The sequence below is a fragment of the Cinclus cinclus genome, chromosome 4 (genome assembly GCF_963662255.1).
Source record: "Cinclus cinclus chromosome 4, bCinCin1.1, whole genome shotgun sequence".
NCBI classification, from domain to species: Eukaryota; Metazoa; Chordata; class Aves; order Passeriformes; family Cinclidae; genus Cinclus; species Cinclus cinclus.
The window spans coordinates 40,957,531-41,029,619 of NC_085049.1; the positions used below are offsets into that span (position 1 = coordinate 40,957,531).

The 72,089-nt window shown below is 39.1% G+C and overlaps 1 protein-coding gene across 1 annotated transcript; it reads right to left on the bottom strand.

Moving 5' to 3' along the window:
- Positions 1-25,882: 25,882 nt before the first annotated feature.
- SLC38A4 (solute carrier family 38 member 4) lies at positions 25,883-40,768 on the bottom strand. The gene is made up of 15 exons (XM_062491158.1): positions 40,631-40,768; positions 39,733-39,823; positions 38,314-38,429; positions 36,512-36,585; positions 36,285-36,377; positions 34,652-34,733; positions 34,478-34,560; positions 34,310-34,368; positions 33,669-33,947; positions 33,471-33,550; positions 32,294-32,394; positions 31,195-31,319; positions 28,485-28,629; positions 27,423-27,520; positions 25,883-25,984 (listed from the first exon to the last, which is right to left on the bottom strand). Exons 1-15 carry the CDS (start codon positions 40,747-40,749, stop codon positions 25,883-25,885), a joined length of 1,647 nt encoding a protein of 548 aa, XP_062347142.1. The 5' UTR covers positions 40,750-40,768.
- Between the last annotated feature and the right edge of the window lie 31,321 nt (positions 40,769-72,089).

Genomic DNA, 72,089 nt, shown 5'->3' on the forward strand with positions numbered 1-72,089 from the left:
TTGTTGCAGAGGGCTTAAGCCCTTTCAAGCCCAAAACACCATTGAGACTGCAATAAATCTTGAAGAGGTGCTTCAGTGTAGTCATAGCTGGTAGCTGTGCTGTCATGTGCCAATGTGAGAATGGAAATCCTGCTCACACCACAAAAACTGAAATAAAGACAGAAAACATTTCTATGGTAAAAAATAACATTTCACAGCAGCTGGAGAACATAGGAGATACCCTTAAGTAGAAAAGATAAATGTGGAGTCCCTTAAAACTACACTTACTTAGCTTACCCTCTTAAACAGCCATGCCACAAAAAGGAAAAAAAAGCTGTTAAATTAGAAAATATATGAGCATATTTTATAGATCTCCAATCAAATTTTACATTCAGTGTGAAGAGACATTAAAAAGAAGTGAGGCTAGTGAGGTACGGTGTTGGGTTTGGATGTACCTGGGATCATTTCCAAGCCAGACCCATCTACTTCTGGATGTTTTTCTGCAGGAACCTTTGGTTCAAACCATACACTGAGCAGTCCCACATGGGCTGCCTCTGTGCCCATTTGTTGTTAGCTTGTTAGCTAATGAACCACTGTCCTTTCCTCCAGCTCAGATCCTTGCTGCTGCTGCAGACAGACCAGCTCACGTTGATCCAGCTGTTGTTGACCTCACAACAGTGCTGCACCTGGGGCTCGTCTCCTGCTGGAGATTGTCTGGAGAAGATGAGCACCAGGATGCCCTACTTTCTGCCTCCACTTCTACTTTACTAAAATAGAGGCTTGTGGCAGAGACTGTAAAGGCAGGATTTTGGATGCGCAAGGCCTGCACCGTATTACATTGCATTTCATTGCTTAGCACAAGTTAAGGAGGTGTGCAATCTGCTCAGATGTTTATATACCCTGCTATTCTATTGCGAGTTGAACTCATGTCTTTTATTCTCAAAACGACCCCAAGCTGCAAGTTAATATATATTTGTGGACCCCCTGAATAGGTACCACTAGGACTGAACCTGACTCTGGATGAAAGTGGCTACCTTGAATGTCAGAAGAGCTGCAACATTTGAGTTATTGATCTGTTAGAAAAAAAATTGCAAAATTATTTGAGATGAGTGAAACAAGCCGTGGCTGAATTCTTGGTACAATGGCACCTAGCTTTACTTTCCGTATGTGAGTTCCCCTAGCAGTAGTAATAGTAGTAACAGTAAAAAGCAGCAGCAGCAGCAGCAGCAGCAACAACAACAACAACAACACATTTATTTTGTAAACTTTATTATTTGAGGAGGTATTAAACTCCTAAACATGACCTCTTCCAAGCTGCTCTGTGGTTCTTTGTTTTTGGTACTATGACAAGCAACACCAGCAAGAGCCTCCAAATTATGCTCCAGCCCAGTGCTGTTTCCAGATGGTGAAACCCAGTTAGAAAGGTGGTCCACTGCAAGCAATTTGTACCTAACAGGTTGGATTACTTATTTGCAGCCAGCACCTCAGTTGAAGTTTATTCTTCACAGCATACTTCCACAAAAATTAATTTAAAAAATATTTGAGACTTTTGTACTATCTTTAGCATGTACCATATGCTGATGCTCCTGTCTGAATGCATTATTGTAAATCAGCTGGGACAGGAATTTTCACAGCTCTTTTCATTAACATGAATACTGGGACAAGCAGTGAATGAATAATAACTTAAAATTTCAAGCTGATGGTTTTGATAACAAAAGCTCATCCTGTAACTTTATATTTCTGAATAACTCTCAAAATCTTCTGCTTGTTGCTGAATATGCATGGAATGAAGATTGTAGTTGTGCTGCAGCGTTGTAAAACTGTTTAATTTGTGAGTCTTTGAAATCTTGTATATCTCTATCTTCTGCAACAAAAAAGGAAATCAGAACATAAAATTAACTTTTTTTTTTCCATCAAAATAGACTATAACAGCTAGTGCTTTTTAAACAAGAGACAGAATATGTGTGGATGACAAATGGTAGAACTATCTGAAATTGCCTGTATTTGCTCTTCTATTATGTGCTTGTGGTAATTGAAATTAGATAGAGGTTGAATACCAGCAGGTGTCTTAATTTAAATTCTTTTTCTTTTTAATAAGCCAGAAACAAATACTAAAAATATGTACACATATGCTGCTAGGAAGACATTTGACACACTTGATACAACTGTTACATTTTAGAAGTTGTGAAATGTTTTTGGCTGCTAATTATCCCCATTTCATGTAGGTGAATAACAGCAGAGAATAAAAGTGAGTGTTTTGATACAAAAAAAAATAAGTCCTTTATATGTTAATGTGAATTCCAGAAGGTTTTTGCAGTTTGAATGTAGTGCTTGCTGGGTAACTGCTGTTGCTGAAAGGAGCTGCAGTAACAAGATCTTAATAGTTAGCTTTGGTATGGGGAGACTTGTGGGAGCCAGGAGCTTCCATAGAACACAAGTCAAAGGGGCAGCTTTTCAGATTTTTTCCTAAATATAGCTCTTTCTGGCAATCCCAGAAGTTAAACAAGCATCGGATGTTGTCACTAGAGTCTCTGGTGTGAGATTGGAGGTATGTGAGAGACTCCACCTTGAGCTCCCATGGAGGTCAGGGCCAGAGAGCAGAGGTGAGGAGTGGGTTGGGGGGGTTGCACCCACACAGAATTGAGTACAGAAGAGTTTGGATAACTCACTGATAGCCTGTCTTGGTATAATCCTAACGGATGGGGCCAGAGAGGTGAAAGAAAGTATGAGTTATGTCAATATGGGATTTATCTAGATTCTTTTCAGGCTCTTGACTTTGGCTATGCACAGCAAGGATGTGCAGCCCCTCCTGTGTCTCATGCTGTGATTTAGAGCTCTATTCTTGCCTCTTGGTGAATGTGAGGATTTTGATATGGGCAAGTTTTCCAGATACTTAATTTTTAAATTTTTCCTCTTTTCTCTGAAAAAATAAATCTCTCTTGATTGTCTTAAAACCCATTTGGATATTAAAACAGCTGGATTTTTATTTTCTCTCATCAAATAGCTTGTGCCCTACAAATGCAACTTTGGCTTATCATGGGCTGCCTATGGATTGGGGATAAGCTTGGCAAGAGTATGGATGAAAGGAGCAGGGAAGAATGTCTCATAATTTTATGGATGGTTTGCTTTGATGTTTCAGAAAGAAACCAGATTTTTCTACATAGAACAGTTAAAAAAAGAAGCCAAAAGATCAAGAGTAACTGGTGAAGTCATCCTGTTTTTTTCCTTCTCCAATAAAATATCCTCTACTAACCTGGCTGGGATTCTTCCTGAGATGGGAGTTTGCAACCCTTCTCTGAATTGGATCTGTTTCCCATCTGTGAACTTGTTCTACCTGCTGGGAATAGGAAATTGAGTGCAATGTCTCCTTCAGCTTTGGGGCAACAGCATGTTGTCTAGTGGCCTGAAAAATACAGTAAATCAATAAAGGTTGATATTTGTCATCAATTAAAAAAAAAAAATCTGTTCTCATTTTACCACAACTATCATCCATCATGAGAGACACTATGGGTAGCTTCTGAGAAGAACAGCCTGAGATGAACAACACTGTTTTCATACTCCTACTGTCCTTCCATTCTCTACTGCAGGATTTAGCAGCTGAAGATATTTGCCAGTAGCAATATTTGATGCATAGTTGCTATACTGTGTTTAATGGTGATGAACAGGAATTGACTCTGCCCTAATGTATTTGTCCAAAGAAGATAAATGAAGAGAAGTGTCATAAGGGACCTTGTATTTCCAAAATCAGCTCTGAGACACTGCGTACCCACCACAGTGCTATGAATACTCCCACAAATTTAGCATGGATTTCCATGCTGGAATGTGACAGGTGCCAGTCTTCTCTCCCATTGGCAGCACTGCCAGAGTATCTGCACACTGGTGCTGTGGCTTCTCCCTCTTACATGCAGACATGCCTGTCCCTTTCCACTGTGTCCTGGTTTAGGGCAAATTTGGGAGGAAAGACACACTGGCACAGGGTCTTTGCCATGCTTTTCATGGAGAAACTGTTCTTCTTTCCCAGAGAGGTGGTGGTCCCTTGGTGTCATTTCCATGCTGATTTAATTTTGGTGATGGCTTCTCAGGTGTCTTGCCAAAGCTTTTCTTGGAACTAGCTTTAGGCCACCCTTGATGGCACCCATCCCTTGCAGAATTAAGTTGCCTTCATTGGGAAGGGAGAGCTAATGGGAAAGGTAGAGCAGGTTGGTGACTTCATGAGGGGGACCTTGGAAAGGCACAGATCCTCCTTGCATGGCTGTCGGTGAGAAGTGCGTTGGGGGGAAGCAAGAATGTCTCTCATGGCAGTCCTGGCACCTTGAGAGGTCTGTTAACTCACCTGCCTTCCCTTGGTGTCAGCAGCTATTCTGGCTGTCCTGAGTGAGGCCAAGGACAAAGGGGCCCTGGTCCATTCTGCTCTCCTCAAGAAATCTGCTGCTTGTTCTGTCTATACCAGGAGCCAGCCCCGTGCTGGATACACTTTGCTGGTGTTCTGGAATTTGGTGCAGCCCCTTCCAGGTAGCCTAAGAATTTCTCTGGATCCAGCTCCTCATTCATGAAGAGTGATACCCATCACAGACTAACAGCTGTGGCGAGGTAGGAAGCCCCTCCTGGGAAAAGGCATGGACAATTATGAGGTTTTGCTTACCATTGAAAAGTTTCTTCATAGTAAAGAATTACTTATGTAAGTGGATGAGACTTTGTTCTCTTGGAGGCCAAGTCAGAACTTCATGGTTCTGTCAGCCTCGGGAGACTAAAAGAACATTTGCAGTCCCCTCTCTCCTGCATCTTCTGCAGTCTTGATCTTTACCCTTTGATCTCCGGATCTACAGCCCTGTAAAAACAACGATTTCATTGGGTTGAGGCAGAGCCCTCACATCTTCCAGGCTGTAAATCTAACTATTGTGTTTGAGCATTGCCTGTGATGCTTCTTATCGAGATTATTGTTCCACCCTTTCCTGTTTGGTTTCTTTCACAATTCCTTTTGAATGGGCTCCCTAGTAAAAAGCCCATCATAAACAAACACATAGAGTTTGCACAATGCAAAATAACATTGATTTCCCAGTTTTCCTCCCCAGCGATATAAAAAATGCACCCCAAATATAAAATGAAAGAATCCCAAAGGGATGGAAATCATCCAAGAAAGTCATACACTCGAGCGGCAAACCACCACTGGTCTAGCTGAGACCCACCTCCATCCAGTTTCCAGCTTTCCCAGAGTTTTCTTAAGTGGGAGAAGGCAGTGGTGTGTGCCCACAGAGCCCCCCCATCCCAGTCCTAGCAGCACCCCCCACTTCAGCCCTCATCAAGGTCTCATGTCGATTCAGTGTCCTCTAGTGGCAAACCTGTGACACACACACGAGAGCAGTGGGACCCGCGGACCCTCTGCCTGGCTTCAGGAGAATCAGGAGGATGTGGCCTTGCAGTAAGTGTCTTGGGGGAAAGAGGTCTATTGCACAAGTCATCCAAGGCACGGATGCAATATGTGGCAGCGTGTTAGGCAAGTAAGTTACAGTGTTACTGCCATCTGCTCTGGTCCTTGGAGTTAGACACTTCACAGTAGGCTCCTGGAAAGTGACTTCAAGATATTCTTGTAGGTGAACAAACGGTCCAAAAAATTTCAGGGTTCTTCACTATGAAAGACTGAGATACTTTCTTAAGGTAGAGTTTACAGCTTCACTTAGGTGAAAGATACACTGGCTAATATATAATAATGAGATGGAGCCCCCAGCTTCCCTGCCACTGGCTGGGAGCCAGTTTTGTGGTGCACCAATAGCAGTGCTCAGGGGGCTATCAGAATGGCCCCAAAATCTCTCGTCTGTATCTCTGGGAATAGCCAGAGATCTATGGCTCATTCTTCATGTTTTTAGCATGTTGGCATTAGTTCGTCTTGTCACATTCATTACTCTTCAATTACTTAAAGTATCATAAGAAAACTGCATTTAAAGTGCAGTTGATTTCCAAAATTCTCTTGCATTTTCTTGTTCTTTGTTTTTCCCCCACCTCTATTCCCATCCTACCAAATTCTTTTGATCTCTGTTGTTGGAAGGTATTTCCCGATCTATGATTTAGTGATTTCAAATCCCTCCAGATTCTGGGTATGTTTTCTGTCTGGAGATGGATTCTGGCTAAGCTCATTTCTAGTGGTGACATGAAGGCATGCCTTGTTATTTTGGCATGCAGCACAAGTCGATAGAGAAATCAGATCAAATGGATCTCTGCATTAGACTGGCTTCCTGGAAAAGATGATGCACTTTAGTTGTTATCACCACAAGCTCACAATTAAAAATATGTCATGACACTACCAGTGAGGAATAATGAATCAGCTTCTCAGATAATGGAGTGTTTATCCACACCAGAAGACATAATTTTTAGTGTCTGTAAATTGCCCCAGAATATCATTCTGTGCTGTAAACCACATATCAACTTTTGGCCATAATCATTCTCCCACAAATGTGAAATCAAGCACTGTCTAGTGTTTTGCTTAAACAGATGCAGAAAAGATTTTTTTCTTCCCCATTCCTCCCTCTTCCTTGCCCCCTCCTTTCTTTCTTTCTGTCCCTGAAGGGCAAAGAAGACTTTATAAAATGTCTGAGGCTTCTCAGATGACACTGGTTAGCTGGTTTTATTCACTGTATTGGGACAAATCAAGACTGCAAAATGACCTTATTTCTACTTCTGTTTGCACAATGTTTTGCATCAAAAAAACTGTTTTGAACATGTCCAACACACTTTTTTTCTTTAACAATAATCAGCATTGTTTGGATAAAGTGCAGAGGCAGTTCTTGGAGGTTGTACAGAAGCCCAGAACTTTTCCCAGCCTTACTAAGTGTTGAGAACCTACTAAGTCACCCAGGACATCCTTACTCTCTGGTCTCAGTGAAATTCCCTTGCAAGGTGGAACTACTTTGGAAAACAAGCTGAAGGACTTCATAATTAAATATTGCTCTTGGGATCCATCTAGAAGCTAATCAGCAGCTGATGTCCACTGAGAGAAACCCAGAACCTGACTCTTTACCCTGGTGAGGCAGGCAGAGGATCTGCTAAGGATGGCAGATGGTTTTACCTAAGATGGTCTTATCACTTGCTTGGACCAAGTCACAGCTGTGTAAATACAGGTTTGCTGCTTTCTGCCACTTAGCGACATGTTGGGACAGGTGCTGAGTTCATGTCTGGCCATTGCCAGTGGCAGCAATCACTCCATAAGCTCCCTGTCACAGCGAGCTGTGGAAATGAGCAGCCTAGTCCTTCTGCACCATTCATCCCTTTGTGTTTCTCCCTTGTAAGGAATATCCACTTCCAATCCCTCAAACAGAGCATGACAAACCCCAGCTTTGCCCATGTTGCTAAAAGCCTGGTGCTGGTTCAGATGGTGCTCATTGCATTACCTATGCTCCAGAAATGGATGGAAAAGGCAGGGAGAAAGCAGTGAAGTTGCTTTAGGGCTCCACTGAAGGTATTTTGCCTCAGGTGCTCCTAGTTGCTGCTGTACATGGAAGCCCAGGGGAGCAGCTGCCTCTGTGCGAAATGTACTAGTCTGCTTCTCTGTGTCTGCAGAAATAATGTTCCTTGTAACTCTTGTAAATCTTTGCTTTTTCTCAGTATATTCTTTAAACCCCTCTATAGCTTCCCGCTCTTTCACCCAACTACTGGCTGGGCAAGATATTTTGTGTCTGACTGGAGACATGGCCAAATAGGCCAGAGGAAAAAGGCTTGATTTGAAACCTCTCCTCTGGTGAAAATTTGAATGTCTTCTCTCTTTAGATGTTCATTTTCATACAACTCTGAAGAACATTAATTTTTGAGGCCTGTGAGGTCCTGACAGATTGCATTAAAACAAGCCAATAACTGGTCCAGAAAACTGCAGGAAGAGCTGATGGAGAGAGAAAGAGAAACTACATAATCTTTATTTCCATGGGACCGGAGGCCAACATGAAGATTTTTATCCTATCAGTCCTGTCTGAGTAGTGAAAATATGTAACAGACAATGTGATTTATGGAATTGCAGGCTGTGACTTTGAGCATGCCTTTATGCCCTCATGCATCTCCACCATGTACTCCTTGCTACCACTCCACCTAATGCTCATCCTTGTACCAGGAATGCTGACCCCATGACCTTGCAGAGAACAGCAGAGTAGCAGTGCTCTGGCCAACTCTCATTCCCACTCACTTTGTGCATGGCAGAATAGGTGGAAGCTCAACAGGGATGTGAAGAAATATGTTTTCTGATTGGAGTGTCTAAATCCTACTTTTATGTGCCCAAATTCTTCTGTTATTGGACCAGAGTTCAAAAGCTGTCAAGCAACTTTTCAATGGATTTATTGTGAGAGATCCTCAGTTTGAGGCACCCTGACATGAAGAGCACTGGTAGACCATGGTTTTAATTTGACCTTTTGCTTCAGACTACCTAAAAAATTTGCATTTATTTTCTGAGGACTTATGTATAAGAACATAATAGTCCTGCATGGTTTTATCTTTCCAAGCACCTTTTATTTTTATATTTTTAATATTTTCTTTTTTAATTTTCCCCCCTGTATCCTAGAGGAAGTGAATTAGAATTTGATACCTTGGAAGAAATGAGACGTTTTCTTGCTGTTCTACTACTGCGGTGTCACCTTCCTTCTTAGATAAAGAAGGTGATGTAGTTATAGTGCATATGCTTTCTTCCAAAAAGGGATTTGACAAAATTCCCACAATTAGCTATTCAGTAAACAAAGGGATAAAGGTTAGGCCTGATCATGTAACTGGTTAAAAAAACAGAACGATATGACTTGATAACGCATAGATCTGTCTTGACTGATGGTTTAAAACTATTTGTCTTTATAAGATGGTGGAAGAGGGAGTGAAGAAAATCAGACATCAATCTTGCAATTGCAAAACTGCAACCCAAAATAAGGGTTTTTCTAGTTTAATAAAAATATTGTGAAACTGACTAGTCAGACAGACCAAACTCGACTTCTCAACACAATTATACATCGTATTAAATACTGCATATGCATGTGGAAAGAGTAATTTGAGTTGGAAGTGATTTTTAGTCACTCAGGAAATTAGATGTCATTGTGGATAGCTCTGTGCAAACATCTGGTATGGAGGATCAAAGGCAAATGCTATTTTGGGTTGGAGTAGAGTGCTATTGAAAGTAATATGATAACATAATGTTTCAATCAATAGTGTTTGGTAGGTTGTGTTCATTTTCAAATGTAGAGGTACAGCCAAAGAAGCACATTGGAAAGAACCAGATTTTTGGAGGTGGTGGCACTGAAGAGACAGGTGGATAATGGGTCAACAAGGTGGCTGGGCTCTCCTCCTGATACTGTTGTTGGATTGTGGGACACTTAAATCAAGACATCATTTACTTATTTGCCATGAGGCAGGCATCTAAAACTGCTCAGCTATGGCAGCAGTAGAGACTTCAGCACTAGAAATCTTTATCCTAGGACTTGATTTTTTAATCTCCATAAGAATTCAGGGAGCCTTCTAGTCTGTGCTGGCATGAGGTGAGGGTACATAGCAATCCTTAGCCTTAAAATGTATCAGGATCAAATAAGAGAGGAAGGAGAACACAAGGAGAAAATTAGTGACAATTTAAAGATCACATAAAAATTCTAGAAACACATTTGAAATAGAGGAAGAAGAATGCTGATTAATTTCTCACTGAGTAGGACTGGTGAACTGTAATAGACCCAGCAAAAAAGCTGTGTTCCTAATTAATCTACATTTATGTAGCTAGTTTATCTGGGTTTAAAATCACCAGATAGAAAATATTTTGTCCATGTCTGAAAGCTTTTTGTTGTCCTAGAAAGAAAAAGTCCCATGTGTTGAATAGCACCTGTACTTTTTTTCCTCTGAGCAGTCTACAAAGAGTAAGATGGGTCTAAAATAATCCAGACTAGGTTTTTTTTCCCCCAGATTTCTGGTTCCAGCATAGCTTAACCCACGAGGGGCTCTGTACATGCACTAGAACAACAAACATTTTGATAAATTAGTTGTCTTAACAGGGACTGATGAATGTTATCATGAGTTAGTGGAGAAATGCAAGGCATAATCAGTCTAAGATTGATGGAGTTTACTGAAGAGAGCAGGAGAATTCCAAGTTAAATCCATTGGGGAAATGTCATTATTAAACTTCAGCTGATTGATTTACAGACTCATAGAATCATTAAAGTTGTAAGAGAGCTCTAAGATCATCATCAGGTAAGAAGTTCTGTATCTAGTGAAGCGAAATCAGATGTAGGATTACAAACAAGATTCAAGCATTTCTGCTGCAACAAAGCAAATCCATGGGGATCTGGGGGCTATAATGGAGTGCAAACCAAACAGCAGTCAGCCATATGCAGAGCCAGAGCAGGAAGCATGGGGAGGCACAGCCCTTCCACTGTGCTTACTGAGCAGCACCAGCGAGCACTGAGGTTAACTGCTTACCTATCCTCCCATTCTCTGGACTTGCTCTATAAAACTTACTTTGCTATTTTAAAGTGATGCTGGAGCATATAAACAATATCCGGAATAGCAAATGCAGACAAAGTAGGTGGAGATCAAAGGTGGGCAAAAGAGAAACTCCTGGGGTTTAGAAAGCAGGCCGTGTGAGAAAGGCTGAAGACAATATGAAATCATTTGGTTGAATGTTCTGTTTAAGACAGCTGAAAAAGAAAAATAAATAAAACATGAAGAGTGGCTATTTTAGTGAGCTATGCTGAATATTTAGCTTGGGTAGCACATGCCTCAGAATTCCTTGTTGCAAAACCTGCTTCGTATTTGATGTCACATGGCTGCTTAGGCCATGTGTTCCAGAATGGCATACCACCTTGAAATAAGATCTTAGAAGCTCAGATGCCATTGATGTGACCACTGTTTACTCCCAGAGAACAACAATGGGATTCTGGGTTTCAGAGCTTGGGTGGAGGATTATGAGGGCAAATCCTATGGTCCTTGGCAGAATGTGGTATCTAGTACCTATGACAAGAAAATAAAAAGGGGATTTCATAATGTTGCGCCATATTTTTGCATCAGAAAATGGAGACCCTTTGACAAGGGATTCCTTCAAAGGCTATGTCTTAGCAAACAGAGGCCAAGTGGGCTAACCTATGGGGCATTATCTTCAAAAGATCGTCTTAGGGTCTGTTGTGCAATGAAGTCTAATAATTCACAGAAAGGATATGTAAAATGTTAACTACATGCTATTTGAAGACTGTTCAACCACAGCCAGTCTGAAGCTACCAATCTTTCATAGTCTGGGAGCCAGAAACCAGAAAAAAGTGTGGCAATAAAGGGCAGTGGGTCTTAAAGCGCTCAAATCATTATGTCAAGGATTTTATGACCAAACATTGTGCTATTTGTTTGATCTTCCCTTTCTTCAACTCTTTTTTCAAACATGCCAGTAAGTATGTCCATTATTATATACAATCATTTGTATATATCTACAAAATCCTGTTCTTACAGCAAACTTACTAGCTGTAGTTACCCAGAGGCAGAACTACAGATTGAAGCCATCCGGGATTAGTCTCCCCATGATCCAGGTTTCATGTTACCTGCAGTAGCCATAAGGCTGAAGCTTGGCACATGAACACACACTGCTAACCAACCCCCAGGTGCTGCAGCTTCACTTCAAGTCCTGAGACTCTATATCTTTACTTTCGAGTAAACAAACAGGAAAAGGTTTGTTTTAGCAGTTGCCAACTGCTATAAGCCAAGGTTTCCAGTGCTCTCTAGCCTGAAAGAATTATCTCCATCTACCCCACCAAATACAAGTGCAGTGGGGAACAGCTCAGATGGTCTTGTGCATGGCTGAAGGGTGTTATTTCCTCAGATCATGCCTTTTGAGGGGTAAAGACAGGCAGGTTAGTCATAGGTACTATCATGAAGGGGATACACAATTTTTTTCCAGTCACACTGGGGATGTGCCATCTGAGAAGCATGACTGAGCAGGTTCCACATATGGGCAATAGTCACCAAAAATCCCAAAAGCATCACAAACTCATTCGGGTTGGAAAAGATACCTTAGATCATTTAGTTGAACATGTTGCAATGATTGAATTTACAACTTTAAGACACATAGTGAGCAAAGGCAGTGTGAGACCAGTGCCGCAAATGCAGTGGGCTATTATCAGGCCTTTTGAAAGCAGTTGCTGCCACATTAAGTGTACCTCATAAACCCGGTTGAAATTTTCCCCCATTTTGCCAATACCTATTTATAATGAGGAATAACAGACTTCTATGTTCAGTAGCAAGGCACACAGGTCAGAAAAATCAGATGCAAAAATCTGTAGAGGCTGGAACTTTCATTTATTTTGCTCAAATTTGGTCTCAATTTCAGAATGAAGTGTTAAGACAGTAGTGACCACTCTACCTGCAAGGACAACCCACACCTGGGAACATCTCTGCCACAACTTAAAGGAGAAACAGGTCATCCTTCAGCTGTGTGAAGTATCATTGATCTTGGTCGTGGGGCTACAGGCTGGACTGCATTCTCAAGTTGCAGATCAAGCCATCAGTATGGTACTTAGCCTATGGAGCCCAAGCCAGCTGGGACCTTTTAGCACAGCAGCAGTACAAATGTTAATAATAAATCAGTGAATGGTTGAGAGATTTGCCCTAAAAGGAAATCTCCCAGCTCTATTCTTTCCAGCTATGTTGTTTCTGGGAGGTTGCTGTGCTGTTTTCCTACCAAAAAAAAAAAAAGTCCCTTTTTTCTCCTCTATGCGAGATGCCGAGTCCTGAGGTCCCACTGCTCTGAATAATTAAGAACAGAAAGTCCTTTCCTACAATGTGACTTAGGCCTTGTGATCCTCTATGGTCTTCTGATTTCTTATTCTGACTTTAAATGACCAGATTTTGAATTCAGTATGAGCCTGAATAAGCAGTTACTCATACATGCAACCTGATTTCATCAAATGGAGCTAGCTGAGCATGACTGCTTAACTGCTGGCGTAAAGAGCTCATGACCTGCCTGCAATGACGATGTGGTCATTTTTAGGAACAGTACATTTTCCTTCCTTTTTGAATTTAGGGCAAGTATGTTCCTGGACACAGGAAAGAAATACAGTATCCAACATTTTATGTGAAAGAGAGGAACTGACTAACTGAAAAAAAAGTGGGGCAGGAATCCTCAGCTGAGTATGTCAAGCCCATGAATCAAGTTGTGTTATTACCTTTTGGTGGTTTTTTTAGCCAGCGTGATAATCCCATGATTCAAGTGGGTCTTAGGAGGCAGGAAAGGGCAGTCTGACCTCTTGTAGCCTCTGAGGGATGCCACTGTGATTTTTCCAAACAGCAGGTGTTTATTCCAGAGAACTGGCAAAATGCAAAACCCGGATTAGAGCTACCATCCTTGAACAGCTACTACTGAATTGGTAAAAGCTTTGCTTCAGTAAGAGCTGGATGCAAACCAAAGATGGTCTCAGGTTCTGACCATGGAGGTCTTACCTATACTGCTTCCTGTTCTTGGTTGAAAAATTTGTTTTGTGGATGTTTTCCCGCTGTTGTGTAGTTCTGTGTTTCAGCCCAGAAATTGTAACTTTTACTAGCAGCTGAAATACCTCATCTGTTACCTCATCAGTTAAAGAGGTGTTAGATAATGATACTTAGGGAGTTAAGGAGCAATTCAGGATACTTTGGATTTCATATGAAGACAGATCTGTAGATGTTAAGCCTGTTGAACAAACTTACTTTTGTGGCCCTAATTTGATTACAGAAGTAAGTTATGAACAATCAGAAAGTATGGAAGGTAATATAAGCATAGTGCAGAACCCTGAGAGAGGCTGGGAGGCAACCTGCCAGAGATAAAACTAGTAACAGAGGTATCTGGGAATTACTTGGTATAAATCTCCCCTCTCATCAAATTTCCCTGTGGCCTCCACAACCAGTAGAAATCTCTCTATCTATAGAAAAGCTTATGGACAGCTGCCAGTAGATGATGCTTGAAAATCAAGAATGAGACAGCTGGTGCTTGACCTTGCTTTACTTGATCCTGATTTATAAAAAAAGCTGGAAATCTCAGGGCTCCCATGACTCCAGTGGGAATCACCCCTTCCAGTCCCGTGGAACAGCCTTCTCAAGAAGATCTATCAGCCACAAGTGAAATTTTCCATGTCCCCTGGAGACTTCCCCCAGCTAGCCGTTGAATCATACCCCCAAAGGGAGTGTCAAAGATGTTCATTGGTGAACATCATCAAGTGATTGATTTTTTTTCCAAAACTGTCACTGGAGTCCTAGAATAGGCCATGCAGTTGCAGCCTGAGAAAATCTAACTAACAGCTATGCAACAGATCCAGAAAATTGCACAGTAAGACTTAAAAACTCTTAGCATATTGCCTAAGTGGCAAAAGGATTTAAAGAGGTGCATTGATAATTAAAATAAACCTGGCACATTGACTAAAACTTGATGGAAGAAGAGTGAGTTATGTAAGAAATCCCCAAAGCTTTAATCCACAGATAAGAAAAAAACAAAACAAAACAAAACAAACCACCAAAAACCAAACAATCAAAAAGAACAACAACAACAACAACAAAACGACAACAAAAACAAACAAACAAACAAACAAATCCCCCAAAACAAAAAAAAACCAACCTAATTCTACCTCTGCTGCTGTGGCCTGTCCTTCAACCTAGCAAAAGTAGCTCAGAAAAATTTAACATTTCACACTAATTTCCAGAATTCCGGGGTCTCCCAGTAGAGGGAAGTATTGTTTCATTTCCTTTGGCTTTGAAAGGCTTTGCCAGGGAAAATAAAGCAAAAGTACAGAGAGGTTAATAATATACAAAGAAGGAGATGGAAATGAACACTTAGACCTTAGTCTTGCAGGTACACACCTTCTTGCATAAGAAGGAGCTCAAAATAAATGAATACATAAAAGCTGCAGGATTAGGCTCTACATCATTTAATATGCATATGAAGGACACAGAAACTGTACCAAACAAAAGTCCTGCAATGGAAACTAAAAGTGAAAATTATTTTTTTTCCAGCTATTACCAATGCTCTCCTGGATGATAGTTTGTAGCCCAAGCTTTTGCAGGTTTCCTTACTGCAGTTATGTCTGTCAGCTCTAATTATCCAGGGGAAAGTGGGGATGAAATATCTGAGTCATACAGATACCACGGCTTCCCAAGGTAGCTCTGCACAAAGCCAGCTTGAATTTCTGCAGGATGCTGCCAGGTGAAATCATTCAGGCAGGGCTTCCCGATTGTTGTGTGCTGTCCCGTGGTACTGGAAAATAGCTGAAGTGGGATCAGGGTCATCGCTCCTGAGCTCCTGGAGCAGGAAGCAGGAGGGAGTCACGCATGGAGCCTGGTCAGTGTACCAGCTCCTGGTGCTGTGCTCTGGGGCTGTGGACGTGATGCTTCCAGCTGGCTCAGTGGGAACAGAGCTGTGCCCGAACCAAATAAAACTGATTTAGGTGCCCCAACCATACTGAAAATACTAGGACCAGAGTATAAACTCTGACAAACATCCTTAATTTATTCACACACTCTTCAGCTGATTTTCCCCTGCACTAATTAACTCTCCTGCAGACCAAGATAGGCAGGGACAATTCTGAGAGCTTGGGCTGGAGACAGCACCATGAGCTGCAGCACTGGCCAGGTGGTCTGGGTAATCATCAAGGGCTGAACTGCTCAGGGATCTCTTCTTCTGCTGGCCCATCTGCATGTCTCTGAGGATCCCCTCCAAACTTGCTCTAGATGCACCCCATGGAAAGTCTCAGAGGTGACTGAGTGAATCCTCTTTCCTGTGGGACAAATGAGATGATCCTGCTATATCCTGGTTTTGAATAATTTCTCCCAGCATTTTAGGTTCTGTGATGAACTTATCAGTTGCACATCATCTGCAAAACTTTTTTTTTCCAGCTACCACAATGCTGTTATTTTCCCAATAAAGGCAAAAATAGGATTTTTGTGCACTTGAATATGATTGCTTCATTCTCTGTTATCTTTTTTACCACTCATGGCAGCAGTAATTAAAACTTTAATGACTGACACTTTGTGCTTATGGACCATCCCAACTATGTTTTTTCCCCTACCTATAAATGCCATCTAAAGTTGTTCTTCCTTTTTTCCTTTTTATTGAAATCAATGAAAAAAAAATAAATCTGTCTTCCTCCTACAGACTGATGCACCTTCTCTCTCCCAGTTCAAAAGTACATTAACATAGGGACTGGCCTGGCATTTTCTCAGCTGTAAGTGAGGAAAACACTTTTTTGCCCCATCTAGAATCCACTGTGGTAAATTTTTCATCTTAAAGTCAGATTTATTTCTGCTTCTCCACTTTCGCTAATTGCCTAATACCTCAAGAATCATGTGAAATTATTCTTCACGCAGCAACTCATGGTGGCTTCCTCAAAACATGAGTCAAAGACCTAGACAGAGAGCACACCAATGTTCTCTGCATGGTGGCATAGAGCAAATAGTGACTGTGTATGATCTGTCTCCATTTTCGGCTCTTATTCAATTGTTTTGAGGGTGATGTTTTAAAAGACAGGAGTGGGTATGGCAGAAAATCCTCCTCAGCTTGTTAGTGGTAGATGTGAGGTTTAGTATGTCATGCTTTGAAGGAATTCAAGAACCTGTTATACTCTTTACACAGGCATGAGCAATAGGGAAACAGCAATGTAGAGATAATTCTAAAATATACATTTTTTCTTGTGACATTGTGGGTTACTGAGTGCAGAGCTATTTAACATTGCCAGAAATGTCAGAGCAATTTTCTTTCCTCATACAGAACATTAAATGCAAGCAGAAGCAATTTTGTTGGTTACAATAGATAGATTAACTCAGAGAACAGGTATCAGTCAATTTGTTTTAGCATCAATTTTACTCATAACTTGGAATTTAAAGGATATCCGACAGCTGCCTTCAGTGACCCTACGTAGGATGACATATGAGCATATGTTCACTTGAGAAAGGACTTCAGCACTTTGAAATAACTCTTGTCTTCTGCTCTATTACTGCCCTTTGCTGGAAATACTGTGCCATGGCAGAAACACTGGAAGGGATGTGTGAGTGCTCACCCAGGGTTTTAGAACACGATCTGCCTGCTGGGTCCAAGTTGCTCTGGTGAGCTCTGGAGAGGATGCCTGGGCACTGCTGGGTGCAGCACTGGGGCAGGTGATCCCGATGGCCAGCAAGCAGCTGTGTCTGCTGTCACTAGGTTCACTTCTCTTTCTTCTTCTGGAAAGATTTAGTGTCTGACTATTAGCAGTTTATAAGGTTTTGCTAATGCTGAAAACTCTCATCAGAGTTATGTGGCTGCATGCTTTCTCCAGGCAGAAGTGTCAGCAGAATTATCCACAGGCACCAGTCAGGGCAAGTGTCTGGCTGTTTCTGATTCCTTTGACTGAAGGCTGTTGCTGGGTCTAGCATGTAGGCATGCCAGTGAGCAGTGCCAATTAAGAAAGGGCATTTAACACAAAAAAAAAAGATCTAATCAGTGTCTAGTAAACAAAGACATCTTGCCTTGTGTCAGCAATACACTAGGCACATGGCTACAGCTTCCTCCAATTGTATGACCTCCATGATAGGAAACTTTGTCCAACAATGTTTAGAATAGCCACCCACATAAGCTGGTCTTAAAAGCAACATTGTTTTAGGCTGAGGCTCATCAGTGTGATGACAGATGACGTAAAAGAAAAGGTAAAACACAATTCCTTATATTGAGCAAATCTCAGGATTGGATTACTGATGTTTTTGCTGTTAGGTTTCACCCCTGCCTTCCTTCTTTCTGCCTATCATATGTAAGATTGTAACCATGGACAGATGTGACAGAGAGCAACTGCTAAATGTTCTCTCAAAGATGGGACAAAATTTCATCTTCTTCTTCTGCTACTACTACTACTACTACTACTTTACACCTTTTGTTTCTGACTGGGATTTACCTCGTTGAACTTAAAATCTATAAGAATTTTGGATGCAATTAAGCAAAATGCTTTCAAAGGGCATGTTAATATTATCAGTAGAACAATGGAAATTGTATTCAAATGTATCATTTCGCATTCAAGTCAACTCCATTATCTGTGTGCAGGGTAAATATAAATATAAGGTGATTTTAATCCACATGTTAGAAATATCGCACATTTGGTTCAGTACATCACATGCTTGGCATATCACATTTTGTATTCATGATTTTAGTGAAAATCAGCAAATGGTGACACCCCAGAAGAAAACCCAGTGGATTATGCTGTAATTGATAATTATACAGAGGTGGCAGATTCTATGAATAAACCACATACTCAGTGTGTTCATAATTGCTTTCCATTATAACTTATTATATGGGGATCCTTAAAACAGAAGGGAAATCATTTCAGGATTATATAGAATATGTTCCTTGCTGTTTTGTCTTTGGGTACATGTGAATCTTTCTACTTCCTTTTAATGGAGCAGCTTCATGCCAGCCAGTGATAGATATATGTTCCATCCAGTCTGCATACTTTAGCAGAGATTATCTAACTCTTCAGGGCAAACAGTTAACTCTGTATTTCCTAACTGATGTGCATTGTCATAGGAAGATGATGTATTTTTTATGAATACTTCTGTTTTCCTTAGTTCCGGAGGGCTTCAGTCAGATGTTGGATTTCTCACAAACTATTTCCCATCACTTGTTGCAGCCCCAATTGACCAGTAATTGGTACAATACGTGGTGCATTGGCCACCTCCATCTCATGGGGTTGTGACTGCTCTCTTGCTGGCAAGCTGAAATTTTTAATGAAGGCTTGAATGAGTCCCTTGGGGAATGGACCTTTCTGCAAATATATATCTGTGTAAGTGTTGCTATAGCAATGTGTGTTTGTGTATTATCTGTCACAGCTTGCAAGTCTTCCCAAAGCAGCAGAAATCATCCTGATTAATTAATTTGCACATCGGTACTTTTCAGGTCATCTCCTTGCATGAGAATTGTCTCCAAGTATTTCTGTGTTCAGGAAAGAGAAAACTGAAACACATGGGTGATATTTAGATACTTAAGCAGATGTGGAAAAGTTAATATTTCCCTACTTCTTTACCTTCTGCACTCCAACTGAAGAAGAGAGATTTTGTATCTCTCTTCTGAAGTGGGGGTGGTTGTTTTTGAGTCCAACAGGGCAAAAGAGTTTCCCTTATTACTGACTGCTGATTAAAGAACAGAAAATGCTGTGCCTGGCTCCATGGTGCCAGAAGGCAATGCTCAAAAAGCCTTGCAGGGCCTCTGTTCCTGGGATTTGCAGTTTATTGCTAGTACCCATACACCAACTTAGTTCACATTATTCAGTGATGGTGAGGCAAATAGTTAATAGAAAAACCAAACATGGAATTGAAAAAAATCTCCTTGATCAGGGAAGTCATCCAGTTTGACCATAGGAGACTTTTTCTTATTCTCATTCTAGTGATTTTCTTCATGGTGTTTGGAGTGATAAACAATCACAATATTCTATCAGGCTGTGCTAAGTAACACAAAAAACTTTTTCACATGTGCCCACAGCTGTGAGGTCTTTCTCTGATTTGGCATTGAATCTGGAAGATGTTGACTGAGGACTGTGTTATTTGTCTCCAGTGTTTCAGCAAAACTAAACCACTACCCCTGGTGGTGGTTATGAGCTTCAGAGTGGCCGGAGTACAGATTGAGGTGGTGTTAACTGCCTGCTCCCAGTTTTTGAAGTTAAGGATTTATCCCTTTGCTGCTGGTGGCACTCTATCTGTGGGAGGGAAATGTTTTCAGTCCCATCCAGAGGATAACAGTCATATATGTTTTTTCATTTTACTGAATTACTGAACTTGTCTTTGTCTTTCTTTTGCACCTGAAACCAGATACAATATTCCTATTTAACTAAAATATATATTCATGGCTTTGGCCACATATATGATTGTATATAGAAAAATGAATCATCCCAGACTAGGTTGCCTGAGTTGCCCCACCAGGAATGTGTTAGTCTGAATGCAATTCAATGTGTTTCATGTAGTACTATGAGGTCTTGGGCATTGGAGATAATTTCAGAGAAACTTGTCTTCTGAGTAATCTTATCTTTGATTTCCCAATAGCTTCTAAGAGCACAACTGCTGTAATTGTCAACTATTTCAGCCACAAATTGTGTAAATTCTTGCCCAGCTTGCTATAGGTGAGGTTAGTCGGAGAATTCAGTGTCTTGCATACTCCTAATGAGCAATACCAGGAACAACCACATTTCCTGCAACAGCCTAGGGTTTAGCATCTGAACTCCTGTAGAAAATGATAGGGAAATAATTTTCTGTTCAGCTTGTACCTGTCCGGTTACTCACAGGTGTAAACACAGGGGTAATTCATATGCTTGTTTTCTTTGAGGCTGGGTTGTAGAAAGGGATTGTTATTGTTATTTTGCAGAAGGTTTACAAGAAGAACTTTAGAGTGCAAACAACTTGTTAAGAGTAGAGGGGTAAATTAAGACAGCTCAGGCACCATCGGAAGATTTATATCAGTTCATTGCAGGTTCCAGATAGATGTAAATTATATCACTCTGTAGTTGAAAGAGGGAAACAGGTGGCTCCTAACCACTGAAACGGTGCCTTGAGAATGTTAGTAGGGCACCTATTTCTGTCCACTAGTAATATATCAGGCTGAAATGCCTCTGAGTGGTGAAGAGGTGTTACAAGCCAAGGGGAGACCATCAAGTGACCCATAGGAAACAGTAACTAAGGTGAGGTATATGAAATAGGTATATGAGGTGCCTGCCTCAGCAGCTGATTCTTCCTGGGGAAGTTTAGGAAAGTTTTGTGCCAAGCCCTCCAACTTTGCTTAGGATAGACCAAGTTAAAGATGGGGATTCAAAGGAGAAATGTCAATCCTAATTTGAGCACTTGTATTAACCCCTACATGTGAAGTTTGTTGGCTTAGTCTGACTGTGGCAATCCGGAAACAGGCTCAATTGCGAGTTGCTAATGAAAAAACTAAACTCAGCCATCTTGGAAAAAAAGAGTGGGAAGAGTTGGATAGCCCGTGGTTGAAAAGACAGAAGTTTCTAAGTCAGAGAGTGAAAAGGAGGGTGACGCCGATAGCACACAGTCATCTCTTCCTGCAATCTGCAAGCTTCCCCTGAGAAGAGGTACAGACCCTCCTTTTGGGAATAAACAGGTAATAATTTATGTGTAGACAATCTGGTGCTGAGAATAGGATAACTTTCCCAAGCCTCAAAATAAATGAGCCAGAAGAGGTGCGTGCTACATGTAAAGCCGAATGAATGCTGTGGACACTTTCCATTTGAGTGTGTGGAACCTTGAAACATCCACTTCAAAGTGTCCTGGAGAGCTGCAGCCAAGCAAGCGTCCTGTTATGTTTAGTTTTGCTTCTGCTGGGAGATAAACACCTTCTGTTTCACTGTTAGTAACAGCATAAGGTCGCCTTCCCATTTTTAGGGCAGTCCATTTTTGATGTCCAAAATTAGGACATCATCTTGATTTCCAAAGTTATTTATCATTATGCAATGTGTTGGGTTTAGAACTTGGTTCACCTGGTGGGCAAGGGAATTAAGCTCTACAGGACGTAACTCCTGTCAGTGTTAATGCTCTGCCAATGAAGGCAGCAGCTCTGTAGAACCATAAATGACACCACCACTTCTTTGTTCAGAGGGCACTGAGGTACCCGTAATGTGTCCTGCATAGCTAGAAACAACATCTCTTACACAGTGTAGTGGTTGTGAGCTAGTTAGCACATCCAATTTTTTTCTTTGAATTAATGAAATGTTGGAAATGAACAGCTGGAGCCAAGGCTGTTGGCTTCAAACACTAGCCTAATGCTATCTAATCCAGGTGTGGAATAGGAGAATACCTGAGATCCCTTTCAGCTTCATATATCTAATACTCTTAAGAAAACAGTTTTTATAACCCAGATTCAGCACAACATTTAAGTGTTTTGAGGAACTGATTATTTAATTAGCTAAAACCATGCTTTTTTTTATTTTCCAGGATGGTACCAGACAACACAATATGCCATGGAAGTATTGACAGTCTTGCCACTGGAGCACCAAGGCTGAGCTCACAGAAGGAAACTCTATGACCCTGAGCTCACCCTGGACCCTCAGCCAAAGCACTGGGGCTGTCCGTGCTGGGTGTGAGTGGGCTGGCCCTGTCCATTACCAGGAGAGGTGGAAGCCAAGAACTGTAAGCGTGAAGCCCACAGCACTTTGCCAGGCAGGTTAATGGAAAACAGACGGGGCTCTGCCAGAATTTTGTTGCAGTTGCACAATTTCAGTAAAACTTCAATTGAAATTTAAAGTCTAATGAATGGAGATATTCCATCTATAGCACCACCTAGACCTCTCAGTCAGTAATTGCTGACTAGTTTTATTTACTATTATGTCAGCCACTAAGAACCAGCAGGGTTTATTGAAAATGAACACCAGACCCAGCTACTCTGACTTACCTAGGCCTGCTGCCCTTCTTTAAGATAGATGCTGTTGAATAGAGTCTTTGGTTATTTATGGACTAGAGATGATTTTGCCATCTAATGGACGTCCCATCTTCTGCCCTTTACTAAATCCAGAGCTAAAATATTCATTACTTCTGGGTTTTTTTTGTTTGTTTGGTTTTTTTTGATTTTTTTTTTTGTTTTGTTTTGTTTTGTTTTTTTCTGTATCACTTCTAGCATTCTTAACACATCCATTTAATGTCATACTTCTATGGCCACTACAATTTCTAATATTTTCATTGATTTTTTTTTTTTGTCCTTGATGACATACATTTTACTTTTCCTTAACTCCCCTTATTCATTTACTAGAAGTATAATAGTTTAATTAAAATAGCCTACTTGCACAAGAAATTATTCCTCAAGCATCATCAAGACAGAGCAGAGCTGATGCTGCAGGGAATGAAGGCTGCCTGACTAGAAGGGAAGGAGAAATCAGGGCGGATGTTTGTGGAATAGGTGTTGAGCATGTGTCTGGGGCTGCAGTGCCTCCCTTGTTAGTGAGCAGATTGCAAATGCTGGCCTGCCATGGGCATGGTTCTCACATGAGCTCATTGTAGCTGGACCTGTGTGTAGACCAGCATATTTTGGGCTATGAGTATGCATCAGACAAGTATGTAGCAGCAGGAAAACCTGCAGCTGCAATGGTAGAAAGTATTTATACATAGTGGAACCATGTGGTATGCTCTCCTACACTATAGTTAGTGATGTCTTATTTATATTCTCATACTATATTTAGTTGTTGTACCATGTATCTCAGCTAATCCAAAGAATGAGGAATTCAATATCTCACAGATAACCCCACTTTTAACACCAGACCTTCACCGTACCCGATGACATCAATACAGATGTCCATGAATAGACAGAAAACAGGGAACACCAAAGGGATATTTATATGAAGAGGATGCCATTTTGCTCATCTGAAAACACATGGAAATACACAAATTTCTCTCTTAAAAGGGAATGAAGTTTTAGCAATATCTGTGTTAAGGCTACCACCTTAACTCTGCTTGGTTTTCAAACAAAAATTCTTCTGCTAGACTAAAGCAGATGAAGAATAATCTACAGTCTTTGAAAAATTTCTTTACTATACATTCATGGATATTCTAATAATAAAAATCTGCACCAAGCCTATTGTCAACATTACAAAATGAATAAGAAACTCCAACATCCATCATTCCTATCAGTGCTAATAGTTAGTGAACAATACTGCCCTTACTCCCAGAGTGAGCAGCAGCTGCATATCACTGTGACCAATGTATTTTAACTCAAAGACTTGACATTTACAGCCACTCTAACTCTGTCTTTTTTTGCCATAAAAAGGCGGTGAGTTATGTCATTGTTCTATTTCCTGTTGCTTTTCTTGAGGTCATCTATATATTTTAGGTGGACTACATAGATTCCTAAGTGTCTACACTCAGCTGAAGTCAAAATATGTGTTTTTACTCTGAAGATGCAGTTACAATTTCATAAGTACAACTCTCAGTAATGGTAACAGGAAGAGAGATATGGTGGTGTTCTACTATTAATTGTAGTCCATGTTAAAGGTCTCTTCAGTAATAAAGCAACATTATTTGTATTAGTCTGCTTAAAATAGACAAAAATATTATTGGTATTCTTTTCTTTAAAAAATGCAAAGCCAGACTTAGCATTCATGACAAAGTTTTTCCCAGTATATTAAGGATACAGTACTCAAGTGAGCAGGTAATACTGCTCAGAAAGATAGCATTTGACATGGAATATATGTTTGATACTCCTTTCCAGTTAATCTGTAAATATATACAATTTATACACACACAGACACACAAAAAAAAGAATTTTGTGTGAAGGCAAGGTGGGAGCATAGACAACTTTCCAGTGCTTCACAGCCTTCTGAACTCACAGGTATGTACTCAACAGATTTCTAAGTCAGGAAATGAAAACTCCTATAATATGAGCTGGAATCTGTGTGTGATAAACCCAAGAGTTGCACCTTCACAATCATTTCCTCTGCTATGGAGTCAGCAAGACCTCTCTGGTTGATTTTCCTTGGTGAGTGCAGAGCGCATATGTAGTGAGTACTCCACAACACAGTCCAAATCATTATTTGACTGTTAATTAAACATGAATATAGCATGAATATAACATGAACTACAACACTTTCTTTCCTGTCTCGCACAGCTCTACAGCATGATACACTTGAGATCATCAGTAATGCTGTTACCCTCATATAATATAACTGTACAGGATGTTGTTGAATGCTGACGCGTCCATGGACAAGATGAGGTACAGCAATTGAGCAAGTAATTCAGATTTGTGGTGTACGATGTTAACAAAACTTTACGATGTATTAAAAATTCTCAAGAGGAAAACTCTTGAAATTTATTATAATGTAAGTAGTAAACATATTAATGTGTTTTTACACAGGTAACAGTTAGTGCTTACTACAGGTATATTTCAACCAGCGGTGAAATAAAATGAACCTTTTACAAATTCACCAATTCAATATGTTTCCTTCAAAACAATATTAAGTGTGTGGCTATGAAAACAGAGTGACACATAAAAAAATCAAAAATCATATACCACAGGGTTAACATTTTTATAACTAGAGGAAAACAAAAAATTATGTACATAAATACATATATTTTTATATATAGCAAATTACAGTTTCCTGCACTGAACATTTATCAAATACACAAGTACTGAACAATACTGGATAGGGTGCTTTGTCACACCTTGTGGTCTCCTTAAATTCCTGTGAGAATGGAAGACAAGTTTTTATGGAGGATACAACTTGTTCAGTGAAGTAAGCTCACACAATAATTAAAAATTAAGAACAAAAAAATCCCTACAGCAGAATTGACTGATATTTTCAGCACAGGCATCTTTAAAAACAAAATGAGAATACTCTACTCTTCTTCAAGCACATGCCCCAACAGATAATCTGTGTCAGAGAGCTTTATTCTGTACAACAGCTCAGCAGTGAATCTGGGCAACAAATCTAACACTCAGCTTTGTCCACTGGCTTGTCAAAGCCGTTGTCTTTCTGATAGGCAGGTCAGTCTATCAGGCAGGGAGGAATCACCTTCCGGATCCCCTCCAGAAACCATATCCTTTCTCTCGGACTTGGGCAGCCACTCCCGCAACCTTCAGATCAAAAACAAGGCACTAACTGGTTTTCTGGCCATTACCTTTCCAAGGTTCTAGGAACTGTGGTTACTATCATCATGGGAGATTTTGAAAGCTATTTTTGAGGACTATATACAAAGTTATTATGGTTTTGAAAATAGAAAGCATTCACACCACACTTTTCATTTCACCTGGCCAGAAATGTTAAGCTCAGATTCCTAATGCATAAATAACAATCCTTATTGACAAGGATGATGCAGACTCCATTGGGTTCTTGTGACCTTACCAGAAACTGTCTTCAAAGTACTGCAGTTACTAGCTAGGAATAACAATCCCATTTAGATGTTCTTCAGAGCACACAATGCAAATATTTATATGCTATAAAAAGCACTTGGTGGTCTTCACGGGTTAATGATGTCTTGAACTTGGGGGATGGTAAATCCAGTCCATTACAATAAGAGTCATACTCACAACCATGAAGATTATGCCAACTATGAGGAAAATTAGAGCCTGAAATTGGAAAATGAAATTTAGTAAATAAAGCAAGTAACTGAGCAGGCACATATATGGTCCCACTGGATCTGCATTAGTGAAATACTCATGGCCTAAGTTTGGCTTATTCTATGTGACTAAAATCCAAGTAATGTTGTATAGGGATACATGAATCAAAATTAGTCCTGTGTGAATTTCAGTCCAAGAGAGATGAACTTCACACAGCTAGAGCTGAAAACAACCCACTTTGGTACTGTGGAAAATAATAAAAAATAATATAACAAAGAAACAACTTTTTTTATCTTTAGAAAATGACAAATTTTCAGTCAATTATTATGATCTCTGGCTTTAAGAACAACTTCAGAGTTAATCTGCTTAATCCTTATAAACAAACAGGTAAGCCCATATCTGTTATCTGACAGTATTTCTGTATATATTCAAGAGATTCAGACATTTGTAGTCATCCTTTGCTTTAGTGGAGTTTTAGTCTATTGTAATCTGTCCACACTTAACAATATTCTTTGTGAAATATCTTTGTGAAACAAAGATGAATATTTTATGTGATCTCAGTACAGGGTGTGAAATTCTAGATGTGCCTAACACACAGCAACATGAAGAGTGAACAAAGACATGTGAAAAAATATTCAGCCTCTCTACAATAACAGCCTCAAAAAATACTGTAGAAATCATTTCACCACAAAAAGTTTCTTTTATACTTGAAGTATGTATCAGTTGAACTCATATGACTTTTGTGAACGTATATATATATATGTATATATATGTACATATATAGATGTATGTATGTCCATCTGTTTACATTATGTGCCCACATATATATTTCATCAATAACTTTTCTAATTACATTTTCAAAGAACATTTCCTAAGTGATAGTTAAATGTGCAGGCAGTTATCGATGTTCAGGATGAAAGGTATTGCAGTGGCAGTCCAGCATGACGTATTGACACGTGTTGTACATAAATGATAGACCTTCATATATGCATCCTATAGCTGTGTGGATCCGTCTCAGAGGAGAGCTCACTGTTACTTATTTATCTCTGCAGTACAAATTCCTTCTTAACCTTGATCTCAAATCTTCCTGTTAATCCACAGCTGGTCTTCTAACATGAACCAACTTCTTATAGACTGTCATGGTGCTATTTATGCAAATGCAGGTGTCAACTGGAGCTTAGAGTGGATTAAGTAAGTCCCTTTCTCTAGTGGTTTAAGACACACTTTATCCTAAACACTTAGGTGAGTGTCAGGAGCAGTAGGGCACTAAAGGCTTTGTCTTGAGAAGCCTCAGGTGAATCCCACTGCCCAACCTGTATTTTGAGTGGGACACTACCATTTAGGAGCAATTGCCAGATGTTGCAAGTCAAAGGTCTGAGTATTAATGAAGAGTGGAAATCACACATCCTCCCACACTTCCTTTTGCAACTGCCCCCAATTCTCTTACCCCAATCTTCTGGGGAGACCTCAGGGGTTCCTTCTTAACAATTCGCAGGTAGAAGGCACCAGGGAGAATGAAAATCAACATTGTAGCGGAAGAGGCTCCTGGAAGAGAGAGCAGAGCTGAGTGCTGCACCTTTTGACAGAAAAGCAGAGTGGTGCATCTGCAAAAGAAAGCCTGTAGGGAGGAATCTGCCTTTCTGAGCCCAGCTGTACAAAGGGCTCTCTCTAGAGACATCATTCATGGGGAGCTGTGGATGTCCAAATACTTATTTGGGTGTTGGGGCCCAAAGAGACACTTGTTACTTGGAGGGGCTTTTTCAAAATGGTGTGGCTGTGGTGGAGATGTCTGCATGTCAGCTAGTGAGGCAAGGATGAATAGACATTCCCAGGGCTAGGTGACCTTGGAAAGCAGGTATCGAAAAAGAGTAGATGAACTGTGCCTAAGTAGTGCCTACTCCTCTCTTCTCAGCAGAGCCTAGCATGAAGAGCTGGGTATAAAAGGCAGGGAGGAGCAAACCAGCTGCAGAAACCACATGGAGATACCTTTCTCAAGGGCATCTGCATCTGCATCCCTGAGTCCTCAAGTACTTCAGAGCACAGAGGCTCTTTATGGACCTCTTTGGTCAGAGGTCAAAACTGACCCAAAGAAAGTGGTAGGGAGGGAGCTGTTAATGTCAAAAGAAATGTGTCACTTTTTTTTTTTTCTTTTTCTAGCACAAGAGTTTGGAAGTCAATACAATTTTTCATGCTATAGGTGCTTGAAAACCAAAGGTGATTTCCCTCTCCTCCATATATATTAAATCCCTTTTGGGTCGAAATGGGAATTCCTTACCAGTTTTATATTGGGATTGTTGGATTCGTTGTGCCTCATGCAAAGTAACAACAAAGTTGAATAGTATGTAGCTTTGACTGCCAGCTGTTTGGGAATTCTTGCATCCCCTTTAACTTCAATTTGTGTTTATATTACTCTATTGTAAGACCCAAACAGAGATTGACCTTCAGCCCATGAATGCAAATATGTTGTAGAAAGATAACAGAGTCAACAAAAAGTCTTTATGAAACCTACCGATAAATCCAAAAATGTCTTTAATTGTTGGGACAAAAATTACAAGCAGATTATTAAAAGCCAAAATTACTGCTGCAATCAGGAAATGCCTTATCCAGCTGAATGGCCTTTTGGGAAACAGCAATGCACTGATAGATGAACGGATCTGCAAGGTGAAAAACAGCAGGGAAAGTAAAACAACAATTAATTTATCTTTGCTTCCAATTAAAAAAAAATCTATATTAATTACTTCTGCTGTGACAAATTCTGACTGAAAAAATGTGTTTTCAGTCTTTGATTCCCTCAATAATCCCACTCTGATGTCGGTTTTTGAGAAGTGAGTTCACAGTTTAATGCAGAAACTCAAATATTTGCAGTGTAGGAGAAAGTCAAGTAAATAGGGTGTAAAATCAGGGACATGAAATCTGTTCAACTGAAAGATGCTAGTATCAGCAAAAAAAATCCTCATAGAATTCCCCACTATAAGTACTAATCAACAGGCAAAAAAAAGAGCATGTGTGAAATATGAATTGCTGTATTCCCAAACCTGATGAAAATCCCACAAGAATCCCACAAGTCATTTACTTTTCTGAGAGAAAGAGGAAGATGTTGTTTTACTTAATCATTGAATATATACGTATACATATCTGAAAAGGAAAGCATATTTTTTAATGCTACTTGGAAATTATAATCCTAAAACCTATTGCAGAGGATCCATTTTTGCTTCACTGACTTTCTCACACATCGTGAATTTTATTTTGCTTTTACAACATAAACGATGGTAAGTATAAAAAAGGTCAAAAGCAAATCCATTTGGTGGCTGGAGATAATATTATTCTCAAGTACCACAATTAACTTAAAAGTTGGTATTCTGAAATAGGACAAAAATATTTTTATACTCAAAAAGCTCCAAATGCACTTCTGTTTGGTTGTTTAAAAAAACATATAATTGCTTCTAGGTGAGTTTGTCAATTTAATATATATATGGGGTTCTCTCAGGGTAGTACATGACTTGAACACACACCATGAGTTTTGTATTTAATGTTTTTCAGGTTGATTGATGTAAACCAGTATTAGGAAGAGGTAGGCAGGTTGAAAGTATTTTTCCACTTTTTTAGTTGGTGTAAAACAGTCTTATTACAGAAAAAAACTTCTTTCTGCATTCCTGTAAACTTAGTCATATTGTGCATTATTCCTTTTGTGATACTGTCCTTAAAATAACCTATCCAACTGAAATTTTACAGTGGCTAATGGTATATAGATCTATATTTAATTTATTTTTCTGGCAATGCAGTATTTTTTTAAATAAAAGACTGACTAAGAAAATACAAATGGTATGATTCATAAAAAAATAGTTAATACAATTATACTGCTTGTTTGAAGTAATAAGATCTACTGATCTTGGTGTTCTGATAGAATGTGTAAAGCTCTGATATTCTGGCTTACAAGCAAATGGTATTTTCTCAGGGGTTCTTTCAATGGAACAATCAGTGCTGTGATATGTAACTGTTAACTTTTCAAATATGAAAATGATTATACAGAAATCTAAAAATACAAAATGTTACACCTGACAGGCTTTTGCAATGCCCTTAGCTTGTTTTCCCATGAAGACTGACCAATTTGTTAAAACTAATTTAAACATTGAGCCACTGGTTTGAACATGTTGTTTAAGGCAGGGCACTGAAGCTCTCCAAGCTAGAAGGATTGACTCTGGGTGCTTTATATCTGAACTTTTTTTTTTTTTTTTTTTTTTTTTAGTAGACAACATTGAACAGTGATCACTGCTTTTAGGCATTTGTCAGAAAGCCTGGAAACAGTACCTACCCAGAGAGTGTTTTGCATCCAGGACAACAGAGGAACAGGACTCCTGGGCTACTCAGATGGGAACACTGCTGTGATGTATCTTGCTGGGAGCCCTCCAGCATCATGATGTTGGGCTTGTACATGCTGTACTAATGACACACCAGCTTCCCAAAACAAAATGATGAGGATCAGCTATTTTCTCCCGTACTGCATGGCAGCTCAAGGAAGGCATGAGGCACAGTCTTATACATTCAGAGGCCTGGAGCTCTGCTCACTGGGGAAGATCAATCCCTGAGGAGATCCTCTGCAGAGTGATTTGTTTATCTGTGCCTTTCTGCCCCTACTGTTGTGGTTATTGTGCCTTTCCCAGTGAAGAGCACACAGAAGCTCCAAACTTTGCTGACAACTGACTTTGCAGTCCTTTTATGCCTCTTTTTTCTGGCACTTAGTTTCCCCACCTGCCCATAGACTCAAGCCTGTAAGGTAAGCACTGGAGCTCTGTCCTTGTACTTTGGCAGCCCAATGTGGGAGTCCTGCACAATGCATGACCTGAGCTTCGTGTGTCTATCCTGAGTTTGGATGCTATCGTAAGTGCCTCTGTCTGTATTAGGAAATCTTGTAAGGGGGTTCAGTATATCTCCACACTTTGGTACTTAGCACTGTGCTGATAAACACAGCACAGAAAGAGCCAGAGAGAACCAGAGAAGTAATTCCTGGTTTATTTATAAAGACGGATTTATTTCGCTCTTTCAAATTTTGCAACCCTAACAGCCTAAGGTCCACACTCTGGTTAAACCGCATATGAGAAAACAGACTTCTACATAAAAAAAGCTCAGACTTCACTTTTCTTTAATGTTAAAATATGTCTGTGCTGATCACATTCAGTCACTGTATATGGGTTAGCCCTGATTTCAGCTATGTTACTTACAGGGAAAAGGACAAGGGGCACAGTCAGGGTTACAGCCACCAGCACTGCCAGACGAACTGACAGCAAAAGGGTGTCAAAGGTGTACACTTTAGTGTATGTATGAAGCAGCTCATCTTCAACTTCTCCTACGAAAAAGAAACAGAAGGGAGTTAAATCACTTAAGCAGTGCCTTGCACATTTAAAAGGATCTTTATACTGCAGTCAAAGATAAGATTAACTTTAGCCCAGCTGCTGTAATTAGATACAAATTATGGGCTAGACATGAAAGAGGAATTTTCCCACTGTGACTGATACAAGTCCATCATTCAGTGATGATGAAGGTAATACAGCTGTGAGGTGATGCTTTGTACTCCAGTATCTTTGAGATGACTTTGAGAAAGTAATTAAGTGGATGCAGAACCTGAAGTAAAAATAATTTCTGTGATATGAAACAACTCACTGAACTGGTAGCAGATCCTTTTGACCTCCACCCAGATGCCATAGCTCTCAAACAGAGCCATCTTGCCCCAGTGACAGGGAGCAGATCGTGCTATATCATTCACTTCTCTGATGTATGGAGGAACTAACAAGGTAAAAAGAGGTGGCATTTGCACAAAATGGTATGCTAATAGAGGGACTACTCTGTTTGCCTATCGGTTAGTCTAGCTCGTCCAGATTTTTTTTTACACTAGAATGATTTGCACCTGTTTTTCAGCATAGATGAAACTGAACTAGTGGCGTCAGAGACAGATTGGATAGCACTTAATAGTGTCATGTAAAACTGTTGAGCACTAGAGTATTTTTAGTACTCTTTGCCTTTGCCAAGAGTCAAGTTTACAGCAGCTTCTTGTCTGAGTACATAAAGTCAAGGGAAGCAAAACTAGTCCCCCTAGAAGGTGCCTCTGAGTCTCTCACAGGTGAGGAACTTGTGGCCTGACAGTTGGGTAAGTCCCATAGTTCATTCAGAAGGTTACACACTATGTATTATAATTGAATGTTGTTTAAACTTGGCTTCAGACCCCCCCAAAAATGCATTAATACTTGAGTCTTTATGATAGAACCAGCTTGCCTGCATTAAAAAGTACAGCAAAATTCTGCAGAAAACAGGGGTTTGACCTACCATAGAAGGTAAGGTATCCAAAGAGGGCAGCCAGAAGATACATGATGAGCATGCCAGTGATGGAGATATTGGAAACATTCTGCATCCGCTTTCGGGAGCGACTTAAGTACAAAAGAAAGAGAATAACAGTTCTATAAAGCCTCTCTTTGTACAAGAAGTGTCTTAGGTCTCTGACATACCCTCACTGGATAGTAAGTTCATAACACCCATATTGCTTACATAGAGCCCTTGATGCTTTACAACTCTGTGCAATGCAGCACAGATTTATGAAATGTGTTGAAACTGCGTTTCTAGTGCTTTCTCTGTGGCAACATAAAAATGTGCCACATTAGTTTGTATATCATAATTTATTAAATGTCAATCTCAAATAACGTATTTTAGACTAAAAAAATGGAGGGACTAGAATTACAGGTCTGTTAATAATAATAGACAAGATTTCTCAGCCATCTCTATATGAACATACCCTTATATCTACATAGGGCTGTTCTGCAGGTTCAAGAACCCCTTGCAGCTCACATCCTTTCTTCATAAATCCTTTGGTTAAAGAAAATCTTCATCTTATAGGACCTGTAAGCATTTTCCCAAGTAATATGAGAATTTTTACAGCTTCTGAGGTTAAACCTACTGAAATAGGAGGTAATGGTTCTTAGCCTCCTTGAGTTTTGCAACACACCCTCCTGTAATGCAATTTTTGCTATTCAACAAATGCCTTTTATAAGCTCTTCCAAACTATCAACTCTGTGCTGTTTTAAGCAAGTGTATTTGATTTCTGATATTTGTTAAGCAAAACAGGCTGAGTGAAGAGCCCATCTCACCCAAACCAATGGCATCCCAAGAAACTTCAAGAGTAAGCAGCAACTGACACAGACACAGAACATATTTAGGTATTATTAGAAACCAGAATTATCTGTTTCAGTGAAACCAAGTTCCCCAGTTTACTTCAGACCATTTGAAGGGCTGTCCAGATTGTTCCTTTACTAATATTGATCAATGCAGTGGTTCTCTGTCACCAATATCTGACTATAAGATCAAAGCAAAGCCAAAATCTGCTTACTATGGAAAATGATAAATCGCTATCATGTGGGTGTTTACACAGCAGCAATCAAGGGACAACATGTAGAAGGTGATCTCTATCAATGGTTAACTAGAAGTATCGGACAAAATTTAAGAACCTTACTCTTTGAGTTCACTGTATATTGGTAGCACCTCAGGGTGGCATACGAATGCAAATGCCAGGATGGGTATTGCATAGGCAGTCTGTAAAATAAAGCTCCCATTAGTAAGAATAGTCACGGCTGTACCTCTGACTTTTGGCAGGCAGCAGTTTAACTGTGGTACAAGTGGTGGAAGACAAATTCTACAGAATCTCCCTTACCCGTGAGTTGAACACAAAGTATTTTGGCTGGCACTTGTCACTATTGTCGTTGTGTGCTTCGTATTCTACACCGCTTTTTGGGGATGTATCTTTTGGCTCCTCAAGGCTTGGGAAGTGCCCAGCTGTGTTGTCCATCATGAAATTCACACCAGAACTGAGTGACTCATTTGATAACATGACCAGGTGCATTGGCATTGTGTTATTGGTGGTTGTCCAGTTTTCAGCTCCGTGGTCCATGATGGGAAGAGGACAGGGTATTTGGGATTTCTTGAAGATCACCTACACAAAAGTAGCCAATGTATCGGAAGAGTGCCACCATAGGAGATTACACATCCGTGGTACTCCAACAGAAGTATAAACAGATACTGAGAAAGAGAGGAAGCAAGAAGCCTAGTGCTACTAATTCTGGTTCTTCTGCAAATATTTGTTACTCTGTTGTTTTCCTGATTTATTTTTTTACTCTCAAGTGTTTTTAGACTGATTTTTTATTCTGACTTCATGCAGCAATAGGTAGTTGATTTGATTAGATTGCAGGGGCAATTCTAACATCCACATTAAATTGTCATGGTACGAAATACAAAAATGTTTAAGGTTTACAGAGTCTATATTTGGCTAGAGACAATATCCAAACAATCACCTACCACACTGACAAAGAAAACCATACAGGTCAGCGAAAACCCACTTGTGTAACCAAGATAACCTGCGCAGCAAGAAAAAGAAAACAAAACAGAACAAAATAGTTCAGTTACATATAAATTCACTATCCTAACAGGACTAAGAAAAGGGCTTAAGCAGGGCATTAAGCTTACCTAAGCTTTTTAGAAGGGAGAGGGGAAGAATAACCACAACAGTTACAAGTATGACGAGGTAGTTCCCATTAAGGTACCATTCTCTAAAGAGGAAGAATAAAAATAAAAACAATCATCGTTGACATCATAGTGAAAATTTTTCATCTCTGGTTCAGGCTGGGAAAAGGCACCTACCCAGAATTCTCCTCGAGTTTCAGAAATGCTCTGATGACTTCAGGAAGTTCATACTTAATAATAAAGAGGTAGCTTGACATTGCTGAAAAAAACCCAAACAAAACAAACACCTTCAGAGAAAACTGGAGTTCCAAAAAATGAGAAATTTTTTTGCTAAAGTAGAAAAATGAGTTTTGTTTAAATAACAGTGAGAGTAAATAAATAAATAAATAAATAAATAAATAAATCCTTCATATAATTATGAACGTGTTCTGAATGACATCTAGCATTCCATAGTAGATTACTATACAATTTCTACTGAATTTAAAGCATACTTAAGTCACTCTTAACTTTTCATTTTGCTTTTTTGCTATATATATTTTTTTCCTAGTGGATGCTGTCCATCCCCATTCTGTAGTAACTTTAGCTGTTACTTCTGCTAGATCTCTTCAACTACCTTACCATTCCTACTTTCAACTTCTTTCTTCCAGTATCTTCTCTCTATGTAAAGGATGTCAAGATTCCTGATGTAAGAGTGGATTTCTATACATCTCATTTAAAATGTATTGCCAGAAGTAATGTTTTTTTAATTTGTTTTGTATTTGCCACTGAGAGGTCTCTGGTCTCTGGGTCAATCTAGACAAGAACTAGAGGAAGAGCTAATCCTCTTTAATAGGGAAGCATACTTCATTTCTGAATTAAACCAGTTTGATATCCAGGCTTGAGGAAGGAAAGGAATACCATAGAATAACACCTTTTTGTGAACAAAATCAAAAAGTCTTTTGCAGTACAGAGATGTGAACTGCCTCTGTTGGTGCAGAAAAATTGTTGTAACAGGACTATATTGATCTACTGATGGAGATTTGCAAAACATAGTAAGTTCCAGTAGAGAAATCACAAAAAACCTTGCATAAATGTAATTGACTAATGGCATATTTAATTTAAATTTCAATTACCTCTCCTTAAGGAATCTGTAAAAAATTACAAATTCCCCTTTGCTTTCAGACCTCGTGTTCTTCAGCCTCCCAAAAGATTTCTTCCAGGATAGTAAAGCAAAAATCTTTGTTGAATGAATGTACACTCTATCACTATGTTTGTATTGGTAAGTCTCCTGTTCTGAGAGGATGGAGGTTACTTCAGAGATATTTCACAGGAAGTAAAATTAAAAATTACTTTAAACACACATTTTAGGAATAACACAACCCAACTGTTATTTCAAGGAGAGAATTCAGCTGATAAATGAACTACTGAGGAGCCTTTTATGGAGAAGTCAGAACCTTGTCCTGCTCTTTTAGGTCAAACTAATCTTTTCTAAGTTTACGCATATGCTTCAACTAGATGCTAAGAGCAGTCTGAGCCATACTAAACAAAGATAATGGCCAGTGCCTTGAGGACAGTCAGTCAGGTCACTTTAACCATCACTGAAAGCTCTTTACTGGTCATGGAGAGATCCCAGGCAACTGTCTTTCACCATACACTGAAGTGTCAGGTTGCTGAAAAAAGTGAGATGAATTCTTCATATCCTTCATTTTTACAATACAGTGTATCTGTATCTGGCTCATCTCTGATGCCATTTAGCCAGATAGAGGAGAGAAAGAAATCACTTGTTTTCTGCAGAGAGAGCATTGGAAGCTAGAAAACTTTCGTCTCTTACCGCCAATATTCTGCATTGTGACTGCAATGAAAACACCACACTTCCCAGGCCAGCCAAACGCCTTTGCTCCCAGTTTTTCATATATTAATGATCCTGAAAAAAAACCCAGTCAAAACCAAAACAAGAAAAGAAATATGAGCCACTACATTGTATATACTCGATAAATTGCATTCCAAGGTAAAATACATGCATGCAATACAGACTCTTTGTCAGTCACGGCCTCCTACCTCCTTCTTTTGATATCTTCAGTAAAAGGTGGACCGAGTAGAGTGACAATATTGCTACACTGAGCAGCAAAACTCTGCAAGGCAAAGCAGAAATCAGAATCCTAAGCATGACATCAGAAACATTCAGTTAATTTGAACATACACTTGCTGGTTCTCATGAATTTCAACATGCAGATAGTTTCCAGCAAGTTTGTTCTTCGGTCTCCCAGTTCTAAATGCAGATCTAAGCATCAGCTGTAGCTTACTTGTGAATACAGTTGCACCTTACACACTCTAAAAGCCCCTGAAAGCTTGTTTAAGTCTAGTTTCCATTTAGTAAATGGTGTTTTTCTGTCCCAGTAATATTAACATCATGATTTGTGAAAACAGAGAAACTTCAAGCAAGTGGAAAATTACTGTGAGGGTAACAATATCTATGCACAAGTTTGTACTTTAAATAAAATTCCTTCATCTACCAGAAGGGAGAATGTTCTACTGCAAGAAACATAGAAATAGCATAGTAAAGAAAGTGAGCTGTGGGGGGAGATTTGTTTTTGGCTTTAGCATTACTCCCTACTTTAGCACTGCCAATGGAGTTAATGTCATTAAGCTTGTATCAGAATTTTTAGCCAACATTTAGTATGAACAGTTTCAAAACAAAGATATAATAAAGGTATTTTTTCCCTGTTAGTGAGGCTTAAAATATCACAGTTTTCTTTACAGTGATCATATGTAAACATAGCAGCTAGTACAAGTGCTCAGAGAAAGTTGAAGGAGAAAAAAATCTTACATTTTTCTGACCCTGATACAATGTCAATTTTAGAACTGGCTTCCATTTTTTGCTCTGCAAGTACTATATCTAAACCAGCTGTGTGTAGGTGTTTTGAAGCATTTATACAGAGTAGCATTTGAATCTACAATTAATTTGCAGTTAAAAATTATATTGGCATAACAGGAGATGTTTCTTAGCAACTGGAAAATTTCAAATGTTAAAATTTCAAATACTGTTGCTGCCATAGTGACATAGTCCCCACAAGCAAGAAGCTCTATAAAAACATGCTAGATATCAGTAATGTAAAAAAATGGCTTATTGTGACACAATAATATCCTGGTTTATTCCAGTCTCATGGGAGGCTAAAATAAAGGCTTCATTTAAAATTACAACCAGTTATTAAAAAAACTTCCCAAATTTATTTTTGATACAGTTTGTCTCATTCAAAGGAGCCAGATGTTAGCCACTGATTTAAAAACTTCCCATGGCTATATGTTACTGTTTATCAAAACCCATTCTCTGTGGATACTCTTTGTCAGTCACAGACCAATGCTGTCCTTTGTGCACACTGGGTACAGACAGACTAGAAGCAGCAACATCAGATCTGTGAATGCCTTTTCACTCAAAGCATGTTGCCATTTCAGATTATATAGAATACTCTTCTTCCATTTTTACATTGTGTTTAGATAATTGGGGTTATACAAACATATTTGTGAGTGATTTAATTTCCTTGTTGGATTCCCATACTGAACTGGCAAGATCGATCTTGTTATTTTAGGACCTGCATGCTGTTCTTTCCTTCTGTTTTTTGACTGCACAGTATCAATTCACAGCCACATTCATAACACAAAGGAGGTCTAAAATATTAAAAACATAAAACGATTTTCAGCAGTGGATGATTCCTTGTGGTGAAGCCGAAATGCTTTCATTGCAGAGGATCTTACAAGAATCTTCAGCTAACAAAGCAAGCTTAACATACATCTCTAGCCACAAAAACTTCAGCTCCAGCCCAGTTCTTATATTCTATTTGCTTCTTTTTCTATGTACTTACATGAAAAGGATAATTCCTGTGTTGGCCATGGCATAGGAGAGCCCTAAGATGCCGCTGCCCATAATGGCATTGCTGAGGTTGAACGAGGACATTCCAAAGGAAGTTCTACCCCTATGCTGTTGGGTGCAAGAACAGAAAATGGCAATTCACTTGCATTTTACTGAGCATGACTGGCTAATTGTCCTCATTGCTGGTATTCCCTGCACTGCTCCATTGATCCCTAAAGGTGGAGTTTTTTCAAGGTTCCCAAGCTCAGAGGCACTTGCCACCGTAAGAAGTCTCTTTACCCTGAAGACAGCTGTGCTGGTAGTGTTTGCCTCTTCCCACTCTTTCATTGTCTCAGTCAGGAGGAGGTCTACATTCCTGACAGGTGACTAAGGTGATACATTTACACTGGCTGCGCTGGCCAGCCACTATGGAAATCTGTCCTCTTATCAAATAGATTTCACAATTACTGATTTTTAAAATTCCGATTTTCAAATAAATTAATACATCAGATTATTCAATTTGTCTCCAAGTAGAATGTGTTTTTTTTCTTTGGGAATCTAAAAATGTGTCTGGGGGAGGAAAGAAAGGAGCTCTGTGTGCCTAGGGCTGGTAGCAGAAGAATGGAAGTGGACAAAACCTAGGAGAGAGGGGATGGTGTGTGAGTGAGTTATAACTGAGCAACACCAAGTGGAAAAGAAAAAGGGAACTCGGATCCTAATTTTAGTTTGCAATCACAAACAATATTTTTGATTTGATGTTATCGTTCCTTAATAAAATTGTAACACAGCTGATAAAACAATGCCTTCCATTTCATGAAATCCACTAAAAATTGAGTAACTTTAAATCCTAAGCAGAGTGGCACCCACATGCACGCCCCAGGAAACGGTGCTGTGCTTCCGCTTGCATGTGGAGCTGTCTCGGGAGTTGGAGGTGTGCTGACCATGCAGTGCTCAGCATCGTAAAGCCAAAACAAGAGTGTTTTTTTCTTTAAAGCAATGCAGCTGAATGTAGATTCATTTACACTGATGCTGGAAACTAGAAATACAAGCATGTATGCACTGAGGCATACATCTACCTGGCCGTAAGAACAGCAAAATCCTTCCGAGCCCAATGCCCTGTCAGGAAAATGGGTGCATACCCACCCTGTATACACATGTCAGCTGAGATGGTATGCAGATGTTACTGAAGTTCAAGTGTGATTGGAGGAATTTTTCTGATTACTTTTGAAGGAAAGGCTCAGTTTTACTTCAAAGACAACAGAAAAGGTTTCCTGCACTAACTGTTAGAAAATATGTTTATTCTTGGAAAGTTAATATTATGCTGGCTGGCCTCCAGAGTAATTTTGCTTACTGACACTTCTAGAAAAAATTCATGTCAATAGGATCTACTTTGTAATTATTCATTCATTCATTAAAAATGAATAAAACTTACATATTCTTCATCATAGTCTTCTAATTTCTTTTTATCCAGATATCCATTTGTAAGGAACTTCTGACTTTCTGCATCATCACTAGCAAAGGGACTGAACACAAGGAAAAGTAAGCAAACAATTAGATAAAGCTTATGACACACATTATAATAGAATAGTGCCTTTTATCATCAGTGGAAACTTTCCTTTGATGTTGTTATGAATATTTAAAAATCCTTCAGAAAAAACCTCTGTTATCATGTAAAGTTCTATGTCCAATGGCATGTTTAGTGGATCTTTGCTTTGATTTGGAATTTAGTTTTAGACTCAGTGATCGTCAAATTACATTTGATTGTAGCTGTGGGAAAGCAGATCCGTACTGCCAGTAACATGCTAAAGCTGAGCGCATACTTCACGTCTGGGGAACAAAGGACCTTGCAACTGCCCTGATGGAAATATGTGCTGGAGGGTGCAGCAAGCTGAGAGTTAGAGGCTGATGGCTGGTTTCAAGATGTCTTTTTCCAGCCATGCAGGTGCTAGTGTTATCGTGGGTTCTGCTGGAATGTCTGAGGCTGGGTTGCCCCCGCTGCCCTCCGTACTTTGTCCTGGGGAGCTCTCCCTCCGCAGTGTGCCCAGGCTGAACTACTCTGAGAGTGTATTAAATATTGCACGTGTACTATCCGAGCAGACTAGCTGGAAATTGCCAGTCGTGCTCTGTGTTGGGAGCCTGCATATATCAATCAGATATCAGGTGGTGGTGGGCAAGGGGGGGCCTGGGCTGCCTTGCTGTTCTGGGCACATTGTCCTCCAGAGCACAGAGCAGGCAGGGTCAGCGCTGTGAGGAAACTACCCACATGCCGTTAGTGAAGATTGTTTATTGATTACTGCTTTCTAGCCTTAACAGAACAGATAAGTGCTTACCTCCTAATTGCAGCCTTTTCCGAACCAGCCGGCTCTGTGTAGTTGTCTTCAAGGCTTTCTCCACTGTTGCTCTGGTCATCAGGTTCGATGTTGACTTTTTGCAGCTCCATGCGATCCATTAGAGCGGTCAGCGCTTTCCAGCACACACACTCGCTTCTTCAGGGTAAACAGCGCTCTGCCGTCTGCTTGCAGACCCTCTCTGTCATGCAGGGACTGCCAGAACACTCTGTTCTGCAAACAAAACACAACAGAACTCATTAGAGTTTTCTTCAAATTAGATAAACCAGTGTGAATTGTTTGGTTTGTGTTTGATCTTTGTAATAGCATTAGGAGGGGATACTGTTGCAGACTGGGAAGATTCTGGGAAAGCATAAAAATCTCTTTATATGCCAGCATTTGCATCTCTTGTCTCCCTTCAAATAGCAAAGGGTGCAGAGGCTGACAGATGCACAGCGGATATCCAGCATCTGGAAAAAATACAAAGACAGCAGAAAATAATTTCCTGAACTACTGCTTTTGAGCTTCTTGGAGAGGGTGATGCAGAAATGCTTGCTGATAAAAGCAGGAGTTTAGCTGCCTTTCCCATTTATTGTGAGATTAATGTTGTCATAGGTTTAAATATTTTATAGATTTGTCCCTTTCACTGAGATCTGACAGAGGTGAGCATCTCTATGATCATTTTTTGATAATTAGGAGGTGCAATTCTGATAGGCCCATTTCTAAGTGGACTAGTGTTTAGTTCTTACTTGACCCATCACTGGAAGCTCTGTCTCACACAGGATTATTACATGGACATTAGCCTGATTATCCTTACCCAATGATAAAAATTCTCACCTTTTAAAAATCATCTGAATAAATGCTCAACCCTTAATTTCTTGTATGGGCCAAAAGAAACTGTATGACCCAAATTTACAAAGAGAACCTCACCTCTGGGATTTCAGCAGTTATGTGCTACAGATTCATCTGCAGATACACATGTGAATTAATTTGTTTATTATCAGATTCAAGAGGAAACACTGTGCAAGAAATGTTGCAGTTCTGCAATCCTCCCTTCCCAAAGATATTCCTTGATGCATTCTATATTTCCATTCCACAGCTGAGGGGACATCAGTGAGGGGCGTGAGCAGAGATCAGAAAGCTCACACTTGGGGCCAGAGTTACAGTTTCCTGGCCATTTACCAGCTGCCTTGCAATCAGGCATACTGGACAGATTCATGACAATTTTCATAAATATGATATGCTAAATGCAGCTCAGCACTCCATAATAAGAGTATCAGAAAACAGTGCAACAAATAATTTCTGAGTCTGGCTCTTGGCAACACTTAATCTGCAGTTATTTAATAGCCTTTCTCCTGGGTTTGCATATATGGGTGTATAGGTCCAGCTCACAACCAGACCTTTGCTATCCTCTGATACTCATCATATGCTGTTCTTGAGAATGTCTACAAGCATTATCTGTAGTGGCAAGATGTTGGAGTGCATGTGTTTAAAATGCAGATATAAACTTTATATACCAACCCTGGAGGTTAAAATTGACTCCAGGCCAGATATTAATGTCAAATTCCTTGCTTCTTACTAAAAGCATTCACCCAGACCAGACAACTGAAAAGGAGAAACAATATCACAGTGCATTAGGAAATTTCCTACCAGAGAGTGGCTGACTTTAATTCTTTCTGCTGCCTCATGGAGTGCCTGTGTGTGTGAGGGGATGAGTGACTCAGGCATCAGGGCAGAGCTGCCAGCACTTACATTGCAGTGCCTGGGGCATTCTGCCCACTCAGAATATGAATAACTCCATGAGATAAAAAACAAATATCACTCCCCCCTCACTCCTCCACCCCCAACAGATCCCTAACAACTGTGGTTTCATTCACAGAACTCTCTTCAATGCAGACATTGCCCTGTCTGAGAAAGAGAGTTATTCCAGTTCTTGATGCTTATTTTTAATCTGTTGTGTAAAAATCAGGCAAACAAGTCTAATTGTGCTTATCCCTATTCTGGTAAAGGCTAAAACCTCCCCTGTATGCACTGCCTAATGGTTGTTGGAGCAATGTCTTTTCCAGAAATGTCATTCCAAAGAATACAGATCTTCAAAGAGATGGGAAATGGAGGAAAAGTAAGCAAAAAAGTTGCCAGGAGTTAAGCCACACAAAGATTAGGCTAAGGATGAAAGCTTGTGCAGCACAGCAAACAATTCGGAAAAATTGACTGAAAATCCATGTCACAGCATAAGAATCATCTGGACATTGCCCTGTCAAACATTTACATAAGTCATGTGATTTACGTGTGCCACCTCAAGAGGCTGTGGAATTGCTGCATAAAGTAGCGATTTTCTATTTCATTTTATTGCTTTTAATCTGTGGATTCCTATAAGTCTTCTGGTGAATGTACAAAGCCTCAGGTGGCAAAATTAAGTTTGTTGAGAAGCTGTTTCCTTGCAGTTGTAACTTTTTAGGGAGAGGTTGGTAGAACTCCAGAGGTTTGCAAACCATGAGCCTAAAGCCATTGGTATAAATGTGGGGAGAGCAAGACCCACAAACCAGGCCTGCTATTAGATTTGAATCCTGCAAACATGAATGACTGTGATTATGACCAATGGTGCCTTTGAACTTTAGTAGAAGTTGGCAGAGCTGGTCCTTAGTTGGTGGTAATTCACTTCTTCGGGTTCCAAGCACTGCAGATACTGAAGGGGTTTGGGAGCTGTACAGGCACTTGTAGCCTGCTCTCCCCACAAGTGGCATACAAGAGGCAGAGCTGTCACTTCTTCACCTGAGGGAGGCATGGGGTGACCCTGTACCTTTGGAGTCATTACTCAGCCTGAAAGGTATTTGGATAAAGGGGAATGCACTGACAGTGGGCTCTCAGTTGCACCCCTGCAGGGGTTTGTGCTGGCTGCATGGCTGCATGGCTGCTCCTGGGGGGTTGGCCAGGAACCAGGGCAGGGATGATGGCACAGCCACCAAGGTTGGGCAGGCCTGGGCCCTGCAAGAAGCTTAGCCTGTAATACTGGAGGAGAAACATCAAAGTTCATCTGCTTTAGCTTCCCTGATTTTAATACTTTCTGCTTCAGAGCTATGATTTTGGTTCCTAAACATAAAAGATAAATCTCTTAGATTTCCAGTGTTCCTCAAACTTGCCTTCAACACAGTGATGTTTTTGCTCCTTCTTGTAGCATTTGGCTGAACATAAGAGATTTTTACTAAAGTATGGTATTAAAATGGAAAAAGTAATTGCAAAAGAAGTTCACCTATTATTAGAGGACAGTTATTTACCTCTATAAAACTAATTTTCCTTTTCAAGTATAGGGTATTGTTCTGCATCATTTATTAAGTAATGGTTTTCAGCAATGATTCAGAAAATTATGAAATTTTTGGCATCTGATTTCACAATGCCATTGATTTCTGTCCAGTCTGCAGCTGTAACATTAGGCGAATGGACAACCACTGGACAAATAATGCCGGGTCATAGATATGACTAACACTTTCATGGGTTTTGCAATATCAATATTTGTGATCTCTGCCATGGTATCTGATTTAGCAAATTTTGCCAGATTCTTCATCTTCATGACAGTGACTTTACAAGATTATTGTCTATGTGGCTACTTCAAAATGAAAAAAGTGTGGCAGCTCTGAAATAAACAATTAAAATGTAAAGCCCACTTTCCCAAATTAATTTGTTTAAAGAAATATTAGCCAAGTAACTCAAGAGCCTGGAAAAAAATTGTCAGAAGATAGCCAAGGCATGCAACAGAAAGCAGTCATTAATTTCTTAATTGACTGGGCAATTCTGAATACTTTTTCTGCTTCTATGGTTGCTTAAGTTTTGATTTTCTGTACAAACAAGAACACTAAATTTCATTTCTGAAGAAATACCAAAGATATTTGCCAGTGCAAATTACCATGTCAGTAAATCATAAGAGCCCATCCTTCATATTACATTTATATTTACAGATAAATTTATAATTCCTAATTTCTGAAGATGTGGCCAGTGTCTAAAACACATTCATAAAATTTTATAATGAGAAAAAGTTTACCTCTGAGTTGAGCAGGTTCCTTTCCTCACTTGCTAGTCAGGTTTTATCTTTTAGGAATGGCACCTGTAAGAAAAATTTTACTCATATGCAACCTAGAGCAGTTGAACAGTGATTTAAAGACAAATGGGAGTGTATGGCATGAACCAATCAAGAGCTGCTACACCCAACAACTCCCTTTGACAAACTTGCGTCAGCTCTTTAAAAAAAAAAGGAGAAAAAAAAGAAGAAAGGTAAATCAGTTTATTGGAGCACACTGAGGGCAAACATCTCAGTTACCGGAGCTATTTGCTCTCTGAGCTTAGCCCTGTTTCAAAATGCTTATCCTCAGAACACGCCACCCAAGCTTCATCACACTTTCATTTGACAATCTGGATTTTTGAATAATGCACATGCATTAAACTTGAAGTAACACAATAATAAAGAGACTGGAAAATAAGTTCTGGGAGAAATACCTATTTGCTCCCACTCTGCTCTTGTCTCTGTGACAACAGAGCTCCATCTTGCACTGCCTGTCTGGAAGTGTGTGCTTTCAAAGGGGCTGCATGACCTGTGCCTTATTTTCCCACTTGAAATATTTGATGTTATTTCAACTGAGGAGATACATGTCCAGTGACAAATGTTATTAATTTATTGGCAATATAGGCCTGTGGAGAAATATTTAATTATCTGTGATGTACCTGTAATACTGCAGAATTTACTGTAGAATTTTATCCAATTACATAATGACCATAATTAAAACCTACAACTAACCCTTCAGCCCTCCCCCCCATGCAGGCTTTGTGATTAAAGCCCTCAGACTGGCCTGATTGTGAAGGCAGGAGGGCAAGTGAGGGGATGTAATTTTTAATTCTTAAAGTTTCCTGTGGAGCACTCAGACTGCTTTAGCTCAGGCTGGGTGACAACCTGTGGGAATCCAACCCTGCTCCACTGAGACCAGGCCTTCTGCTTGCTTGCTGCCAGCACCAGCTATGGTCTGCTGGTTTCTGAGTTCCCACCCCGCTGCCCACCCCCCTCACCCCCCCGAAAAGAAATTTGAGTTCCAATATAGACTCAGACAAATAGTTTAACAAAAATAAGCTCTGTCTCCCTCAGTTCTGCATTCCCATGAAAAGACAACTGATTGTGAGGTCAGTCATGCCATATGATGCCAAAAGTAGTGCAATCCAAAGATTAAGAGGTGCAAGGTTTGGAGCCAGAGGCCCTATCTCGATTTAAACCTAGCTGGAAGAATGAACAAATCTTTGGGCCTAGACTGGCTAAATGGACTTGGAGTCTGAAAGCTCCCTGTGTTTTCCATTTCATCAGTTGATCTAATGAGGGAAGCAGGCTTTCCCTCTAAGACATATGACCAAGAATAGGTGGCCTTAATGTATTAAGGCAGCTCTCAGCAGAAGTTTGGCACCAAGTTGTCCTATGCCATTGCTAGGGAGAGGGAGCAGAGCAGCTGGGGGAGCTGGGGGAGGAAGCTGTGCTCTGCTTGAGCCTGTTTGCTTTGCACACTCGACAGGGCTGTGGGTATGGGCAGCCTCCTTGTTGCACTGCTGCTCATGTGGCTGTTTCATGTAACAATAGGGGAGAGAAAAACATTTCTTCAAACAAAGGAAAATAAGACCGCAAACCATAAAGAAAACAGCAGGGAGATTTGGGGACACATGTACTAACAAATCAGCAGCAGCTGTGAAAATTACTTCTGATGCATTTTTTTTGAACCTGATAAAATAAATAAGAATTAAGATTAGAGGTAGTTTCCTTTTCAAATACCACAAATATCCATGTCTATCTCTGTTTCCCACTGAGTCTAAGAAGTGTGGCACAATTCTCTCTGTAATCACATCATGGTAGTTGGGTGGATCTTTCCTTTGTGCATGGGGGGATGGAGTCATCAGGGCTGGTGGTGTTCAGCAGTGCCCCTGTCCCAGCACCTGATGCCTCAAAGATGCCAGGCAAGTTGTGCAGGCAGGTAGAGCTGGTAGAAATTATCCACATGCCTGTAGGCAAATTTTTCTGCAGAGAAGAGCCAGCTAACACAGTTTTCTAACACAGGTTTTTTGATTATAAGAGTTCTTTCTACCTTTCCCTAACTAGAAAAGAGCTGTTAATTTTCATCAGAAAAGACTTCTCTCAGTGGAGCATGAATGTCAGTGTCCAATTTTCACACTGAAGGAAGGCATATGCTAACTCAAGACCCTTTCTCTTTGTCTTCAGCTTGGCTGTGTTTGATTTCACTATTTGTAAAGAAAACTTTGTATTTGCTAATATTGCTTGAGGTCATGCAAGAGTTCAAAGAAAAAAAATACATTTTCTTTTTGCTTTCTGACAAATAACCGGATTAAATTCTTGATTAGAATGTTGGAAACAGTGAACAAAAAAAAGCACAACATTGTGATAACCACCCTTGCCCATTGTACCTGGATCTAGCTTTTTGTGTGGCATGTCTCTGGCACAGTCATGCAGTCAGAATAGCTCCACTTACGTTCAAAAATAAAAAAGGGCCAAGTGTACTCTTGGTGACTTTTCCACCAAAAGCTACTACATAAAGCTCTTTGTGAATTTGTGGGATCATACTACAAACTCCATTAGTCACCTCAGTGCCTATGGAGCAGCCTACAGCTCACCAGGGAGGGTTTGACAAGCCCAGACCCCTGTTTACCCTTCCTCTGAGGAAGCCAGGTTCACTGCAGTTAAAATTATGATATTTGGTAAAATATTTTATAATTTTCTCTTCTGGTGCTTTTTGGCTACTTTATATCTCATGGAGAAAACTCCTGTTGCAGTAGTACTGGTCATCACTGACAAGAGAAATTTCCAGGCACATCTGATCTGAGGACTGAGGCCACATTTCCTGAACAGAGAAAGCAGGAACAGTCTTCTGTAGCTATAACTGTGTATTTCAGGGTGTTCTAGAGTTAGAAGGGTATTTCCAGAGCAGAGGTTTTTGGCAGAACCTAAAGCTAGCAGTGGTGACAGTGCTATTAAAAAAGGCTCAGTGGTCCTTTGCCCTGCAGCCACAACCTCCCGTATTTGCTACACAACAGTTTCCGTTTTCTGAATACTATAATGCTCTTTAGGGAGCAAAAACTCTCAGCCATTGCTCAGAGCCCTTGTTTAAGCCAAAGAGAATGAGAGCTGGTCTGGTTGTGTAAACTGGAGCTACTGGCCCAGGCCTTGGCACTTGATATCCCCCAGACATGGGGATCACTGCTGGGAGAAGTCCAGCTTATTCTGCTGCCTGCCTCTGCCCCAGCTTTTGCCCCCCATGCAGCTGGTGTCAGCCTGCAGGACCTGGGCTTGGGCAATGAAGGTCAGGGTTGTGCTGCTATCCTTGTGGCTGCTTACATTGCCGTGCCTGGGGTCTAGGCTGATAAAAAGGCTTTATAGCATGAAATAAGATTGTACTGAACATGCTGGAGATGTTATTACCAAAATACTGAGCACATTTTTTTCTGTATTTTGGCCTCATTTTTATGGAGCTAGAGGTTGTGTTAAATGTTTCATTAACATTTTCCTGTTTTGTAATAATTGTTGCTCTCTGACTCATGCCACTTTCCTCTTGACACAAGAGCCTTTATCTGTCTGTGTGTTTCTTCTTGGTCAAATACTATCTTCTGAAGTTGAAGGAGATTTTGTTGTCTCTCTGTGTTTAGTTTTCACTCTGTGTTCATTGTCATTGGCACTGAGACAGTGTGTAGGGGAAACCGAAGTGTATTTTGCAATTTTGTTGCAGCTGTCTGCTCTGTACTAATACCCTACAAGTAAAAGTAATTCTGGTGATGAAAAACCAGCTACCTGACCCTATATACCCAGGTACACACAGGTCCAAAACCCACCTTAAAAGGGTTAGGTAGCATTTTCCAGGTATCTTTTCAGTATTATTTAACTCTTGCTATGTTTTACCCTTAGAAGTACCCATTAAAGATTAGGGTGTTTTCTCAGTTTTTCGAAGTTTAAGGCCAAGAGGGGCAGTGATCCCTCCTGCATCTCAAGCAACCTGAATTCTCTCTCATATCCTGCGAATTCAAGGTGCTGCATGATTTCAGCTGGACAGAAGCATTTTAAGTTTTCAATATAGAAAAGTTTGGCAAAGGGATGTTTGTTTAAGCTGGGGAAAGATAAACGGGAGGCACAAGAGCAAGCTACAGCTACTTGAAGGGTAGTTACAAAATTACAGAGGCAGACTCTTCTCAGTTGGGCCAGGAAGCCCAGACATGGGGCAGAAGCCACCAGAGTGTGGGAGGTTCAGATTAGATATGAGGAGAATGGAAGTGCAAATTTGGAGCAGGTTTGTGAGGGAGCAAAAGTTGCAGGGCCACTGTCCTTGAAGGTTTTTAAGGCTTTCCAAGGCAAAGTCGTGTCTGAGATGACCTGGTGTTCGTGTGGAGAGGCTGGACCAGCTGCTCTCCACAAGTCCCTTACAACCAATGTTTTGATGAGTCTGTGAAACTGCTTAGTGCCACAGACATGGACACAAAGATATTAAAGATGCTCTCAAAAATACTGATGGCAGGAATGCAAATAGGTGAGACATGGCCAGACATTAGGCAAACAAGACTCCAGGTTCCAGAAAAAAGTTTTAAAAAGGACTTACTGAGGAATTCAATAGTCCATTGACGTCTTGAAGAAGTTTGCTGAAGAAAATGAGCAGGTTTTGCCTTAAGTGGTCTTTTTGTCTTCACATATGTACTGTAAACGCATAACTACCCACAAAAGAAGTCAAAGTGCACTTTTAAAATGTTAATATTCACAAATTTTGCAAAAAAACCAAGGATAGTTGGTAAATTCATTAAGTTGTGTGTATCAGAATAGCTGGCATATTCTGAAAAAGGTTACAACATTTTGTGTTTCCTTTCCAAAACCAGAATTTTTTTCTTATCCCCAAGTTTGTTTCAGTCCCTCTGGCTATAACAATCTTCACAGGCCAAGTATGAAAAGCTGAATTTGCAGTTGGCTACAGTGAAAAAAGAGGAAGAGCTAAAAAAGAATATTAAATAAAGCCCATGTGATTACATCTATGAAATAGGATTCCTAATAACAAATATAAGTTTCAGAGTCATGACTATAATTTGCTATATATTAACTGCTTTTCTACTGTAATTTTTGACTTATAAAATTTTATATATGTATATAAAATACATTACATATAATGTAATTTTTGACATAAAATATTATATATGTAGATAAAATACAGCATATATAAAATTGGTTATATATAAAATATTAAAGATAGTATGTGCTTATAGTATTAAGTGTAACTACTGACAGCACAGAATATTTCTTTTGTGACATCACTACCTCTCCCTGTTGCAATGATTCCTGCCACTGCAGAGTGTATTTATTGCTGCCAATATTTTTAAGTAAAAAGGAAAACCAGAGGTTCATAACACCTGACAAAAGGCAATTCACTGCAATGACTAGGAATGGAAGCAATTTATCTCAGTGTCTGTAGTCTCAATAGAGGGAGAGAGGAACATGTCTGAAAAGGATTCAAACCCCCTAGAAGGGGTTTATGGTCACTAGCCGGCTTCTTTGATGCACTTCAGACTGCTGCTTAAAGGCTTGCAGTATGAGCTTAGGCTTTGGGAAGGATATAAGATATTACTCATACTATTTCGAAGAAGAACTTGCCACGCAACCTTTTTTTTGGTCTTCTTTCTATTTGAATAATAGGAAAGAAAATAGAGGAAAAACTCCCTCTAGATTTTTACCCCATGTTTTCTGTTGTTCTACATCTCCACCTAAAAGAAATTACTTCAGTGGTGCTATTCTTATTTTCAGAATATATTTGGGACCCTCTTGCATTTTCAGGGCAATTATTCCTGGCTTCAAGCATTGCCTGAGCAAGGGCAGAGGCTACATGAATATTGTCATCACAAGCCTGTGTCTACTGTTTGCTCCAAAAATGTCCATTTTTTCTAGAAAGAATATATTGTCCATGCTCTAGATGGAATGAAGCTGAACAAACAAAGCTGCATGGAAAAAGAATGATGAATTCACTAAGTAGTAGATTGGTGCTGCTGCATATTACAGAGTATAAAGCTATGATTTTATGTGTTTTTAAATATAATAGCTGAGTAATACTGAGCTATTATATCCCTTTCTGTGCTGATATATATGAGAAGTCTTACTGCAATTTATCCAGTCTCTTTTCACTCTGCCTATTGCTAAGGGTAGAGAACTGCATTTTCAACTGATTACAGAATCCCTGGGGTTTGTCAGAGCTACTGCCATGCTCTGCCCAAATGCAAGCAAGTAATTCAGGCTCCCAAATGTACCACTGGTTTGACACCTGTGACTTGGGCAGTGGGAGCTGCTGAGACTCAGGAGCTCTAGGAGCATCATACTAGGCATGGCTTTGGAACCTCTGCTGCTTTTAAGATCTGGAAAATATGTAGGTCCAGAAAGAAAAGGAGTTAAACTTAGTTTAATATATTGATCTCCATCCTTATTTTAGGAGTCTAATCTTTGCAGCAACCTCAATAACTTGCTAAATCCTGAACAATTCATCAGAACTGGCCCACCTCAGATCCAACCTGACAGAACATTTCATCTGGGTGTTTTCTACTTCTGCTACCACCTCTCATGTAGGCCCTTCAGCTGTGAGTAAGGAAAGGTTTCCAGCAGGATTACACGCTAGGCTAGCCTGCTTATGGGTCTCTCTTTGCTGGGGCCCAGTGCCTGTCCCATTGCATGACCAGAGGTGTCCACTACAGCTTGTACCTGTAGCTATCTACTGTGAGATATACACTCCCAAGTCACACAGACTGGGAAGACCTCACTGTTCATCATTTAATAGGGAACAAATGGAACACATACATTCATTTTTGTTCATGTTTAGTGAGCCAAAGGAACATATATTTTTTTAGTAGTGTACCGTTCCAAATGCCTCTGTATGTTTCAGGATGATGTGCTAGGATGGAAGACCTGGCCATCATGACTCCTAACCCCATGGTCACAGAGTAAAGGCTTGGAAGACTTCTCATGAAACCATCTGGATTGTATTATCTGGAGTAAAGCCAGCAGGTCAAAGGTGTGGAAGAGATTGTTGTCCTCCATCAGGAAATTTTGAATTTTGCTCCCCTGAGGAGGAGTGGTGGTGGTGGAGTGCAAGGCAGACAAGGTTGAAGGAGTTAGCCTGCAGAAAAAAGGATGACTAGGGATATTCATCAGTATTACTATGAAACTTAGTTATCAGTAGCATTACAGTTATGTTTATAAAAGTAACAAGATATTAATGCAAACCAGATGCAATTAAAACCAGCCTGAGAAAAGAGATTCCTCTTTCATTACCAGACTTTATGGGAGACCAGTACTGCGATTTGTGCTATCTGAACAGTATATAATTCTTCGCACCACTTAGCAACATTTCCCAGACCCTGAAAGCAGAGTCAGCTCTTCAGAAGCAGTCACAATGAGATATCATTCTTGAAAAAGTTTGTCTTCAAACAAGGGTAAAAGCACACCTTCAGAGACTTACAGGTGTTGTCACATTACAACAATTTCCCACTTATTAAAATCAGTGAAAGAGAGGTGAAACCAATGCATTTCTGGCCCAGCAGAGCCTGAACCCATTAAACTCTCCTGGCAGTGAGAGGAAATGCTGTTTTCCCAGAGTACTCTCCGCAGAGATCCTGCAGCTTGTCCAGGGAAAATAACTTAATTCCTTGTTCTGCTGCAGGCTTTTCCTCCTTATTGAATACACCTACAAGGCAGCATTCATGGAGAGTTTAGGTACCAGAGAAGCAGCCAGTGCTCACACATCAGTGTGCTGGACACTGACATTTTCCCCAGGGAGAGAGTGCCTTGTCTGGCATGGCCACTATCCGGGCAAGGTTAAGCAGCTCAGATCCTGGGAAACTCAGGCTCTGTAAAGTCAAAGTTTATTCACTGTTCAATCTGTGCAAACTATTCAAAAGACACCAAGTATACACCTACTGATGGGGGATGTGACAGCCTAACAAAGCTTCAGTTCTCCTCTCTTGCACTCCTAAGGGTACCATGGGCTGGACTGACTTCAAGCATGGGCAGTGCCGGTGCATGTCTGTCCAAAATACACCTCTCACACAAACTCACAACTGCTCAGAGCCAGGTGTTGCAACGTCCTTGATGAATTTAATCTGCTCTCTGCTCCACAGAGAGCAAAACTGGGAATGTAGTACATCTCTGTTTCATTTGGACTTCATAGAGATAAGTACATTCAAGGCTAAGCAGCAGAGGAGCATACAAAGTCCTCAGGAAAAGCTCTCTGCTATTTATCAGCTATTTAATGATGTAAAAAGCCACATGAAACAAAAGGGAATGTAAAAAGGTTGAAAACATACTCTATGTGACACATTCTTGCTCCTACAATTTTTTCTTTTGGAACTTCTTTGAAAAACTTTGTCTCTATCAGTTCCACATACTTCTTTTGATTGTATACCACACCCCATGGTAGTGACTTTCTATAATGCTTTATAGTTTGGAAAAAAAAAAAGAAAAAAAAAATCACCAGATGACTTATAACTTTGATTCATGTTATTGTTATTGCTCATTATTATCATTTGTCATATGAGACAATGCCTGGCTATGCACTTTTCCTCTTTTGAAAGAGAAACCTGGCTCAGCTCTGAAGGCTCCAAATTCTGTTTATTATACTAGCTGAAACATGTTTATTACACTGTCATGTTTTTATATCCCTCCTGCTACCTTGTGCAAAACATAACTTTGCTTTGACCAGTTTGTGAAAATTCTGCAAGGCTTTGCTCTCTCTCATCAAGCCACTGATCCACCGAGTTTAGCAGCCTCATGTGGTGGTAGCCTGTATCTGACCCAGAAATGTCCTCTCCCTCTCAGTACTACACCTAATCCTGAGAGGCCTTCCATGGGGAAGTGCCTTCATGACTTCCAATCCTAAGATTTCTCCAGTTTTAAGCTCTATTCATTCATTCATTCCTCAAAAAAAGTGAATCAGAAAGAGTCACGTACTGCCTGCCTGTAGGATTGTTATATATATACATGTCTGTATACTGTAATATTATAATGTTTAATTGAGAGGAAAAGCCACAGGAGAAAAATACATAATAGCTAAAAATAACAGTGATAAAGTAACAGTAATGACAACCCTATTTTCATTTGGCAGCTGCAGTGAGTTTCTGCATAACTTCTACCAAGAGGCTTTTAAGGCATTTTAGCCAAAGTCTTTTGAGCCCCTGAGCTACACTGACTCCACAACTTGATGTTAGGAAGTCTGTCAAGTGCCATTCTGAACATGAATAACAAAGAAAGTAATCTCATGAGAACTCAGTCACTGTTGTACCTCCTTGATTTTGTACCACTTCTGAAAGACTAACAAACTCTATCTCTGGACAAACACTATCTAGAAATGTGATTGTTTCCTCCTGATTTCTGCCATTGGATCTAATAAGTTGCATTACCCTCCCCTCAAAAACTTACGTCATCAGTGACTCCATAACCAGAGGGGTATTACTAGAAACAGGTGGAAGGTTCATGGTTGCATGAAGACCTCCCAAACACTTTGCTTGGCTTAGCAATGATGTCAATATTTATTGTCACTGTCACAGACCCAGAGAGATTACACAGACACAGCCAGGATACTGCACTTGCAGTTTGTATAAGGTTACATGCAGCACTCTCCCTCTGGCATTGAATTTAAGAGATATTGCATCAGAACAGGTGTCAATGAGATTAATTTTTCATTCAGCCCACTGCTGGGAGAGGAAGGGAACCATTGGCTGATGTATCTGAGTTCCTCTTTCTTGCTCCACAGATCGCAGCTGGGTTTGAGCCTCATAGGAGTGATGCTAATTCTGTAGTCCCACAACTCCCTTAAGTCAACATAAGCAAATGCTGATGCTAAAAGAGGCAGTGCCAACTTCCCACTGACCCAATCAGTGTTTTCACTCTCTTTGCTTCCCCAGGGACTGCAAATAGTCATATATACATATGGGAGGGGAAAAATAAAAGAGGTTAATTTTAACCCAGTGTGTTTTCCTGTTCCCAGATGGGAAAGTGAGATGCAAATGGCAATATGCAGGCAGAGGACTGGAAGGTAAGCCAGGGCTTGTTATTACAGTTAAATTAATTTTGGAACTAGCATGAAAAATACAGCACTGGTACAATGTCCCCTCATGGCTTAACAGGAGTGGAGGGAGGGTGTGCAAAATCACAAGGCAGACATCTCTGGTCCACTATATCTGGATTAGGCAGATTAGATGAAACAATTTTTCTGACTCAGAAAATGCCATCAGACCTGTTTAAGCTAGGTCAAATGTACCTGAAGAACCCCTAACTTGCAAAGTGCTTCACATTATCTGTGCTGACATCCAAAATCAAGTACTGGTAGCTGCTAATAAAACATAGCCTAGTCAAGTTGCTCTTTTAAATCAAAACTATTGTGTCTCTTTTTTTTTAAAATGGAAATCACTTTCCTCATAAAAAGTTTTTATGTTTCAGAAAATTTTATTGAGAATAATGTGTCTTAATAATGACTCTTATAATGGCATTACTTAAAACAATTAAATCAATTAGTTCAATAAAATTCTTCAACAGAACTGCAATATTTTGACACTATTACTGAGTTTACTGCCTTTGCAGTTAATGAAAGATTGGTTCCTTTAGCAATTACACTCTGATTAGTCCACAGCAAGAACATTTTCCATTACTCATCCCCCACTGCTATCAAAGGGCCTTTACTTTGGGCTTTTAGTTCTCTTTAATCCTAAATTAACAGAGTTTATCAAAGCCCTTGCTCACTATAACTCTTGGAGAAAATTTGATTTTGTATTTTACTTGTGCTAAAACTTCATCAAAAGAAGAAAATCCAAGAAGTAACTAGACACTAAGGCACAGGCACTTAATATTTTTGGTTAAACTTAAAAAATAGTTGCGGCTGTTCAAGAACAAGTAAGAGTTAACGTTAAAAACCTGTGATAAAATGTAGCTGTTTATTACAAAACAGCATAAAGAATCTTTTCATGGCCTAAGTAATCAAGCTTCTGTCAAAGTGAGATAATTGTCAATCAAATTTTCAATTCAAACACAGCTGCTAAAAATCAAAGACAAGAAGACAGACACTTCACTCCGCTTTGAGCACTAATTCAGAAGCATGTACAGAGGCTTGGCAGTAGCTGCAACCTTGTAATTCTGTACAGTTGTGGAAGCATTCAGAAAAAAAAATCTCTAAATTGGAGCATTTTGTCTTTCTGAAGTTGAAAACAAATGTGTCTACCATGCTGGTTAAGATAGAACTTAATGAGGAAAATCTGTTAGCATACTATTTTATTTTTTTCTTATACCAAAAACCCCCAAAGTACTAAAGGTGGCTCTTGACTTCAATTACACAATTATTATTTCTTTTAATCAAGTCTTCTTAGTAAAGCTTTTTCTTGGCTAAACAGATGAATGAACATGGCAGGGAGGATTGTGAGCCCAGTGCAATGAGCAGGTACCATTCCTGCAAAGACTCATCATTCTTTACTCTGCTCTGGCCTGTTGAAAATAATCAGAAATTAAATATACTAAGGTATACTTAGGTATTGCTAAAACAGAGCTGTATCATGTATTTATTTTGGCACCATTAGTTTCCATTTAATTTTTTCACCTCAAATATTATAAATTGTTTAACATGATATAAGTTTTTTTGCTCATTCTGCTTGACTCTGCTAAGTAGAGTTTGAAGTAAAACCTGGAAAATTACTATTCTTGCAGGAAATTAATGTTCTGCTTATATGTGCTGCATATTCATACACCGCTATTGTTCATTATACTGTTTTGCAAATGTGCACAAATATTGACTAGTAATTTCATAAATCTGAAAACCACAATTCCCAGGTGATGACCATGACCCTAGAAAAAGCCTAGAGAAAACAACCTCTTTATGAGACATACTTTGCAATAGATGTTTGTTTAACTGGAAATCCACTAGAGCAGCTGCCCAGTGCAACGGTACATATTTGCTTCTGAATCCTTTCTCAAAGACACTATTTAAACATGTTGATGAACTGAGCTGTATTTTTCCCCACCTCCATTCCAACAAAATAAGGAGACTCAGAAGATAACATTTGTTTTGTTATTGCAAGTAGTGCTATGTGGTAAGTGAGAAATTTGCTTTCTATAGTCCTATGTAATTATGAAGGCGGCAAATGTCCATTTCCTGTACAGATGCAATGCCTGTGTGCACTGCTCAGTGATATTTCTATTTGAAAATGAGTGTACTTCTATTTCTAGAAGGGTTTGTGCATACAGCTGCTTATTGACCGTATTTGGTGTGACATTAAAGGTCTGCTGCTTTAACTTCACCACTTTGGCAAGAGGAAACAAGTATTTCTTGTATTGAGACTCTAACTCCAGGCTATACAATGTGTTTCAGTCTGGTTCTGATTTATGTTAAGCTGTAAACAACTGAGATTTATAACATTTATGATGTGTGCAGCTGGACTAACTATCACTAAGTTTCATGCAGCATCCTGATTAGGAACAGTGATAACAGATTTTTCAAATGCCCCAGTTCTGTGCTAAGTTTGATTCTTTCACCTAGAGGGGAAAAATTGTGCCTCTTGAGCCAGTCACTCTTTGCAATTTCTTCCTGGACTCTGTTTTAACCTTTCCTCTGCCATTTTCTGGATAGGACTCCCTTAACCCAGTGAACAACTTCAATTGGCAGAAGAAATTTCTGAAGTGTTCCTTCTCTTTTGGAACTGTTTCTGCAACCATTGTCCAAAACCAAAGGAATCAGGAATGACCATAGCTGGGGTGGTGTCACTCACCTTCTCCTCCACCACTGGACAATGGCACGAATTGTCAGAAAAGTCTTGACTCAATGTCCCTTCTACTCCTGTGGGCAGCATTTATGCATGGGACAAATTCACTCTCACACAGAGAAAGATCTGATCTGAGGATACACTATGTTACACAAAAAGAAATTTCTCACGGTTAGAGTGATGTTTTCCATAGGAAAATAGAAACAAAAAGTGCAAGATGAGTCATACTTTTCAGATGTGTGAAGTCCTGTGACACCTGTTTCAAACAAAACTAAAATTGTCCATTATGCACTCATCTTTTGTTTGTCCTGTGTTTTCACTTTGGAGTTTGTAGGCAATAAATCATAAAGCAGAAACATGGGCTGAATCCTGAGATATTTATTCAGACTAAAGTCTTATTACTGGTAAAGGTCTGTCTGAGCAGCCTTATCATTCCCTAATTTTTTCACTGTAAAAGGGAAAAATACTAAAAAAATCATATTCCTGCAGCATCCAGCAATTTTGTTTCTCTCAGTTTAAATAATCAGAACATTACCTACTAATCTGCTTTGAAAGAAGAAAGGTAAAACTGTGTTTTTTAACAAGATGGGGTGAGCTTGAGGAGCACAGGATTATTCCTTAGATGTCAGTCTTTGGTTTCATAGTGGAATTTTCTGGTTCTGGCTAACTTACCCCATGTTTTCTCATCCCCTGCAATGACTTTAAGAGTAATTTTTGAAAAATTACTTTAAAATTTTCAAATCCAATTTCTGGATAAATTAAAGGGGAAAAAAAGGAGAAAATGAGCTGTATTAGGAATCACAGGTATTTTGTAAATGAAGATAATTTGTAGATTTCTAGGAAGACAAGATCTTATAAATTTTTTTTTAATGTTTTGAAATTTTCTATTTACTTTGAAGAAAATTTTGCCTTGAAGCAAAATGATGGTTTAATAGCGTGTAGAGAAACTGTTCATGGTGGCTATGAAATCCAAACTGAATCATCAAGACCAGATAGTAATCTTGACTAGTACTACTACGATTTTCAAGACCCATCAGTGGTAGTGATGTGAGAGATGTTTTAAGCTAATTTTCAGTTCTGATGAGAAGGAAAGTGTGACAATAATTTTCTCCCTATTACACAATTATTTTATGAAAATCAGTTAGCATTTTTGGATTTTTTTGGTTGGCTAATATGCTGCAGGAACATTAATCTTCTAATTGGATAGCTGAACTTAATGCAATATTCTTTAGCATTCTTTATATGATTCTTAATTACATAACTCTTGTATTTTATACTTATTCCTTCAAACTCTGAAGTTTTTAACATGATATGATTTAGTATCTGTTGCTTTACACAAAGTTGTGTTTTCCATTACAGGAAAGTGAAATTCAAAATATTGGCAAGATGATGAATTTTTCCCTTCTCTATACTTTACACATGTGGATAATGATGAAAATCATCATGCTGTGGTTTTGATGCTTTTGGTTTCTGGTGATAATAGGTCACAGTAATAGATGAAAATCATGTCAAATTATGTACCAAGGGTGTCTGTTCCACAACTTCCAAGGTCTGGAATACATGTTTTTAACTTAGTCTGAAATTTTCTGTCATAAAGAAGGTAACATCAGAAAAAATTAGCCACCAATGGCATTCACTAAGAAGTTCTGGATTTACCACTAAGCAAAAGCAATGAAAATGTATTGATAACTTTAAAACAAGTTATTGTGACTCAGAAAATGATGCATACAACAAATGTTATCATGCTGGTACAAATTTTTAACCATGGACCAAGAATTTTTAAAATCTCTTCCATGTATTCTATTCTATTCTATTCTATTCTATTCTATTCTATTCTATTCTATTCTATTCTATTCTATTCTATTCTAATTCTATTCTATTCCATTCCATTCCATTCCATTCCATTCCATTCCATTCCATTCCATTCTATTCTATTCTATTCTATTCTATTCTATTCTATTCTATTCTATTCTATTCTATTCTATTCTATTCTATTCTTTTATTTTCTCGAGGTTATACTTTGAATGTGTTCTAAAGATGATGGCCATAAGTAAGCCAGAGGTGTCAACTGTTTCAACATGTACTTCCTTTCTGCCTAAGGGATGGAGGGAGGTGGCTTTTAACATGTTGCTCTGCTGAACCGTGTCATTTTCTGTTGTTTTTCTCCAGAGAGCTCAGGTGCTGTTTTCTGGGATTTATATTTTTGAAAAAATCATTTGTGTCTTATCATACATGAGATGGACAGAGCTACCAGGCTTTACCTTGGTGATATTACATGAGTATTCAGTTTTGGGGTGAAAATTTTCCAATAAAGATCCTTAAATGTAGAATTTCCATTCATTCCACTCCTCCTTTGCTCCAGTTCTTTTATGTGGAAATGAAGGAAAGAGATAGAAAAAGAGAAACAGAAAGAAGCAAAATGCTGACTTACTGTCTTAGAAGGATTTCTTTGTACATTGATTAATACAATTGAAGAAAATTGGTATGGAAAATATGAATAGAGCATCCCAATAAAAGAAAAAAAAGATTAATTACTAGTCTTCTCAGTGATAATTCTGAAATGTGGGAAGGGTGGGTACCTTAGTCACATTCTACCCACAAGCACATACCAAAAGAAAAATGAAATTCACTATGTTCTGCTATTCCTATGTTTATGTTATTGGACAGCATTTTCTAAAATTTTTAGTGTTGCAGCTTTTGACCCTAATGCTGCAATGTGAGATATTGGCTTGTCTTTGGAATGAAGGCCTTTACAAATTGAAAGGACGTTTCTCATCTTCTAGTGCTGGAGTATGTGATTTTGTAGAGCTTGTGGTCTATGCTATGCAGGAACTGAGCAGCAAGTTGGGCAGTAACATCCAAATACTGTACCGTTTAAAACTCAGAGTCACTCCCCAAAACACCATCAACATTATTTCAACATTATCTATGACTCCATTTAACATGAAGGGCCATAATTTAAGCTGTGTAAAAAAACATACTTCTATGGTTTATGACAGGGTAACATCTAAACCTATCTCACCTCTCTCTTTCTGACTATTGGAGTAAATTCTCAAAAAGTAACGTTCCCTTCTCATTACCAGTTAATGATGTACATTTATGATCTCAGTTTCTCCATCCAGCCATGTTCTTCCTGACTTTTGAGGAAGATGTGTTTGTTCAGCCACACTGTTTATCCACTTCAGAAATGACCATCCACTCTTACTGGCTGAAATGAAGCAGAGAAGAAAGCGTTTCACTTTAAAGTACAGTTTTCACAAGGTCAACATGAAAGCACACATGCAAGTCCCAGGATAATAATCAGACCTTATGGACAAATTGGATAAACTTCTTTGTTTCTTTATGGTAAGTTCTGATTTTTCCACCCAGGTCCTTAAAAATCCTTAAATATAGGCATTTTCCACAAAAGTTGGTTAAAAATACCTGTGAAAGGAAAGCATTTAATCAGGTAAACCTAAAAATGCATACAAGAATTTTCCTGATATACACAGGGTAGCTCACGGAGAAAAATATTCTCAGAAACCTACTCACTCTTTATCAGAGCAAATGATAAAGGCAGCAAATAGGTGCCAAAAAGATAAAAGTATTCAATTACTTCCAACTAAGCACTCATTTCATAAACATTAGGCTGGAAAGTCTATCAAATAATTGTTAAAAAAATGCACAGAACTCTACAGGTTACATTTCTGATGCCATTAAATACAAGAACTAAGGACACGGTTCTCCTTTATACAGAAATGTTTTTATGCGACTCTGGCAGTACAGATGATCTGTAAAGCAAGTGCTGGAATTAATGCCTGACTGAATGACCACTGGTACCAACAGGAACAGTAAAATGAAAACTAACCCCCAAATTTTCCTAAAGATTTTTCTAAATGAGAAATCCCATGACTGTAATAAAAATTACTAATTATTAATGCATTACTAAACAAATGCATTGATTTTTAAATTTGATTTTTATGACTGAAGACTTTGGAAAGGTATTGATGCTGGGCTAAAAATACACTGGAAGAGTACCTTTCTTTGTTTTTTGGCCAAGTCATAACAGGAAACAAGTATTTTTCATAGAAATGCTGACATAACTTTACTAATAGCGCCTTTAACAGAGGTTGTTACAATGTGTATTTACTCAGGTATTGGATTAAATAAGAGATGTGAACTCACCATAGCAACCCCTTCAACATATTGCAGATATGCTGCTTCTAAGATACAGCAAATGTTTCTGAAGAAATACACATGAATATGAGGTAAACATGTATCAATTCCAAATTGTATTTCAAAATCACTTCGTCATACTGTATAACAAAATAATTATAACTTGATGCTCTGTAAATTAATGTATTACTGGATATTTTCATTGTCTTACGAATTTTGGCTCAAAATAGAAGTTTAGATTTTTCCCCAATTCACTATAGCCAAAGCAGTGACAAACACACTATTGAGCTCCTCATAAATATTGCTGTGAATCCTTAAACTCTCAAGGAATCCAGGCAATTCACCTGTCTGTTTTGAACCACCTCCTGCTGATGTTCTGAGATCTTGCAATAATATTAATGTTCATCATAAGATATTCAGCAGAATTTTGTGAATATTGTTAAAGTTGGAAGTAAGTTTTCTTCTAAACAATCTTTCCCACTTTTAGACACTTTACTCTTTCCACTTCATTATCCCTCTGGATCTTGAATTTTATCATCTAATATATGTCCCCTCAAATTATCTTTATTCAGGTTGGCTTTTCTTGTTTTGCATAAAAACCTGTCATTACATTTACAAACTTAGTACTTGGTTTTGGTTTTTTTATTTTTCTCCTTAAGTGTTTTCACTTTCACCTTCAAACCACTTAGGCAGTGTGTAAGGCGAGATCCTTATGATATCCAGTGGGTTACTATACCTCCTGAAATTAACTTTTGCTGCCGTATCTTTCTTATACTTAACCCAGCAATTCATGGCAAAATTTAATTCTGCAAAGAGAACTAAGTGATCATGCTGCTTTGGGTTTTTTCTTGATATTAAGCAACTCTATTGTCTCTTGCCAGATTTTACTTGTAGAGGGAAAACACTTGTTTTCTCACATTGATTGAGATGATTGAAAGAAGACAAGTATTCTGGACTGCTACATAAACTTGTCTCCATACATTCTTTTATCAATGTTCAAGGTTTTGTCTGTGTGGTACATGCATGCAGGAACCCTAAATAAATTTTGAATATTTTTGGTAGTAGAGGAAGAGGTTTAATTAAAACTTAAAAGCATTTTATTAAGCCCCAAAACCTCATTGTCAATCTGCATACCTACATTTTATCAGAAGGAAATGTTTTTTTATTCTTACGAATTAACAAGTTTGTTCATTGAAGATGTTAAAAAATCTGTTTAAAAATCTACTGATAAAATGCATCACCTCATATGCAACTTATTTTTCTTTCAACACCATTTCCCCATTGGTTTACTCTATTTTTTCCCAGAGGGTTATTTATACTTGGGGTAAGGGAAGATGTACAGTGACTGTATGGTTGGTCCCGGGCATTTCTGTGCACTGGGGACATGCCCTGGTCCCAGGTAACCCTGGTTATGATGGGGTTCAAGGGCTCACCTTTCCCATGAGCTGGAGTCCAAGTGCTGCTTGGTGGAGCTCCTGCCCTGGCTCTATGTTCCCTGGGATGGTGCCTTGGACCTGGTGGGAGCTGAGGCTGAGTGTCCCAGGGCCTGGGAGAACTCTGACTTATACTCCCACTAGGACTGGTGGCCTCCTCCCAGATGAGCTGTACAGGGAGCTGTATTTAATCTCTGGCCTTTATTCCCTTGTCATGGCTACCTATTGGTGCAAAAAATGAAGCTGCTCAGGGGAGAAGAGGTGGTTCAGTTGGTGTGGATGAAACCCTGCCACAAAATGCCTGTCTGAGAAGTTGTGTGACAATTTCCACCTTTGCAATCATTCAAAACTTCCATTAAACTACTCACTGTGATCAGTTTTGACTTTGATTGGCTTAGGGATAATGTTATTTGTGACTCTGTGCTGGCAGAGATTGTCACAGGCTATTTGAGCTCTTCCCTGGCTTCTTCATATCTGCAGTCCTCCTAGGTATTTTTTTTGCTTGTTTGAGGTTGGTTTTTTATTTGTTTTTTTGCCTGGCTGATTGACTCCAGATACACCCACTGCAAGTTTATGAGCTGCCAAAATGAGGAATTGCTAGTAATGGTCCTCAGATGATTGAAATTATAATAGTATTATGGCCAAAATATGTTTATTATAAAACAGTAACATTCTAGATTACTGCTCGTGATCCAGGTTTACACACTTACTTCAGTTTAACTGATGGAAATAGCCTAGTCACCATGGCATGGTTTCTCATATTAACTAGAGACCCTTGTGATTAACTGTCAAGGGATAGAACCACATTTACACTTGCTATAATAAATCCAGATCACGAAACCCTTCGCAAACTGCATCAAAATCAGTCAAGTGTCTTCCTACACGGCTCTCCAAACAAGCATGACCAATGTGTACCATTTTCTGAAACCAATGACAGTCATTGGTGTGATGTGGCCAGCATCAAGTTCAGCTGCCTTTGAGACCCTGAATTCAACACAGTTTTTATTAATAACTATTTCTATTAATTGAAAATGGCCTTTGGCAGCAGGACAGACCAGAGCTTGGTCTTTGGTCTCTGGATCCACTCTCCAGGGAGAGAGAGCCCTGCCTCCCACACATTGCCTTTTCTCTGTACAAAGAAACAGCCACTTATGGAGGTGTGGAAATAGTTCATTACTTCCTGCTATACATGTTGTTGTAGATATTTACTGGGTGTACCCATACATTAAAAATAAAAACACATCCCCTCCCCTCATTACCCTTCCTTCAAAAGAATGTATTTCTTGTTGACATTTCCCCCCACCAGCCTTACTCCCGATGGAAGCAATTTATTCCACATATTGCAACCTAGTGTTGAAACTATTGTTTTATAATGCTTAATGTTTTATTTTTCTTAAAACGGAATTTATTGATTTTTTAATAGGAAGAAAAGTCATAACCTTTGTAAAAATGAAATGACAGCATTACATGGCTCAGAGAAGTACTGTGAATCTTATGCTATTGCCATCTCAGATTTCAGGACAGCATGACTTACTACATTTTTGCATAGTGTTTCCAACAGAAATATTTCAAAAAGAATGTTTCTTTCTTTTTTGCATGAACATCTCTGTTTGACATGATACAGAATTTCCTAATCAGTGGTGCTTGAAATATGTAAGCATTAAGGATTGATATAATATTATGCAGCTTACTGCTGCTCCTCACACCACCGAAGGGAATGGGACACCCTGAGAGCTGAACAGATTTAGAAAATTACTAAAAATTACTAAGTCTCTCTCCCAGATTTGCACAAATAGTCCCTTTCTAATACTGAACTCCATAATAAAATATGCCAATTCACATTTCTTCCCTTATTTATTTTTCTTTAAATTTGTTTGGCTTTTGTTGTGTGAGTTTTTTGGTTTTTTTCAGGATTGGGTTGTTGCTTAGAGCTTTTTTTGGCATAGGGTTTGTTGGTTGATTGGTTTGTTTGTTTGCAGCTATTTGATTTAAGGGAGCAAAGAGATCAAATAATCCTCAGGTATTTTTCTTAGTGGAAGGAATCTATGTAAGTTATTTAACTATCTTTTTCCTTGCAACTGCAAGAAAATTTCCATAGATTATCATTATAGATATATTTTACAATGAAGAAATGAGTAACACAACACAAACACATCCATTCTCTTAACTGAATGAGCTACAGCTTTTTGGCTGAAACAAACAATAATATTATTTATAACTCAAATTACATTCCACAAACTATGCTCTCATCTATAAAGAGACTATAATTGGCATGGTCGGGTTTCATATTGGTTTTTCTTTTTTTTTTTCCTCCAGTGACTTTCCTATTGACCCCTCTTTTAATTTACAAATAAAACCTTGACTTTCTTGACTGCCAGAACTGAAAATCCATGCTGGGATCCGAGATCAAGCTGTGTCCTTTCTGCTTTATGCCAAAATAGACTCTGGTTCATCTCCTCAGTGCCGAGGTGGCTCTGCAGGGCTGGCAAGAACCTAAGGAAAAACCAGCAGTTTTGTGAGTAAAAAAGTTAAAGTGAACACATTCTCTCAGAAGCAGGAAGATACCAATTTTCAAGTCAGCTTTATAGAAAACAGCTGTTCTTTAAAACAAATGCTCATAGGAGGGTCAGGGTGAGACATTTCATTGTTTGCTGGTCCTGCACAAACTTTTCCCCTTTGGTCTTTCATCCTATAGATCAACCCAGCTGAGGTGTTTGTGGCTGTCAGCAGTGCTGGATTCAGGTGTTTCTGCCCTCTTTGAGCTGTTTGTGCCCTTTAGCTTGTGGTGATGCTGAGACTGCTGTGTGCATTGGGTGGAGGGGTGTCCTGTGGAGGTCCCAAGTTTGTCTCTTTGAAACCAGGTCCTAATGCAGCTCTGCAAACAGTTGGGCTGTCTTGGAGAAGCTCACCCTTCTGTTTCTGTGTTTGTGGGGTAGCAGATGGAATCTAGGGAGTCAGTTTCCTAATTATTTTTCAAGTCCTAGTCAAGGGTGAACACTCAACCAGTTTTCTGCCATTAGTTATAACACCTTCCAAAATTCTTCTGAAGTCAATATTCCATATCATAGTTGGCAAATACATGTTCTCAGTAGAAGTCTGATGGATATAAAATATTTTAGGACAGAGCACCAAAACTTTGAGATGTTCACCTTCCATTGGGGAATGAGTATCTCTGCAGAGGTCAGGAACCCAGTCGAACACTGGGATCAAGCCCTCCGCTGCCATGAAGCTTATCATGGGAGAAGGGCTCACTCCTTGCAAGGACAGGACTAGTCACAGGGCAGAGAAATGTGGGCAAAGCAGAGAGGGCGCAAGGCCTACAGCAGTCAAAAAAGGTAGCAACAGGGACTGCTCCAGTAGTTTTTCAGAAGCTGTAATTATTTCTGCTGTCAACCAGGAGTACTGAGGTACATGATAGGTGAGAAATACTCTCAGGGAAATGATAACAGGTGAAGTCAGGCAAAGAGAGAATGGTATGCAAAGGCACACATGAAGCCCCCTTCCCTGTCTACAGAGAGCCTCAGCACCATTGGCAGAACACAGGTTCAGCGGCTCAGTCCTATAATTCACTGTATTTTATTTCTCATTTATTAAAGAATAGAGAGAAGGTAATGATGCATAACAGACTGCTGCCCCTGGAGCTCTTTCAGATTGTGGACCACAAAATCCCAGATTCTAACTCTGAGAAATAATCAGTACTGTTGATTCTTAGAGACAAGTAAAGTTCATGATGACCTGCTGACGTCTGGATTGTCTGCTGCCCTGGACTGTCTGCCTCTTCCACTGGCTGTCTCCTGCACCCCATGCCACGGCTGTGCTGAGAGCACTGAACTCATCATGCCACAACCCTTCTGGAGAGCCTGATGAGCATTGAGAAGCAAAGCTGAAATATTATTTCTACTTTATAACACGACAGATTTAACAGGAGAAGAAATACTGAGCCATGGGGAATGTGTACTGGCATTTACAGTTCCTTCTGCAGGTACATCCTATGTGAAATGTGAGTCTCTTCACTGTCTCCTTGAGTTTGATGAAAGAGATATTTAGTGGAACTTTATTTTTTATCTTAAATGTAATTTGGCTCAATGGATATACACTGACATGTAGACTAAGAGAAAAGGAAGATAATTATAAAAGTTAATTAAAATAGTTTCCACATAAACTGGAGATTAATGCAGAAGAAATTGGTTTGTGTTTGGTTTGCCTAAATGAAACTTGTTTTATTTTTGATGTAATGTTTTAGGCTACTTCTACAAATATGTAATTGAGTTCTAATTTTAATATTCACAGCAATCTGAATATTTACTTTTATATGCCCAAGGGATAAAAATCTAAATGTGGGAGAAAATGTATATGTTAACACTGAGTCTCTTTAAATCTTTCCTACCAGCCGCCGCTGAAAAGGCAATTATTTTTTGGGAGTAAACCCAAATTCGTGAAACCAAAGACATTCACAGTTAAGACATTGACTCGTTTTTCTCTTAGCTCAATACAATTTGTTTATGTATTACAGCATCTGCTGCAGGTTATGTAAGACTTGTTGCAAGAACTTGTGATATCTGATGAATAAAGGACAAAGTCTCAGTTTAGTTTTGAATTTTCAGGGTTTAACGGATTCTTCTGTAACCCTGTCCCAGGTCTTACTGCACTAGATGGTTCAGCTGCACATCATGTCTCTCTCTGGTTAATGGAGAAACTCCAGTCACTGCACACCTTGAGGTTGCAACTCTGAATGTACAAATGTAATCAAAGAACTCTCCTTAGGAAAAAGTGCTAGAATTTGCACATTGACCCACAAATTTCTTTTTGAATTAGATGAGCCACTAGATTGCATTATCAGAAACAACTTTTACATTTTATGAGTCATCAGTCACTTAAATTAGAAGAGTGATCCTCTGAATCAAAATTCTCTCCTTAGCTCAATTTTTAACATTCAGACTACATGGACATCCATTTTTACACCACACAAACTAGTTAGCAATCAGAAAGCTTAATCTTGTTCATTTCATTCAGATGAATATTCTCACTGGGGTTAATGAAGTTCTCACAAGAATGATATGAACATGGTTACTTAATTCTTGCCTAGATAATGTTAAATCATTTGATTAAATCCCTTTTTTCTGCTCAAGGCTACTGACAAGAAAAATTAAACAAGACCCATAAATATCCAGGTATGATCCAGTACAAACCACATGCATTCCCAAGGAGAGAAATAAAAGGAAGTTTTCTTGAGCAGAAGTATGCTTTTAATATGAGAGTGAAGAGAGAGTAATACTTCTGGATTACCATAATTAACTGGGGCCAACTTTCAAAACACCCCAAACACAAATATGTAGACAAATTGCCTTCAGAAATTAATTGGTTTCTGCATAAAAAAATATTTTGCATTTTACTTGCAAATGTACACTTTTCTTGAGGACAAATGTGATTGCTCATTTAATTAAATAATGCAGGCTATGACATACCAGAAAATATGCACAACAGTGGATTAAAGGGCACATGGACACCCTGATCATGGCACTTCTTGTCTTCTTAGCTCTAGAACTGGACATTGAAACACTATGTCCCTCACATGGGTAAAATGCACTGTGGGAATAAAGGCAGGTTATACTCAATTGCTGCTCTTTATTTTATGGATATAAAATTGAGAGGGGGTAAGTGTTTTTAATCAGTAGAAATTCATATTGCATAAAGAAAACTGCATCAAGCAAATGCTGATGTCTCCACACTGAAGAGCATTTTAGTAAGGATTGTCCCTGTGAGCATGAATGTTTGACAATCCCTACAATCACACAGTGATGATTAATACTTAACAAAGAGCAGCAAAAGTCCTGTAGTATACAATCAACTCTAAATTTTATACATATTTAATCCATAAAATCCTATATAAGGTTGCCTCAGTAGGAGACTGGCATGTAAGGACACAAAATGTTAACCTGCCCCATGGACAAAGCTGGGCTATTGCTCCAGGCAGTGCAATGGGAGGGGAAGAGCTGTTCCATGTTGCTTCTGCTTGAGCTGTGCAGGCAGCTCAGTAAATATGGGGTAGGGACAGAATAATTTGTTTTCACCAAATCACCAATAGCCATGTCTAGAAAAATGAATTGAGGTTATGCAACTTTTGGTATTTTCTACCTCTTGATTTCCTAATTGATAAATAGCTATTGCACTTTGCTCATTTGATTAAATAGTATTTACAGTTTTACTTTTGTGGTTATTCCTGTCTTTTTAAATAAAATTCAAAGAAAAATAAATCAATAACAAGAGTTTAAGTCTTTCGGCACTTTCAAATTAGATTATTTTTGGAAAAGCATGGCTTCAATAATTTGAGTCTACATAAAAACCTACCACTTTTTTAGCTCAAACCTTCCAGAACATTTCACCTTCAGAACCAAAATGGAGATGTTTTGAAAGAGGAAAAGCTTGTGAGGCTACTGATATGTGGTAATACAGCAAAAAATAGATAAGAAACTGTCACAGTGTTCTATGCCAGTGTGTTCCAGCAGCTGCATCATCATCCCTCCACTTGGCAAGTCAACACACCTTTTTTTTCTAGGAGTCTCTTAGCTCCCTCCTTTCCTTCCTCAGTCCTTCCTTTCTGGCCTCTTGAGTTTTACCCTGTAAAAATACATGTTAGCCACAGGAATAAGTGAGAGAATACCATGACTTGGCAGGAAAAGTAAGAGAGATGGATGTCTAGAAAACAAAAAATTAAAATGTGCGCTAAGAAAATGGTGGAACAGATTGTGGAAGGCTGCTGTAAGTACAGGCAGATACTGGGATGAGACTAAAACAGAATATTAAATGTATGCTAGTGTAATTATCAATATTAATATCATGATATAATGGCTGTTAAAAGCATAAAAATAAGAAAATAAAAATTGATAGAATTCATAAAAACCATTATGATAATTTAAATCCTTATTATCAGTGTTTACTTATGTCTTAGGATAGAGTAGTGAACCTTTAATTGCAGGCAAGCAATTTTATGTAGGAATAAATCAGAACTTGGGCACAATGATAGCATTTATGCAACAATGCCCTGGATTTTGGCACACATTCAGCATTCTCTATATCAAGTCTTAATACAAAACATCTGAAGCACACTGTTAATAAAGCTGTTAGGTACAACTCATAGAATGAAATGTTCGCCGTTCTCTCCCCTTTTTTTTCCCTTTCAACTCACTCAGCCCTTATTTTTACAGAATGGCTTCACTTTTTTTGATCTCCAAACTAAAGGAAAAATGGAGCCAAACAAAATAAAACACACATGCAGCAAGCACAGTTGATTTCTGAGGCTGGAAGGGTGAAATGCAGAATGACTTCTTGTTCCAGGAATGTTTTGCTAAGCATGGAGAAATATTGTTTTCTAAAGGAAATACACATATGAAATATTCTTAAGCATTGTCATATCAAGAGACTGATGACTGTATTTTAAAAGCAGGAAATCTTAATATTAGTCTAGAGTAAGAAGTATCTGTGCTATTTTATTCTGGTTTCAGTGCATATTAAGTGGAATTAAACCCCCACCCTTGTGTCAACACTCAGACTCCTGATTGTCTCAGGCAGCCCTAACCAGAGGTCCAAAGCCAGCAAACTCCCCTTCACGCACTACCAGAGGCCTGGCTCAAGCACCCAACGTGGTCTGGGCTGCAGCCTGAGGTGTTTTCTTACTATTTAAAGGCAGATGTTTTGGTGCTTGCAATACCCTGGTGCGTTCATGGGAGATATGCTCCCCAGGAGCAAGGTACTGCTGGGCGGATCCAGGTATAGGGAGCAAGGTTTACTGCACCTAAGTTAAAATCTCCACCATAATTACTAATGTTTGCCTGATTTAGAAGATGGAAAACCATAAGGTAAATAACAAAGTTATTGGTGTTAAAAAGTCAAGGGAAGAGAATTATTATGACGTTCCAAAAAATACCGACCAGAAGAGAATGAAGTTCTTACTTTCTGTATGAACCTGGAAAATAAATAAGAGGAAAATTAGGCAATGCTATCTAAAATAATTTCTTATGGCTAATATTTTAAGATGTCCAGAACCCCAAACTCAGCTATCTAGCCACCGTCCCAACATCCTAGAATCTATGCAGACTTTGCAAATAAATTGCAAATGCTCTGACAAGAATGTAGTACAAAAGACAGGAACAAGATCTATTTTTCTCATCTGCCTTGGCTACTTATCTAGCTATCTACAATACCTTATGATGTATGTTTGTTTTATATATATATATATATAATATATATACACACAAATGTTATTCTAAACATTCAAACATCAATATTAGTATCACCATAGTTAGTGTTTTAACTTTTATTAAGTTAATTTTATTAGCTCTAATTTAAACAGAGTATTGCAAATTCTCAGTAAGAACTAGATTTTAATTTGGATATATTTAGGAATTCTGCAATTCTAAATATTTCAAGTTAGAAGCATTTATTCATAAAATAAAATGTATTTCATGATTAGAAGTGAAATTATTTGTCTGGCTTTGCATTTAATTGGACAAATTAGTGGCCGGACTCAGCATAATTGTTCTGTTTCCTAGGAAAGGATCCAGTGTACCATATTTTACGTGAACTATATTATCTGATATATGTCTTATGCTACATTCTGGGGAAAAAAATGCAAGATGCAAAGAAAATCTTATTTTGCACAACCTGTTTCACAATTTTACAAAACCTGTTTCTCAAGCCTCTCTGAAACTAGAATGTTTAAATAACCAGATCAATCTTGCTTGTTTTGCTGATATAAATTTTATACAATTCATTTATGGCTGATATTTCTTGAGTTTATGTAGCCCTATATTCCTGATCTCTCTTTAAAAATTATTGTATAATTAAAACTGAAATACACATATCAACATACACATGGAAGTTCTCTTAACAGAATTCTAAGGCTGTGAGTTCAACCACTCAAAGGATTTAGAAATGTAAGAATCAGGAATACCAGAGAATTCTTAGGTTATGTCCATTAAATATGCATAATATTTAATGATGTTTCTTTATTCTCTGTTGCTGTTCCCACTAAGAATTTTTTCACAAGTCTTTGGTTGACTATGGAAGGTAGTTCCTCCAGGTCAACA

Bases quoted from the DNA above. Each gene is read 5' to 3' on its own strand.
- SLC38A4 (XM_062491158.1), bottom strand. From the start codon at position 40,749: ATGGATCGCATGGAGCTGCAAAAAGTCAACATCGAACCTGATGACCAG. The intron at 36,586-38,313 runs GTAAGTACATAG...TTTGCCTTGCAG, and splicing joins ACAGGAATTATCCTTTTCAT to AGTTTTGCTGCTCAGTGTAG. The intron at 33,948-34,309 runs GTAGGTGATTGT...ACTTTTGTGTAG, and splicing joins TGGTTTTCTTTGTCAGTGTG to GTGATCTTCAAGAAATCCCA.